This window comes from Drosophila hydei, unplaced genomic scaffold (genome assembly GCF_003285905.1).
Source record: "Drosophila hydei strain 15085-1641.00,03,60 unplaced genomic scaffold, DhydRS2 tig00008114-arrow-pilon, whole genome shotgun sequence".
In the NCBI taxonomy this organism is placed as follows: domain Eukaryota; kingdom Metazoa; phylum Arthropoda; class Insecta; order Diptera; family Drosophilidae; genus Drosophila; species Drosophila hydei.
The window spans coordinates 7,585,699-7,646,646 of record NW_022045827.1 but is presented as its reverse complement, the minus strand read 5'-3'; the positions used below and the strand labels follow the sequence as shown (position 1 = coordinate 7,646,646).

The window sequence follows — 60,948 nt, the reverse complement described above, 5'->3', positions numbered from 1 at the left end:
ATTAATCAATTGGAATATATGTATTAATTTTTGATAGGAAATTGAGTTGAATTTTTTATATATATATATTTGTAAATTTGATGAATTAAATCTTATGAATTCCATAGTGGCTAAGTGCGCTTTAATAGACGTGCATTGGCTGTGGAATATATTTGATATACATATATATGTAAATAACTGGATAGCTATACTATTTAACATGTTGCTTATAGGACTGACATCTAAAGAACAATTTCTCTTTTAATTAACATTTTTATTGGTCACATGTTGCACTTTCTTTGTTTTAGGTACTGCGCACAGTTCAACTTTGTTGTTGTCTTTGAAATAAACTAACAGAAACCTAAGGACTTTTTTGCTTTCACTGTGTATGTGTGTGTGTTTGTGTGTGTGTAAGTTAACAACATTCTATTTTATTGCTTTTCTTCAAACACATGCCCAGATCGCTGTCTGGGACAGGCTTTTAATTTAATTACCATTCTAGTATCATTTGAGACTACGTCTAAGTTTTTTGCCTTGCTTCCCTTGCTCAATGCTTGTCTAATCTTAATGTTAACTCAACGGTATTGAATGTGTTTTGTCGTGTTCACAATTACATATATGTCATATATATAATAAATAACTCTATACAGTTGCTACAATTTACAGGCCTAAAAAGTCTTAACTGCTTCATAAATGTTAAATTTGCAATGACATTAGTTGAGAGTGTGAGCAGAGCTTTGAGAAGCGCATTAAAGTTGTTGCTGGGTTGAATTGTAGTGTTCGAATGAAAGCTTACTCAAAACGCAAAGCTCAGCTTAATTGAACTCAACTTTCAGCTAATGTCATTTTGACTTTTTATTTTTATTTGGTTTAACACTTCTAGAATCTTTGCTCGGAGGCAAACGGAATGCCAAAACTGAGAGCAATTACATTAAATATGTATTGTATATGCAGCATAACTAACTTTGATTATACACAGCTCTCCCAAATACATATATATATATATTAGGTAGCATTTGAAGTGCTTTGTGTGAAAAGTCCTTTGACCTTTCTGCTAATTGAGTTGTTTACACTTAGGCTCTAACATGTGTGTTTAGCTTTAGGCTTAACTTAAACACTAGTAATTGATATAAGTAGTGTGTGTATGAGTGTGTGACATTTAAGATTAAACAGTTTCGGCCTCCTCTCAGAGATAGTTGGGGCGAGACACGCAGCAGAGTAGGCTCATGTTCTTGCATATATAATTCTGACGTCGCTTTGCCGGCCACGGAGTATTTGTATCCAGCGCCGCATTGCGTTCTATATGGGAGTATAAAAGAGAAATATATATATATATATATGTATACATTCAGAGCATTTGATTAATGATAGTGTGTGTGAGAAATGTGAACACATAAATACTAATGGCCGTTGGCAATTTTGCATTTCTTTTCACTTTCACTTTTGTGGGCAATAGAATTTTGGCTTGGCCTCCGGCCTGGACCTTGGCTAAATGTGAAAGTGCATAGTGCAACGGCGACTGCGCATAAAACTCACCCAAATATGCCTCGTGCTGTGGCATATACTCCTGCATTTCGGACAGCAGCATGGCAATGTCCTGCGAGTCCTTTGTAATGCTGCACAGCTCCTCCTCATTGAAATCGGGCGTGAATTGCTTGCACAATAGTATTTGGCTTATAACATTACCCAAATTTGATGGGCCCGCACGATTCTCTACAAAATTAATGCAAAAATATCAATAAGCTAAATCTTTACAAAATAACCAGCTGCACACTTTCAGTGCACTTTGCTAATAAAACATTTAGTTTGCGCTTATATTAATATTTTTATTGGCTTTGCTCTAGAGCTGGCTGCATACCAGTAAAGTAAATAAAAACGATTTTCCCCCGAATATTTAGCTGCCTCAATTTTATACAAACAATTTTCATGGCATTTGTGTGTGTTTTTTATTTTGCTTCATTAGATTTGTTTTTATTTTCTCTGTATTTTGAGCGCTTGGCAAAAGCATTTTTCATTTTGTGACGCGCTTTGAAGTTAGCATCTGACTAACTGATTGATGTTGAATGGAACTTTTTAGCTAAATGTAATAGCTAGCTGCAATTTAATAGCTAACTTTTTATTAAATTTTTATGTGGACTGTGTGTGGTAAAATTGTTGTGTTTTGTTGTTAACATGTTTAAATATTTTATTACAGTATAAAAGTTTATGAATAATAGAGATAGAAAAGCTTTTATATATATATAGAAGAGTTTATATTTTGATAGGTGGCTCTAGCAGTTTTTCGCTTGGCTTTAGTCTGGAGGCATGTTTTAGTTATAATTGCCAATCATTTTTGCCTCTAAAAAGTGCTCTCACCAAAAATATCTAATATGAATAATTATTTTAAAATATTTATCTATGCCACAATTCTAGCTCGTGACATTCTGCCTCGCTGTGCGTGTGCTTTGCAAAGGCTTCAAGGCATCAATATTCAATCAGCATCAATCTTCATCACTGCAAATTATTAAAAAATATGCAACAACTAAAAACATGTCGAGTTTTGTGCCACAGCGAATTTCATTTGATTTTGATTGTTCAACGCGACGTATACGCAATACACGCAGGGATAAAAGTATTGCTTAAATTGCGGCGGTTGCAATTTTTGATTTATGGTAACTGCAGCCACTCGCTGACATTGCATATTTTAAAGCTATGCTAGCCATACATATATATATATATATATATATATATATATATATATATAGTAAATCTGAGGGCGCATATATATAAATTTATAAAATATTACGTTCATTCCCTTTAACAAGCCTTGGCTCGTTTGTGTCACCCACACCCACACCCACACACACATGCACCCACAGAGTTTCCTTTCACTGGGCCTTTACATTTTTTATAGCGTTTTCATTGCAATGGGCTGCATTTTTGGGCAACATGTGAATACGTTAGCTGCCATAAATTCGCTGCAGTTAAAACCCACAAAGCCACAAAACCAGGCCCCAGCTCTGGCAACCCGCTCTCAGGAATTTCGCATTGTAAATATTTGCATTTCCTTTCCGTTGTTGACAGTTGCGGGCTTGGGAGGGATGTGGGGTTGGTAATTAAAAAATTTATGGTCGGCAATTTGCGTTTTGACATTATTGAAGTGCAACTCGAATGCGAATGCGAATGCGACGAGCCAATCAGTCAAGGCCAGAGTAAAGGGCAAAGTAAACTTTTCCACTCTCACGTTCGAGTTGCAAACATGGCCAACAAATGTTGGCAATCAAAGCTTGTACAGTCAAGCGGAATGCAACTGCCAAATGGCAAACAATGGCTAAGCACTTGCAGTTCTTGCTCTGAATTGCAATGACAAATAAACAGTGCACACACACACCATGCACACGCACACTCACAGAGATTTGCCAATACTAAGCGCGCCTTTAAAGCTTACCATAATAGCCAGACATATCCATGGGTACAACTTGTATGAGTCGATAGCTTTTCACAAGCTCACGTAGAAACAGCTGAGCCATATAGAAGAGCAGCACCAGGTGCGGATTGTCGGTGAGTATGCCATCGGCCATGGCGCTGAAAACATATAAGTACAAATATAGGCAAAAGGTAAATCCATGTGTTTCAACATTTATAGCTATGCAGTAGGTGTGTGCGTGTGTGTGTGTGTTTTGTGGCACACCAAATTGCATGCGGAAATTGAGAAATGAAATTTATATGAATTTTATGACATTTTTGTTATTCAGGTCAAGCGTTTAGGGTGAGTGCTTGGGTCAAACGAACTCAATGGCCAACCCAACGCATAATAGTTCAACGAATTTGTAGCGATATGCAAATGTTTAAAAATTGATTAAGGTGTATCGTTCGACCAAATATTTGTCAATATTGTGCCCAAAAATATGACATAAATATGCTAGTTATGCGGGCCCAAGCGACAATGCGGCCATAGTTGTTTAAGCCCTTATGTTATAGCAGAATGATACGGCTAAATAGCCTGTTTGAGATTTAAACGAGATTCATGGCGAGCTTCATTATTCAGCATGATTATAGCTTTTAGCTCTAAAGCTGCAGATAGCTGTTAATGAGTTATCCTAGGCGCTTAAGTAAGCAGCAAGATTATAGCTTTAATGACACTAACTAAGATCTGAGAACTGTGAGGTTTCTGTGAGCATGTCTACAACTGTTGCTTAAGGCTTGAGCTATAAGCTGTTGTAGTTGCCAACAAACTAACTAACCAAAATAAGCATTTAAGAGCATTCCTAATATTTTTATATAATTCCAATTGGCTACGAAGAGATCACGTTTCCATAATCTCCATTTTTAATGCCCAATATTATAATTTAAATTTCATGAACATAATCATTTTAAATCGTTTATTTGGCATTTGAAAAAAAAAACCAATTATATAGCAGCTCTAGAATTGCCTCGTGAAATGCTCATAATTCAAGGAATGCTGAGAATTTACAGCTGCTCTGTCCTGTAAATTGGTGCTTAGTTGGGCATCCACAGCATTAATTCTGAACTGCGACGTTCGCAGAGCAATTATGAACCGACAGTCGACACATAAATACGATATAAATTGCCATAAACATATTTGCTGCAGCATGAAAATAAATTCAATTTGTAAAATTGCTTTTGCATTGCCAAAAGCAGGAGAAATAGGACGTCTTCAGATATGGCTATTAACTAGCAAGTTGGAATGCTGTTCTAGAGATAACTGGCCGAGAGAGATACCCTACACAGAGGGCGAAAAAGAGATAGAGAAAGTAACTAGAAAATTAATGATTATTTTAAATTGTTTTTAATGAGAGATTTATATGCTGAAAAGTGATTCAATATAAGTTGAAGCACAAAGCTATCTTTTTAGGATAAGCAAACCTGTTTCACGTATTTATAAGCCTACAGGGTATAAATACGTAGTTGGAAATGAAAAATATATATATTTTACCCAAATTACCAACTTGTCGGACAAGCAGTTCAGTCGCCTGCTCAGTCCTTAATCCTTGAATCCTTAAGCCCACCCACAATAACGGTGAATATGGAAAGTGTTATAGTGTCGCCAGCACAGCTGTCCTTGTGCACTCACACTCCGCACTCTGCCAATGTCAACGCCCATTTTTACCATTAAAGCAAATAAATTGCAAATTAATCTTGCCTTAGGTGTCCCTGTTCATCTCTCACTCTGTGTGCGTGTGGCAGCGTCTATGTGTGTGTGTCAGAATCCTACTGTAGCTAGTTAAAGCGATTCCATTTTGGGTCTGTTGCTCGTGTGAAACTTGATTCCTGGTAACAGATTGCTAAACGTGTGCGTCTAAGATCACAGAAATGTTGCTATTTAACCCAGAAGGCGGAAGGGAGTAGCATGTGTCACATTGAAGAGGGATAATTATGTGAGTGGAGCATTTAATAAACTGCGTGTTCTACTATATCCAGAGTTAATTATGTATATTCAGCCCAGGTAAATTAGTCAGGCACTCGGAGCTGGGCATATCGATTTCCCTGGTATTTGCTTATTATATTGAATACTGATTAGGATAAAATGTACTTAATCAACTTTTTTGTGAGCTTAAACTGCTTCATATTTTATAATTAGAAGTGATTATAATCTCGAGCAATTTAACTAAATACTGTTTCACCATTAGAAGCAGACTTCTCTTGTTTTTTTTTTAAACTAATTTCCATAATTGTGCAGCATATGGCCTCAATAGAAGCAACTGTTTAATGTACTTAAAAAATGCTAACATTAATTTCTACAGCGTGTTTCCCTCTTTTGTTTCTATTCTGCTTGAAGGACAAGGGAATACTTTTTATGGTTTCCTGTTACGTTCTTTGAACTAGGAGCAGTTGCGCTGTCCTTGTCTGTAGCTATCTTTGTCTCCCTCCTCGTCTCCGTCCCTGTCTCTGTCTCTGTCTCTGTCTGCTGCTCATGGCTATGCACATTAATGCGGGTCATTTTCACATCCAGAAGATCGCCATAATAAGTTAGAAAAATGTTTATATATATTTATATTTAAATTTATCGAAGCTGGAATACCCTTTAGTAAAAGAAACCAAAATTAAAGAAATAAGTAACTAATATATAATTATAAACCGTCCTCGTTATATGCTTATAATCAAGCTTATGTTTTTCCTATAGCTAAAGTTAAAAACCGTGAAAAATACATTGCGGTAGGCTCATATCGTAATCATAAAAGTAAATTTATTAAGCCCAAAGACTGGTAGCAGCAAATACCAAAGAAAAAAGTATGAAGTAAAGGAAATCCAGCAATCTACTGGATGCTGTTGTCGGGGGATTGTCAGCAGCTGCTGTTGATTACAGTTTGGACGTAACTTTCATTTATTGCGAATAACAGTGAAATATTTTTTATTGTATGGCGCTAGACTTAAACTCAAGATGAGTTTTTTTTTTCTCCCGGTCTGGGTCACAATGGCGTTGCGGAAAATGGAAAATGGCAGACACGAGCATTCTAACGAAAATTGCACAATTATGCGTGGAGAGGGCCAAAACTGAGCTGAGGCTTTTGGCGAATGGAGATGTACGTAAGCTGCGCTCAACTGCGAGATACGATGCGAATGTACAAATCGAAATTATTAACTGCAGCTGTGGTGGCAGCTGTAAAACTCTTCGTGGTTTATGGCTATCGTAAAAGTGCAGAGTATCTGGCTACGTGACGACCCCATTCAATGCCGGACACTCGGAATAAATTTGCCATCATTCTCACATGTCTGCAGAAAAGCGGGATTGAGTTTCAAAATAGGAAATTATATGACCAGCGAGAATCAAAGGAAGCAGTTAACAGATGAGGCTGATTGCCTTGTGGATATCCTATAAAATGTTAAGAGGAATATTCCCTGAGATTTACAATTTAAATTACAAGAAATTTCAATGCTTTTTTGACTATTTTCCTTTAATTCTTTTCATATTTATAAGCAACCCCTTTGGAAACTATCTAGAATCACTGGGTATTTAGCAGTTACTGTGTCGGAAAACAAGAACTTCTGACAAAATATATGTGTAGTAGTGTGCTATGAGCTAGACAATCGCCATCAATGCTGTCTACGGGAGTCGACTTTGGCTTTGGCTTTGGCTTCGGCATTGTGCCCTGAGGAACTGCTGGACGCGTCTCTTGTTGTTCTTCGTTCGCAGTGCAGTGCAGTTGGTAGTCGTCAAGGATGTGGCAATATTATGACAATGGCAGGGAGATTATGTGCAGAGGAAATGCGTTTAAGCCAACATGACGACTGCTGCTTGCTGCTGTTGGCATTGTGTTGAGTAACTGGCTGTCAAAACATATCCCAAACGATAACAGTTAAAACAATGGCAGCCAGCGACAGTAATTTAGCAACAACAAACAGCAGCCGCTGCTGTTGCTGCACATAACTGTTAGGCAAACACGAATATACAAATACACAATAACAACAACAGGAACAACAACGGCAAATACAACATGTGAAATGAGTGCAGTCGAGCAACGGGCCACGAGCAAGACGAACTGGAACACGTATACGCAGCGTTGAGCGTCGAGAAATGTGTTTGTGTACGGCCGAGCAAACAAACATGCAAACAACTATCAGTCACTTAAGGCAGTTGGCTAAAGTGCTGCCTACTCAGGCATATGTAAGGGAGGGGGCACAGGGGGCGTGACAGGTGAAGGTTCCAGGTGGCAGTTGGTAGAAGATGGCGAGGAATATGCGAGAAGTTAGTAGAAGGCTGGAATGCGGAATGTGGAATGGATCCGCTGCATCAAGGTAACTTGAGGTAAAAGCAAACTTGTTTTTTCTTTGCTTGGCCCTTTGCGTACCAGGGGAACGGTATTATTAACTTTGTCAGACTGTTCACTCAGGGGCTTTCGCTACCCATTGAAGCTTTGCATAAATAGCTACATTTTCTTTGGACAGTCCAAATGTCACATACGTGTGCAAAGGTGAGGACAAATGGGATACAAAAAAATGTTGTTAAAGTTTGACAAGATTGTACAAATTGAAATTTAATACAAACTTTGAATAAATTTAAGAGAAATAAAATATAAATATATATTTTGCCATAATCCGTTCCTGAACAAAAAATGGGGTTTCCTTTCTACTAGAGTATATCAGCTTCGTCATGCCGCCTGGAAGCACATACTTATGCTTTTTTGTGTGCAGCTGCTTTTCTCCTTTTGTTTGCTTTTGTGACTTTGCCCGCCTCACATGGCGAGGCATGTGTTTACAAAACATAAAAACAACAACGAAACACTGTCAGAAAGTTTAGTCTGTGTCATTGTCAAGTTGCGCTCAAAGTTTTTCCAACGCATTCGCCTCCCACTCTGAACTTTACTCTCCGTCGTTTGCCTCTTCTCGTGCTTTCCTTTACTTTTTGCTTTATTGAACTTTTACTTTCAATTTAACTTTCTGGGCTGGCGCTTTGATCTGTCGCAGCCATTGCCGCTGCTGCGGCTGCCGCTAATTCATTGCCATCACTTATACGACGTGTGCGCCGCTGGGTATCTCACTGGGGGCCAGCTTCTCAGTTCGTCGTGTCCAATTTAAAGCCGAAAAATTAATTGAAATCTCTTGTGTCAGTTTCATTGTATTTGCTGTTGCTGCTGCTACTTTGTTGCTGTTGTTATTATTCTGTCTGGCTTACAGCCAGAGCCAATCATCAATTTCGGCTGCCAAAAGTTGATTTTTTGTCAGTCCTTGCACTTTGTAAACTGTTCCCAAAGGGTAAAAGAGTCTTTTACTTATTGACAATGCTGCCTTTCCCCACTGACTGTCTCAATGTCTGTTTGTGCAAAGCAATTACATTTGACTTCATTGAATACATGTTTGGTATACCATTTTCGTCTGCTATTGTGTTAGCTCTTATGAATATTTTCTTTTATAGACATACAGTAATTCGTCTGAACAAGCGTTTATATACTAAAGTATATATTTATAGTTTTTAAACAGGGCATTGTGCAGTTGGAATTCTGATCTCTGACTTGTTTACATACACAACAACAATAATCACAAATGCTGATGCTCGGAATTTTTTTGTGTATTGACATTTCTGCTGTGCTGCAGTGGCATTTAAAGCGTCCGCTCAATAATAAATCACATTGTCATAGGGTGTTCTTAAAAAGTTGTACCCAAATAACATACACCCCACGCCTACACCGTCAGCACACCCAATTGACAGCTTGTTCTATTGAGTTTGTGACTGAAATTACAAAGAGAAAAATGATAGAAAAAAAGAAAATACTTTATGTATTGTGTATGAATTTTCGCTAAAGTTGTTTCTTAAAAAGCTGTTTTCTCTTCTCTAGCCCGTCTGGGGCTCGTGAGTTTTGGTTGGGTGTGATAATGGCGCATGTGTGACAGCCACATGGGAACTCATTTTGTGACGGTTTATACTTCAACGACAGCATAAATCAATAACTCGAGGACTTTCCTACGAATGAGCTGCGCGCAGATATATATTTGAGGAGCTTTAACCAAAAAATATGAATGGTCTCAGCTAAATAAAATATAAAATTGAATCAAATGTAAGCAGCTTATGAAAATGCAGACAATAATCAACTAGATATTGCCGAACAATAATGGAATAAACAAAATAAAATTAATAAAATCAACTCAATCACAACAATAAGTATTTTCTGAAATATAAACTGAAAGTAGTATTTTGATAAGTAGCTTAAAAGTTTTCCAGCAGTTTTCTTATGAAGATCAATCGAATTGGAAATTTCAATTTTATTTTGCTAAGTCCATTCAATGACTAGTTAAGTTCGTAGCTGCTTTATTTACAGCCTTCACAAATTCAGCAGCTAAAATGACTTTTGAGCTCTTACTCTAGTGTGCAGTAAAGCAAAGTTTGAATTACTGGCCTCTATCTCTATCTATTTCTAAACAACATTTTCCTTTACATCGTTACAAACATCTACTTGCCTTTAACCTCTCTATCGAAGCAATTGCTTTTGCATTCAGATATTCTTGACTTGACTTGACTTGTGTTGACTACTACTTATATAAGAGCTTGGCTTATTTCCCAGAGAAATAATAAAAAAAAACTACACACACGCACCCACACAAGATTTTTTCATCAACAGCTTTAATGAAAGAAATTGCATGCGTGTGTGTGTTGTGTTATGCCCGCCAGCTTGTTGTGAAACAAAATGTTATTAACTTTTCGCTCTGTGTCCGTTGCCCACGGCGACTGTCCAAAAAGTTAAGCCCCCAAACCCGACAAAACACATGCTGCTAAATTATGCAGCACTCGAAATTGAATTCTCAAACTCAAATGGCAAAACAGTACTAACTCATTTTAGGAACTCCACTTGCTGCAGTGGATGTTTGGCAGAGAGCGAGAGCGAGTGCGAGACTCTCTGGCAAGAGGGACTCCAGCAACAGCGACAAATTGTTATTTATGTTAGCCCTTTTTGCTAACACGGATACCTTTTGGGTGGGTTGTTGTCCCTCTTGTAAATTTGACTGCAATTAAATTTGCATACATTTTCATAAAATGTACGACTTTAAAAGCTTTTTCAACCAAAAATTATCTGAAATTCAAGCAGGAAATGTGAATTTCAAATACCCTGTAAATGGCTTAACAACATGTTTCTTATATTTTATATATTTCTTATGTATAATAAAATAAATATGCGTGAAATCTATATATAATGTTACAGTAATTAAATGACAAATATTTAAACAAATTTTTTTTATATCTACTCAATGAAATTTTTGAGCGGAAAAATAATGAAATCATTGTAAAATTGTATCTTTAATACTAAAAAATTCTAAGATATTAAAAAAATAAATCTAAATCTCCTTAAACAGAAGACTCTTTCAAGTCATTCTAACTAATATAGGGTGTTGAAATGTGAGCCGTAAAATGTCACACACATGCTGATGTTTATGTTTATGTTAATGCGATGCGTGTTACTCTGGTCTGGCGCCGAATGAGGCTGGGATCTTTTGTGGGTATGGGGATATGGGCATGATGAGTCTATGGCTGTTTGCTTACCTCTTGACCTGCGGCATGAGTATCTGTGCCGTGTGCTTGAATGCCTCCACACAGGTGCGGCGCAGTTTGCGTATCTTTTCGCGCAGCTCCGGGCAGTCCTTGGCCTGGCCGACATGTATCAGCATGTCGCGAAAGAGCGCCACATGGCTGTTGATCTCCACGATGAGCTGCAAGTGCAAGGCAAATGATTTAATTTATGCCATCGCATCGGCTACGCAACGCTTTAATACAAAATTCATGCTTAATTTATGCCAGGCTCTCGATTGGCCCGTTCAAATTACGCATTATACAGTTTAATTTATGCACAGCAGCAGCAGCAGCAGCCGCAGCAGCAGCAGCAGCAGCAACAGCAACAGCAAAAGAACCCTCAGCATACAAAACCGCAGGCGCAACAATATTTTTGGGCTATTTGCCGGAAACGAGCTGCTTTTGTTGACGTAGTTGTTGCTGTTGTTGCTGTTGCTGCTTCTGCTGTTGGTTTTGTTTTGGCCTTTTTACGGCTCATTTGGCCGCTTGCGGGGGCGCAGTGTCGGCAAATAAATCGAGCAATCGAGCCTAATTTTCTTGCCTTTGGCCAAATCGTACTCATAAAAATTAAAATGCCTAACAATGCAAAGTCGTTAAAACGAAAAAGGATGCCGCTGCTTGCATAGATTGACTCGTCTTTTGTCTATACCCCAACTGTCCGTAAGCCCTTTTACGATCAAACTTGTAACAGGCACGCGAGTATATATCTCGAATTATGTTCATTAACATAAGCCCTTAAAGCACAATAAAAGCTAAATAAAAGTAATAATATTTATGTAGGGAAGGAAATTAATATATAAATATATATATATATATATATATATATATATATATATATGTATATCTGTTAGCATAAGCTTGCAATTTGGAGTCTTCAATGTAATTGAATGCTGTCCATCTGGTTTCCTGAGTGTTGCGCTTTTAAGCGTCAACTTAAGATTTGATGTACCTGCTGAGATTAGTATCGAGAGGTGTCAAATCACATAATCTTGACGGCCAGTTGATGAGCATGCGGCAAGAGACTGAGTTGCTGTGATTGCATCATAACTAAACATTTGGCAAGCTGCCAACTTTTATATAAATATTTCAGCATAGTGTTAAAGATAATATAAACAACGGTTTAAATGTATTTAACAAAAATAGCAGCACTCTTTGTTGGTCTTTTAGGCTGAACACCAATACTAACAATGCTTTCTTAGATATCTAAGTTCAGTATGACTGAGCACCTTGTGTTTATTATTTATTATAAGCAATGCCAGAATGCAGTTTTAAGATGCTCAGGTTGAGTATAAGCCACGAGTATAAGTATAAGAAGATAATGTGAATACAACAGTTTGATTTGTAAATTTAAATATTATGGAGATATTTCATAAACATTTATTTTCATATGCCTTCAGCTTATTTAGCCATTCTTTTGCCTGCTCAAGATCTATTATCTACAAATGCCATTCATTCAGCAACTCCAAATTTTATGCTCAGCAAATAATATTTAACTTTCAGTTGCTAGGCATTCGCTTAGCTTCTATGTCACATATATTATTTCAATTGCGTTTTAAATACATTGAAATACGGTAAATGTTTAGACAAATAGCAATATCTCGTTGCTGGCCATAAATATGTTTCCGCATTTTATCGCATTTTATTTATCGTTTGCTTTTGTGTGCGCCTTTGGCAATTTGTTTTGCAGCTTATGAGTATTTTTAGTCAAACAAGAGACTAATTTCCACAAATACATTTCGTGCAAATCGGCGTGGGCTAAGCGCTCACTAGCAAATGAGCTCAAAATATTTATGACTGACTCGCTACGCAACAGCAGCAGCTGAGGTGGCCCAAAGAGATGCCTGCTCCTCATGCCCACGCCCACACTCGCAGCAGCAGGCACTTCATTTAAAACGCGGCGTATGCGTAATTTTAATAATCCTCCAACGGCTGACGCCGCTGGCAAATGCAAAGTGAATTTTGTGGCTTGACTCAATTTGAGCTGACAGCTGTGCGGTTGTAAGAGAGCCAAAAGAGATAGACAGAGAGCGAGAGAGAGAGAGAGAGCAGAGCAGAGTGAGGGAACTGGCATATATCTCGCTGTGAAATATATGCATGATTAGTCATATTGACAATGGGATGAAGGCGAAGGCGTAGGCAAAGCCGTGGGCGTAGCAGGAGGAGCCATTGCACAGGCAGCGCAGCACTTAAGCAAATTGCTTATTAAAAGTACCAAGTTGAATGAAAAATTCTAGGCGTAAAACTTTCGCCAACTAGGCACAATGGCAACGTTGTAGGCCGTGTGGGCGGCATGGGCGTGGCGCTGCCATTGCTTTGTAGTCAATCAATGGCAAAATTTTGCTAGAGCCATCAGCTGCTGCTGTTGCCTGAGCAATATTTTATTGGTTCTCATACTGGGCGTTTCCCTTGACTGTTGACATTTGGCAAAGCCAAGGCTCTAATTGCCAAAAGCTGCCTTAACGAAGTATTTCCAGAGCATTCACCTAAGGCCAAGCAAGACTGTTGCCATTCATAAGCTGTGCACATGTGCAGGCTTACTTCGTTTGCTGTAACTAACAAATACCCTTCAAATCCGACTCAATTAGCTACATGTTAACGACTTTATATAACCAAAGGAAATAGTTTCCCTGATGAATACAAGTATTTAGGAAATATTTTAGTAAACCGTGTAAATTTGTTAGATCTCAATCATGTGCGAGTCTTAAGTTTCGCAACAAAGTGAACGCTGCCCTGGGCAAAGACTTTTCCCCTCATTACTTCCCAGTTAAAGCTATTTTTACTTAAGACTGTCAATCTTACTTAAAAATAGCCTCAAGCTGAAAGCCAATTTTGGCAAGGATTCGAGTCATTGCAGCGTTGCTGTTTGGTTAGGCCAAGAGCTGAGTCGCCAAGACTACTAAGCTGTTAAGCATGGGTTTTCACCAAGTGATTTACCTAAATGGGTTTTAAGCGAATATTATTTAACGCTCATTTAATATACAAAGTAAACATATCAACAGGGATTCGAAAGAAAATGAAAAGAAACGTTGTTTCAAATTTAAATAAAATTGTATGCCAGTTCCGTTTGCATAGCCTTCGAGGCATTGCGTGTCTGCAGCTCGCTTTAATACAACTTTTTGATACCCTTTGGTGCAACTTTTATGACTACAGGGTATAAAAACAAAGCATGGACTAACCCAGAAAAACCCACACACACACAAATAAATACATATGTGTAAAAACCCACAGACGCATAAATTTTATATGTAGCTTAAATCTCAGCTGAGATAAGGACGCAAGCACACACACGCGTATGCAACACACACATGCAAATCCCCAATGTAAACGACTGCGGCTCGCATAATAAGGTACTGCACAGCCACTAAAAGAACAGCGTTAAGCCAAAAGGCAAGCCGGACCCCCAAATAGAGCAAAAACAAAAAAAGAACGCATTTCGCAAATTACCTGACTGGCAGCTATTCAGGCAGCTGCTATTCAGCACCAAGCGCGTTGCACATAAACCTGGCCAAAAAAAAAAAAAAAACAAGTAAAAGGAAGAAAAAAATAGAAAATTGAATTCTCCAAGCGCTGTCCAATTCCATGTACACACAGTTACCGCAAATAGTTTTGGTACTCAACGCATTTTTGCTTTAATGGAAAACAGCAGCTAAAAGAGATTTACGTGTTGTAGAAGCTGCGGCTTGCATATTCATGCGCCATTGTTTTATTATTCTACAAGGACAACAACAAGACTACAAAAAATAAGAAAAAAAAAAAAAGATAAGCACGAAGAACTACATAAGTTGCTCAACATTTGCTTCAACAGTTGAAGCGGAAAATTGAAAAACAGCTGCTGGCGCTTGTCCCTTTTTTTGCTCGCTCAATGGGGAAGGGAAAAATGGAAGACGAAAAGGAAAAGCTGCATGCGTGCTTGTGTGTGGCCAAAAGAAAACTCACTCGTTCTAAAGTGTAAATCAGCAAATACATGGCCAGACAAGGACAGACAGAAATGTAAAAGAGAGTGAGAGGGACTGAGAGGGAGAGCGGCAGAGCAGATAGTCTGAACGAGATGGCGGGCAGCAGCAAACAAAAACTGAATCTAGGCAAAGTGAAAGCGGAAATTAAAATTGCTCTACAAAGCAGAACGCGATGCAACAAGAGACAAAGGACTGCATTGCATTCGTAATGAAGTAGATAAGGATGTGTATGAGCATTTGGATCTAGAATTGCGGGCTGCTGCAGCTTGTGGCTGTGGCACATGGTAAGTGGTTTAGATGCATTCACAATGCTTTTTGCACGCCTATTTTAGCCCCTCAGGGCCAATGCACACTATAAAACACAACGAACCGCGCTGCCTGCCTACACACAGCATCACGGCACACTGTCAGCACACATTCACATTCTCAATTACTTTTTCAGCTGCAAAACGCCTTTTTGATTGTTTTTTTTATGAGACACAAAAGGAATTGTTACGAAATGTTCAATATAAATGGGAATATCAGGCGTCTTTTCTATATTTCTCTATAATTTTAGAGGTAAAGACAGCACTAAATATGATATATGAGAGACCTAGTTTTATTTCTAAGAAATTTCCAAAGAAATCCTGAGATGAGTAATGTATAGAAATTAATTTCTAAAAGAATCAGGGAATGGATGTATAATTAAATCATTTCAATCAATCTACCGCATGTTGATATCGTGTAAAAACTGCTTTGAGGCATGCAGCACTGTGCTACACTTGCTGCAACATCAGCAACACGTGGCAATGTCCAAGTGCAATATGCAAGAGCTCTACGTTGCAGCACATGGCTTATACATAAATAATGTGCAACATTTAAGGGCAAGAGTGGTGGCAATGTGAGTGGCAAGTAGCTGATAAAAGTTTTTCGCTAATGCGCTTTTCACATCTGTTGATATGGACGGCCTGGCAGCCAGTTGGCAGCGCCAAGGTTTAGAAAGTGCAATGGCAAAACGCATTAGCCAACAAGTTGAGCGGCGGCATAATTACAATCGAACTGGCAGCAAAGCCGGAAGCGAACAACTAGTCAGCGAACTAACTGACTATTCAGCCAGCTGGCAGTTGGCCTTCACATGGATTCGAAAGGTTCTTGCTGCAACAACGGCAATTGCAACAGCAACTGCAACAATGCCAAGTGCAATTGGACACAGGCTAGCAATAGCAAATGGTCAAGTGGGTGTGAGAGTGTGGGCGAGTGTGTGGGTGTGTGTGTGTCTGTATCCATTGAACAACTGTTCGAGCAATAACAAAAGACTGGAGACCAAACGTCGAACAGTTGTGTTTCATGTGTTTTCCCTGTAGCTCGTGTAATAGTCAGCCACATAATGCCAGCGAAGGTCAGTTGGTATGAGCCAATTGACAATTATGTATATATCATAAGCAGGCCGTACTGTGGCCCATTAAAATCATGTTCTGCATCATGTTCACAAATAAAATATAAATGTGTACACGCTTGCTGGTTGTTGAGGGAAATTATTGTTGTTGAGGGCATAGCTTTGCTAAGTTGGACTCTAAAGTTTAAAGTAGCCTCAAATAGTTAATCAAGGCTTAGAGCTCGAAGTAAAGAAGGTATGATTAGTTAAATTTAAGGGTTGTCTACTACAAATACTATTGTTACTTTGAATTTTAAGTTTCATATTTTAGATTTATGAAACTTGTTTGTTCTTTAATTTTCAAAGATAAATTTAAGTAACAAACTTAAACTATAAATAAGTAAAACTTGAAACAACTTCTTTAATGTGGATTGACTTAATACATTATTTAAATTAAGCATTATTCATTTTTAATCTTGACTAAAATACGTTAAAGATAGCATACATTAAGCTAAAATTGATCTACAATGTCGTATATCTCACGCTAAAAATCAATTCTTTTAAGTTTCATTACTTAAGACTAAAGACGAGCTCTTAGTTTTAAGAATTATTTTTATTTAGTTTTGTTTTATTTATTTATTTAAATTACAAAAACTTGTAGCTTTAGCTATAGTTGGAACTTTCATCTCAAACTAATTTTGTTCATTATTAAAATGCAATTTTTCTAGCTCTTTCTTTTAGTCAAGGACTCTAGCTTAGATGACATGATAAAGTAAAGCTAACATAGCAGTCCTAATGCGCGTTTTACTGCTTCTGCTCTTCAAAAAAAAAACAACCCATCCATCACTCAAACCCCTTTTTGTTTTACAAACGCGTTTAGTCTTATCTTAGCCACGATTACAGCGTCCATTTCGCACTTTTCGCCAAACGATAGCCTGAAATCGATAAGATGCTTGTTCGGCCGTCTAGCTGGGTGACTGACTGACTGACTGCCCTTTTAGTGTTGGGTGCCATGTCATGGGTCCGCTGAACGAGCTTAGCTATCCCACTCAATAGCTGGCGATAACGACAATGGGGCAAGGCAGGACGAACCACGTCCATTTGGCCCTTAGTATTGGCCTGCTCAGCTTACATTATCAATCAAGCTGACTGACAATCAACAATCAATGAGGGCGGTGCGCTGCGTACTACGCATTTACCTACTAGACGCAGTGAAACCGATACGAGAAAGTTTAAGAACGCAATACTCCATCTAAAGAGCTAGATATGTCTATGTATACATACAGATGGATGTATGTGTGTATGTGTGTGTATGTATACGTGTGTCATTTGTAACTATTTGTTCGCCTGGACATGTGGCTTGAACACGATCCTTTGTTTGCGTTAAGTTTGACAAGTTCTTGGGCAGATGAAAGGGTATCAGCCCTGTAAAGTACGTGTCTGCAGGGCATAAGTATAATATGTAACTTTTTAAGTTTTAAATAAAGCGTACATAAGAGAACCTTGAATTATTCTAGAAGCACTGCAAAGAATAAATAATAAGAATGAACGAAGCTGAGTAAAGGATTGGCAGATGAATACGATTAGACAGAGAAGAGTTTCTTAAAAAACTATAAAAGTTTTTTTTTTTTTTTTTTTTTTTTTTTTTTTTTATTTCTTTATTTTGTTGCAGCTTATTGTCTTAGACTCTATAGCGCATTTAGCTCTAAACCTTAACTAATGGGAGGGCAGATATGCCAATTATTCTGCACTTGTAGCTACTATCTTAATTAGTTCTAATATTGTCTAGAGGATGCAATCTCTTCAGTCTTCGCCTATTGTTGTTTATAGCCAGGTTGCTTGCGAGATGGTTAGGATGCGCTGCAAGTCTGTCCGCGTATCTTGAACTGTGTCGCCCAATGAGTTCAGCAACTGTGGGAATTGCTAAATCCCTATGTAAGACTGAGTTTCTTACAAACCAGCTGGCTCCAGTCCATCTGCGTAGTGCTTTATTCTGCAGGGTCTGAATTTTGTTCCTTGTAGTCTTCGCCGAGGAGCCCCATAGAGAGATACCATATACGAAGGTTGGGACAACTATTGCCTTGTAGATGGCGGCCTTGCTGCTGTAAGACAACTTGCTTGAAGCTCTCAGCATCCAGTCGAGGGTTTTTAGCTTGCTTTTGCATTTTGAGGTTACTTGACTTATGTGCGCTTTAAAAGTCAGCCTTCTGTCAAGAGTGATACCAAGGTACTTTACTTTTGAGGCTTTGGGAATAGTGGGCCCCAATGCAACGCTTGGGCAATCTCCTCTTCTAGTGGCGAAGGTAGTATGTACAGACTTTTGTGCATTAATGGTGATACACCACCGTTTTGCCCAGCGTCCGAAAGAGTCCAGATATTTTTGTAGTGAGTCTGAAGCTTCTTGCGCAGATACGTGACGTGATAAGATGGCGGTGTCATCTGCATAGGTCGCTATGAGTACTGCATCTGTACTTCCTATATTTGGCTCGGGAGTTGGCATATCTCCTGTGAATAAAGTATAAAGTGTTGGGCCTAGAACACTACCCTGTGGTACTCCAGCCATAATTGGTCTAGTCAAGGATACTGCTTGCCCCCTTGACACTTGGAAGGTTCTTCCAATAAGGTATGAGGATAGCAACGCGAAAAATGGGGCTGGAAGGGTGGTCCTCACTTTCTGCAGCAGTCCCAGGTGCCAAACTCGATCAAACGCCTGTTTGATGTCTAAAAAGACGGCAGAGCAGTACATCTTTTCTTCAAAGGCTCCAAGGATATGGTGCACAACTCTGTGAACCTGTTCCGGTGTTCCATGCTGTCTCCTGAAGCCAAACTGATGGTTTGGAATGGCCTCCTGGCGTCCCAGATGTGTCAGTACTCGTTCCAGAAATATTCTTTCGAATATTTTGGAGAGTACTGGCAACAGGCTAATTGGTCTGTACGACTCAATTTCTCCCACGGGTTTGCCAGGCTTAGGAATCATCACAATCACGGCGCGCTTCCAGCAGGCTGGAAAGTGCCGGATGCGGAGCATGGCGTTGTACACCATAGTTATGTAGTCTATGGTGGAGTCAGGCAGTGCTCTAAGGACTCTGCCGTTTATTAGATCATATCCAGGGGATTTTTTTGCCTTCACTCTTCTGATGTGTTCAAGAACCTCTTCTTTTGTACATCCAGTTATCTGGTCTTCAGCTGGGAGGGGCGAGAGAACGATGTCTTCTGTTGCTTCGATTTCTGAGGCCTCTGCGGTAATCACCGGCGTGAATTGGTCTTGAAGGTGGTTTGCAAAAGCCTCAGCTTGAGCTTCGTCTCCAATGTGCCAGGAACCAGAAATGCTCCGAATGGGATGACGACGTATTGGCTGCCGTTTGAGCTTTCTTGTAAATTTCCATAATTGAAACTCTGCGTCAGTGGGCGATTCAGCTCGTACCAGCGCATCGCTGATACACCTCTTTTGAAGCAGGGCGAGAGCAGCTTTAAGATGCCTCGTGGCTTCGTTGTACATGGATTTGGCATCAGGCGTGCGTAATCTTAACCAGCGTCTCCTGGCCCATCTTTTGTGTATTAGTAGGTGTTGGGCCTCCAAGGTGAGGGGGATGTTGTACGGAGACTGTTGTCTTGTTTGGCAAGATGGTGGGGCGGCTTGGTGCGCAGCTTTGACTATTTCTTCCTGCAGTTTGTTTGCTGCGTAGTCCACGTCTTCAGGAGTGTTAAGTTCCATTTCTATGTGCAAAGAGTAATGGAGCTCGCGCCTAAAGACTCCTAAATCTGATCCTGCTGGCAGTAGTTGTTTCCTAATGGGCAAGGGCTGTGGCTGCGCGTGGATTGTGACTATTAGTGGCAGGTGGTCAGAGGATAGGTCCAAGGATTCTTCAATGGTCAATTGCCGGTCACAGATGCCTTTGTAGACAGCGAAGTCGATTGCCGAGGGCCTGTGTCCATTAATTGGGTAACGGGTGGGGGCTCCAGTCGCCAATATGCTGAATTGTAAGTTTTGAATCGCCTCAAATATGACTTCTCCGCGACGATTCGCACTATTGCTTCCCCAAAATGGGTGCCATCCATTCCAGTCGCCGCCGATGAGGGTCTTATTCAACCTTTGGCCTAGAACCTGTTCCATGTGATGATCACACAGACCAGTGTTTGGCGGAAGATAAATTGACGCAACTTCGATCGCTCCAATAGACGTAGGCAGGGTGATGGCTGAGACCTGCATTGTTGCGTTGCAAATTGGCAGTAAAGGTGTATGCGGTATTGTTGCTCGTATGAGGATTGAGGATCCACCAAAGCAGTTTGCTCCTTCACCATGAGCCTGATAGTGTTCGTATCCGAAAATTTGTGTAGTGGGGCACTCATGAGTTTCTGTTATTAACATTATATCTATGTTTTCTTGTGAGAGAAACGCAGCCAGTTCCTGAGTCTTGTTTCTCAGGCCATTGGCGTTCCAGATACCCACACGTAAAGCCATTATTTGTAGAGCTTGGTTATGATGGCCATTAAAGTGTTTAGCATGGTTGCTTGGTGGGATTGTACTTCTCGCATCGCTTTGAGCTCGGCATTAATTGCGTCAAACTGACGTTGTTGTTGCTGAAGCATTTCAGTGAACAAAGTGTCACTTGTGGTATTCTTATTTGACGGTCCACCTCTAGCGGCCTGTGCGTAAGAAACACCACTAATAGGCGTTGCAAAGCTCGTGGCTTGGGTAATGCTCCGGGGCCTTGTAATTTCGGAAGCAGTACTCGGACCCGTAGACGGTGTTTGTGTGGGACTCCTTTTTTGTGCTGGGGATTGCAATTTGCGCAACCGCTTGTATACTTGGCAGCCCTTATAGTTGGCTGGGTGCTGTAACTCACAGTGCACACAAGTTGGTGCCTGGTCCTTTTCGCGGGTGCAGTCTTTGGATGCGTGTTTCCCGGCGCAACGCACACATCTGGGAGCTTTGTGGCAGTAGCGTTGTGTGTGTCCAAATTCTTGACAGCGATGGCATTGTGTCAGGTCGTTGTATCTTCTTGGCAGTTCCACTGTGCAGCGTTGCCTGCAGACAACTCGAATGTCCAAAATTTCTTTGTTGTTGGGGGCCTGAGCCACGTCAACAAAAAATATATTTAGCGGTGTTTTGTCCATACGGCTCAGTGGGTTGTGCACATTTGTAATTGTGTGGCCTTTGGTTTCCAATTCCTTTTTAATTAGTGTTGTATCAGTGCTGGAGTGAAGCCCTTTGAACACGACTCTATATGGTTTGTCCTCCTTAAGCTGGTAGCAGTGGAACTCCAATTCCAGCTTAGTAAAGTGGTCTATAACTCTGCGATAGTCCTCACTGCATTGGGTTAATACACCTATGTTATTCTTCTTTGGCTTAATTACGTATGATTTAGCATCAATTACTTTATCTATTATCTGTTGAAGTAGGGCCACAGACTTGATGTTTGGACACCATATGGGGGGCGGACGAGGTTTCGGTGTAGTTTGCTGGTCGGTCAATACTGGGGCTTCTGGAGCTACAGGTGATTCGCTGTAGTCTTCATCTTCTTCTACGAGCAGTGAAAATCGATTTTCTGATATTAATGCTGCATTGCTGGTGCTTGGTTCGTCGAAGATGAGCCTTTTCTTGATGGTTTTTGGTGAATTTGGCTGTTTACGTTTCGTGTTTTTGTTGTTAGTGATGCCTTGCACAGAGGCGATATCTATTTTTGAGTTTATTGGCATGATGGAGGCTTGCCTATTTGCCATCACAACGTTAAGCTGGGCTTGCATTTCTGCATTTACCTTTACGGGTGTAGCGAGGTCATTGACATTAGATGTCATCGCGGATTGTGCTTTTGAGTGCAGGCGCACTCGCGCCAAGCGACGAAATTTCGTAAATTGCAATTAAAGCAATTGAGTTACGCGGAAGCAAGCGGTAAGAAAACGCTGCGTGTGCGGTTTTTGTTGCTGTTGCGTTGAAGAATGCACCGCAAAGTTCTATTTTTAGAACTCTGCAGCAGTAGAGCTTAAGCGAAGGCTGTTCGAATTCACGTCTTTACAGGTCGAACGACTGATCGCGATTGACTATAAAAGTTAATCCGATTTTAATAGATTTATTTGGAAGGGTATTTGAGCATGATTTGTATACTCTTTCGTATTTCTCATTATTTTTCTAACTTTTTGCTATGCGGTTTTCAATAAGCAATCCAAATTCGTTTGACCCTCACAACATTTCCGCACACGAGCTATCAGACAAATGTTCGATGCTAAACTTAAGCACAACTTTTCAGTACACACACACTCAATATATCACTCAATATATATATATATATATATATATATATATATATATATATATATATATATATATATATATATATATATATATATTTGTGTATATAAATATATAGGGATTCTCATACCGTGACCGCTAAATGTTTACACAATCATGCCATTCATTATTTTTGAAGCAAAGTAATGAAGATGTATTGGTGGTCCTTATATTTGTTATTATTGTTCTTATTTGAAGCAGCACTTGCTCTTATTTAATGAAAATTGGTTGTAGTTTGTGCACGCACACACACACATTTCACACTTGCAAAGGATGCCCACTGCTTCGGAGTGGGGTAAATTGCAATGGCCATACAAAAATTATTATTTTCACTCTGGCGCAAAGCAGCGAGCAATTTTTCTTGAGCCATGGCTCTCATCACAGTCAATTCGCCAGTTGCCGCGCTGTTGTTATTTTTCAAAAGCAAAAACATGTCCAGCGGGCGTGTGGGCGTATGGGCGTGGGGGCATGGCCGCTAAAAAGGATAGCGCACCGAGAGCAGAGTCTTGTTGAACAAAAGTGCTTCATTACTTTGCGCAACAGCTCGCGAGAATATAATGAATGGCAATAAACGTGTTTCACATTTTCCTTTTCGCTGGACCGTTCCGAATTTTCCGGCAGCATTTTTCATTCGTCCAAAAGTGAAAGAAAAAAAACACGATGTATATTAAATTTGCGCACTTGACACTGGACAAGAGAGACGCGTTTTCATATATGAAATACGATTTCATTCCGAGTTCTTACTTTATATTTATTTTTTAATGCAAATTAATGCAATCCTCGGCACAATATTGTTTACCCTCCAGCTGCTGTCACATATGGAATGCCTTTTAATTTTCTTCTTATTTTTGATTTTTTTCTCTCAGTCTTTCATGTTGTTTTCATTATTCCCAGAGCGGATGTTCACAGCTGCTGCCGCTGCTGCAGTTGTGAAAATTCCAAATTATTTGCAACAGTTCGAGTTGCTTTTCCTTTGACTTTATGGCAATTGCCAAGTTTAATTGAAGGCCACTGCAATCAGCTTTCAGTTGAAGCGAGGGAGAGCTGCGAAACTGAAAAAGCAACGGCAACGGCAACGGCAAAGGCAAAGGCAACGGAAATGCTTTTTTAACGGATCTTAAAATTAATGTTGCATACGCTAAGGCGTCGTCAGCTTAAGTTGTCGCCAATGATAGTAAAGCTGCTTGCAGACGATTTTGCAATAGATCTTTATTTCAAAAGCTTAAGAGATTTGTCTAGAATTGAGAGTAGTTAATGTTGATTATATGAATTATAGCATTGGTTAGGTAAAAGTGAATTCAGTTTGAAGCGTCTCACTACAAGACGTCGTGAGCTTGGCACGCAGAGTTGTTGCTTATAGCTTAGACATATATTGTTTTAATACTGTTCAATTTTTTGGGCATTGTGATTAGGTATATAAACGAAAAGTTAACTATAGGTGAACCTTTTTGGAATACATTTGAATATTGTAAACAATTTTGTTGTTGTTTCTATAGATGCAGCTGCCTGTATAATTTTTAATCTCTGGTTCTTGTAGCTTCTGATTAAACAGGCGAATAGGACAACAAATGAGTGGACTAAAAGATGTAAGATGTATACCATTTATTTTCTTTTTTTTTTAACATTTTATAACAAATTTACCATCTTTCGATGTTAATTGAATATATTTATATAATTAATTTCTTGCCGTGCAACAGATTTAAGAATTATATTAAAGTTCTACGAGTATATTTAATAAATTAGACTTTCTTTTATAAGAATACTTACCGTATTCAAATTAGTTATCTTATCCAACTCAACCGCCGTGCTGCCGCGATGGTGATGCAAGTGATGCAGGTGGTGTGTTGTCAACATGTTGCTGCTCTCAATGGGACACACATAAGTCTCAATGTGTTGTGGATATTGTGATTTGATTTGAAATTGAACAATCCATCAAGTGCAACGCCGGCAACCGGAAACGGATGTGGTAACGATTTCAGCGCTAGTTGTAGCTACGGCATCGAAACCCGCTGGTGCACAGGTGTTGCCACGGGGCAGGGGACACGTGACAGAGGACCGAACACACAAATTGCAGCGTGTTGCACTTAGCGTCGCATAATTCAAATCACATAACGTGAATTTTCAGCCAACTGTGTGGAAGAGAAAGAGTGAGAGAGAGACAGAGTGAGATTGAAATCAAATTGAGAGCTTTAAGCACGCGACAGCGGAACGCATTGCCACGCCTCTTAGCTGCCACAGGCGACTTTCACACCGATATCCGTCACGTCACATCGCATGCAGTTGGATTTTTTTGCGCCAGATTTTTAGTTGCAAATGTGAGAATTGTCGAGGGATTTTCGGGCCGTCAGTTTTCGCATACCGGATGCGACAGTTGCTAACCGCTTTTGGCATTTGGCGCGGGCTTAAGGGGCATGAACACTTCATTTGCCTTTGAGTGGCAAAATTGCCAGCTGGCAGCTTTAACATCACTGCAGCGCGGCGTGCCGGTTTCCGGCTTAACGACGAACTATGCGTTCCGTTGCGTTGCATTGCGGACTTGTGGCCTTGTGGCCAAGCATAAATAAACAAGCAGCACCAACACCAAGAGCCCACACTCAGTGGGTCTAAATGAAATTAAAGTCTGCCTCATAAAAGGTACTGCGCTTCACTGTTGTCTATATATGTAAAGTGTAGCAGCTAACTGGCATCTGTCTGACCTTCCGCTATCCCAGACCCAACAGGCTTGCTTGCATATAGCGCAATAAAATTACATTAAAAAGACAATAGAGGAACTTAGCTAAAGATGAGCGAAGATGGTATACTCTTTTTGTTATCTAAGCACATATGATTAATGTTAATAGCTACGTAACAAATTAAATATTTAGAAACAATACTAATACGTAATTAAAGCATTAAATTGTATATTGGGAATTTTGGAAGTCCTTTAAAATTCTTAATATTATTAAAATGAAATAAAGTTATTTAATATGTAATCAAGACATGGTATTAATGGCCACCTTCTCATGCTGTCAAGTAGACTGCGGGAGCTCGTTGAGGAATACATGATTATTCCTAACGTCACAACGATCGCATATAGAAAAGGAAGTTATAAAGAAAGGTTTCTAGTCCCTTTGACATATAAAAAGCCTTTCAATTAGTAAAGATTTAGCTTGACTTCTTCAAATGCGCCGTTTCATGCTTTGTATTACTTTAAGTATACCCTTCAAAGCAGTTAAAAAGAAATAACAGTCAGTTGCACACAAATGCTGCAGTAGCAGCCTGAGCAGCCCGAGCAGTCGGAGCAGTGGTTAGAAAGGTGAGTGCAATAAAGTGCGCGGAAATGGCAAAAGTGAACAAATAATTCATGGAAATACCTCAGGAAAATTGTTTGCATTTCTAGAGTTTCAGACTGAGAGATTGAAATAATAGTAAACATTTGCAGTGGATGATGTTTTGCGTCTTTGATAGAAGCAACAAAACGAGCACGAAAAGGCTTCACAGATCCTGCGTCAAATCAGGCTTTTAATTAATTAGTTTAATTGAGCTAATGAAAATTAAAACTTAAAGTGATTTCTTGAGTGAAATAAACTTGAAAAGAATGTGTTTCCCTTTATATAAAATATAAAGTCTTAACTCTATTAAAACAGGCTAAATGTATTTAAGGGAATTCAGCTAAAAGCTTCCTCAACTGCTGCAGATGTCTTAAATTTATTATCTTCTAACTTTTTTTACATAAAATTATATTTTATTTGCTTTAAACCGAATTTAGTATTCAAATGAGCTTTTTAATCAAAACTTTTTAGCAACTGGTAATGTTTTAGTTGAGTTTCCCTCAAGATATCATCCCAAAGCTGATTAACTGACAAACTACGGCTGATAAGGAAGTTGGCTTAGAATCTCATTTTCAGACAGAAGCATTCGCGTTTATTGTCTGAGCGCTGCGTGCGCTGCATGGAAATGAAAATGGAAATGAAAATGTGCCTCATTAAGTCGCGTCGCGTTGGAAAATATGCCGTGAAAGGATTAAGCGGCGCCTGGAAAGTGTTGCGACGGCCATTAAAGCAATATAATTAAAAATTTAAATGCATCGCTCTTAACAGTTATGAAATATTAATGCGGACAGCATGAAGCCAACGCTCGCTCTTTAATCACCTGCAATGGGATGCGACGTCTGCTATTCATTTGCCTTCACAATTTAAATGGCATATTTAAAATCATTTGCTGGCCCCTGCCCTTGTCAAATGAGCAAAAAGTTTCTCGTCAAACTTAAGGCCGCGTCGCTCTGTCTGTGAATTGTCAGCCAAAGTCAATTGCAAGCCCAGCAGGCACTTCCATGTGTGACTAACACAGCGGAAACTCTGACAAACACCACAAAAATACAGACTTGTTAAGCTTAAGCATGATTCTGAAATAAAGCCCAACCCAGCGCCTGAATAGGAAGAATTTGAAACGCTCATGCGAGAAGCTCATTAGCTTCGTTACAAATTAAGTACACTTTATACAGTCAACCATTCAAGACTCAGAGATACCCTAAGGCACAGGCCACAAGCAACAACAACCAACAGACAGCAGCTGAACTACATTGGTAAGAGCAACGTATGTACAAAGGACAGACTCAAGGACAGGCGTAACAGTCGTTCTGACACATTTGGAATAATTTATATTAACTATTCATTCTCTCGATGCGAGTGTGCACACACACAGACACTCACACACTCGTTAACACGCAATCATTCACAAATTTGTGATTAGCTCAAACATTTGGCAACTTGAGCTTTAATTTTTTATGTGTCAGCTAACAACAACAAATTAGCACTTCGTAAAAAATGTCTTTTGGCTGGGGGCGAAAAACTTGTAAAAGGCTTTTTAGCTAACAGATGTAGTTGATTCGACGCATTCTTAGAATTGTCAATTGAGTTTAAGGGAAGGATAATATAGACTGAGAGGCATGAATAAAAGTTAGATTATATCACATGAAGAAAGGCTTTTGGGCAGTTATCAAATGATACATGCTTTAAGAGAAAGGAAGCTCGGTATAGAAGAAATTTAACAATTTATTAAGCTAATTTTTTTATAATGTATAGATAGATAATATATAGTTCTTACAATCTTGAAATATTTCTTAGCCAAAATAGAAAATTGCTTACTCAATGGTGCTTAATACTTAATTCAATAATCATCAAGTTGGATGCAGTAATCAGCAAAGCAATTATGTTTTTCCTTTATCAAGTTCAGTCATAGTTCAGAAAGTTCATAAGAAATGCTTTCATTAAGCAAAAAAAGAAAATAAATAACACCTTTCGCTAACTCAGGCTTTAAGAAAAGAAAAGTTTCTCGACTGACACTTGAGACGTTTTAAGAGCAAAGCGATTAACGTTTTTTATTCTCTTTTCTGCACTGTGTAAGGCAACACGCAGTAAAATATGAAACGAGAATCAAAGACGAAACTGGACAAAGGGCGACAATGAGCAGGCGAACATAAAAGCGCAGAGAGCGAGAAAATAAAAGCCAGAGCATAAAGAAGAGTCGCATGCCGGAACGGAAAAGGCAAACGTCTGAACGCTGGTCTAATGCCAATGCCAACACCGGATACGGATGTGTGACACATGGCCCAGCCGCAGTTGCGCACACACGCAAACACACCCGCTCACATGGAATGTCGTTCCATTGCCGTTTGCGTTAAGTAGGCGACTTTATTAAGCCGAGGACACTGTAGCCAAAAAGTGTGCAACAGCGACCAACGACAACAAAAAAAGGGGCCAAACAATTTCAAAATTTATGCACACAAAAGCCAGAGGCCAATTGGACCAAGATGGCGGGGGGACTCTGTCGGTACATACATACATATACCTTGGCTGGCGCAGCTGGGCACGTGTTAGGTGTTGCGGCCTTGTGGCCACTGCCACTGCGCCAGAGCTTGAGGTGGGCCAGCTCAGGTTCGCAATTTGTTGCTTTTTGATATTTATTTTGAAGGTGGCGGCGCTTGTGAAATAAAGAGCGACTCATAAATCAGACGCCCTGCAACTTATGATGGGCTCCGTGCGCTAACAGTGCAACAATAGCCGCAACGGAAACGGAACAATGCGCGACCCCAAACAGCAAAACAAACTGGCGTTAAAGATGGCAGCCAGGTGCTGAGCGCGAGTCTTAAACTTGTTATTTATGACAACGCTTGAGAGTTGCAGCTGCTAACGGCATCTGAATTATATTTAAGCAATACACAAAAAGACTTTGAGTGTCAATAATCGAAGCGGAGAAGTTTACTGAAGTTAATAATTTTAATTTGTTCTAATAATAAATAATATATACAATTATATGTAAAGAATTATAAACTCTCTTGCAGTGGCAGAAGCTTATCTTTCAAGTGGGTATTGAAGAGATACTTGATAGTTAAAAAAAGGTAAGATGAATTAAAAAGTTGAGACTAAGTAACGAATATGTGCGAGCTAAAATTTCAAATTTAATAAAATTTTTAAAGATATTTTTTTGGTATACATAAGTGGAATATAAAATAAAATTAAATTATTTCAGTTAAATTATGCTTCGTACTTCAGGCTGATATATACTCTCTCGACTTTCTAATAATACAAATATTTTTTTATTTACTAAATATATTTTGGGTTCTGATAGAAGCTTTTTGTGAGGTCTGTTCAGTGCCATCTGCTTTGCAGCACCTTCACATTTGGGCCACTCAGGGCGCACTTGACTTTTTCCTTATATGCTTTGTGCATGTGTGTGTTTGTGTTTTTATTCGTTGGGCATTTCTCAACATTGGCTCAAAGTGTCATAAAAATGCCAAGGCATATGTATAATGCTTGCACCACTTACCCACTCACTCACTTATTCAGTCACTCACTCACCCACCCACAAACACACACAAACCGAGTAACAACAACTCGTACACGCAACCATTTACACACATGACTAGGCAGTGGAGTTTTTTGTGTGTTAAAAGGACTTCTGCTTTAAACGGTAAAAAATGAATGCTTTTTCTTGAAAGGCAGCAGAAAAAATGCTGGCCATGACCAAGGGGCATATTGTGTGCGGAAAAGGCATATATTTTGCAGTACCTTGGGCATCTTAGGAACGCACATACACCCGCACACAAGAGTCTAGTGTTGCGTTTCTGTGGTGCGCTCGTAATCATAATCCAAAAACGACACATTGGGGCGCATTTAAACTGATTTCATTAAGAACCTGTGTGCTGCCCTGTGTTTCTGTGTGTGTGTGCGTGCCTTCGTTGCCATTGGTAATACAACAACGACAACATAAGCTGAAGAGGAAATTCGTAGGGCGTATGTCTTGACACGCACGGATCAAAGCCACAAAGTGTAGGTAGGCAAAATAATAATGAATTTGTCGTGCATATATTTCAAATGCGTGGTGCGACACACACACACACATACACACTCAATAGCCATAGTTGGTCGAAAACCGAAGGCACACTCAGCTTTTGATTTGGCTTGCTTTGCCCGATGGAACTCCACAGATAAGCATTTAAGTGACTTTGGCCCGAGCACGGCCCTTGGCAGCTCTCTGGCAAACGCCAATCGCCAATCGCATCGCAATCATGAACATGAAACAAATACAAAATGTCATTGTTTTTACAATACCCTGTAGCTTGACAGTTGATAAAGTGGCAGTGAAAAACAGTAGCGGAATATAGCAAAAAACAACAAGGAATCACCATACAACAGACTCAGCTGCTTAGACAATTGTATATAGAAAACGGCTTGCAGGGTATTTGGTAGTTGAGTACCTCGAGCGTCAACTAAGTGTTGTTCGAACCAATTATAGATAAAATTGTATATACATCAATTTATGCATCCATAGCCAATGGCTGATTAGGCCTTGCTGTAGGGTATTTAACTGTCGCTTATTTCGCTCATTTGCTGTGATTATTTTGATGGCCACTATTGTCGTCGTTGTTATTGGTGTTCGATGTATCGACAAATAAATTGAATTAAAGTGAAATCAGTTGCCCTTGGCTGCAATAAATTAATGAAAATGCGACAGGCGACACAATAAACCAACAAAACTGAGCGAAAGCCACAAAATATAATCAAAGAAATCAGCATAAATCAATGAACGAAATATCCCCGTATTGACGAGTACAGGAAGTTCTCTTGCTGTGCTTCACTTAGTGTTTCCGATTTGTGAATTGAAATTGAAGACATTATGCAACCAGTTGCCCAACAGTCATTAGAAGCAGCTTTAGTAGCTTAAGAGCTTGTGATATAAACTTATATTTAATTAAAGTCAAGTGTTGCGCTCTCTGCCTTTGACCCGAATACAAAGAGGGGCGAGGGTCGGCTGCCTGAAAAGAAACTTATTTATTTTGGTCATTCACAAACAAATTTGCAACTTGTTCAGTGTTTGGATTTGCTTAGAATTAGACCATGTCAAGGGAAAGTTCTACGATATATTGCCAAAGGGTTTGGCGTCCTTGGCTAGTTACAAACTCATGAAATGCTAAATGTGTGGCAAGAATTTAAGGCCACACACAATTGGGGTAAAGTTTCCAAGTAAAGCTTAAGTCAAATTACGTATACGTACATTTTTCACTCGAAGAACTGCGCAAATTTCAATTTAATTAGTTGTCAAGTTGAGTTCTAACTAAAGTCTTAGAAGTTGATAGAGCTCTTTGGAATGTTGCCAAAAACTCATTGTTTTAAAACTCAAAAGCCAAAATGCCCTGAACATTGAATAACATATTGAAAACCGAGACTTGCATTTTCTGTCTCAGTTCATTCTTGATACAAGTATTGCTTATATTCTTGGAAATTACAAAACATGTTCGAAATACTAAAAAAGTTTCATATTCAAAACTATTTATACAAGTTTATATAATATAATAAAATTCTCGTATTAAGCAAAAAGAGTTGACTGATTCACACAGCAAACTCCATAAAGACTTTTTTACGACACTTGCCAAATATGTTTACTTATTTCAGTCGAACATAAAACGAGCTATTAACTTGACAAGCTTAGCTTAGCGCTCGAAGTGGGCTTCGATAACACCTCTGAGCAGGACTAACTCAGCTCTGTATTAGGAATTTAATGCATTGCCATAACTTAAAGCTTAAGTGAACTGCTTGCAAATCGCAAAACGTTTTTGAAATTATGCACAAATCTGTTTTATGGCCTCCTTGGGGCAAATCAAGAGCGCACCAGCTACAAATGCCTCGCAGGCCACCTGTCATAAAGTAAAATTCTGGCGATTTATTTATGGCGCCCGGATAAGCAACATTCAGTCACATGTACCGAGCTTAGCCCCAATAAGCGAAATCAAATGAAGATAAATACAAATTTAATGGCCACAAGCCGCCAGACATAAGCCGTAGCTTATAAACAACTGCTGCATTTGCCAAATTATTAAATTGAATTTCATTTTGCAATTTCACAATTTGAAAGTGCCAATTCGTAGAGCGAAGAGCTGAGAAATAATCGTATTACTTCCACCAAGTGGCAAAATATTGTTGATGTTCACCGCGAATTCATGTGAGCGCTGGCCGCAACTTTGTGTCGCCGGCTTGTTTGCATTTACATTTCATTAAAACACACGAGCAGGTAAACACGCCGAACCCCAAGCCAAAGACCACTCACTCGACAAGGATGATGACTGCCTGCTAGTAGCTAACAGACTTGATGGTCGCCACTGAATGATGGTAAGGACGACGATGACGACGGCGACAAGTGCCAAATGACAAGGGAAAGGTAAAGTGAGGTATTTTTTTCATATTCTTGTCGTGTGGGAGGATTTTAATTTTGTCGCAAAATATGTAACAGACAAAAATAAAGCAAATAAAGCGGAATAGTTAGCCAATCAAGTAGAAATATAACAGTACATCTTAAGGTTTCTTAACCGTATAATAAATTTATAATTAAAAGTTGCGTTGCCCTTACAATATTCTTTGATTTGTTAACAATTTATTCAGAATCTTTTGGTTCTTTTTGTTCATATGATAGCAATCTCATACTGCTTGACACTTCAACAGTATTATTTGATTTAACTTATCCAGCTCTTAAGAATTGTATTCCATAGCTGCTTTTTCTACAATTACCGTTTAGAAAATCAATTTCAATTATTATTATTATTTTTTTTTTAATAAATTGATTTGCCAATCAAAATCAAACTTTTTTTAATAACAAAAACAAATAGCAATTATTTCAGAAAAATGTTCGTTTCATTTCGTTTACAATAAAAAACCAATTTAAATGCATTCTAGTTGAAACGCGATACAGTTTAAGGCTGTTGATTCATGTGTCACAACAGGATCAGATTACCTAACCAAATCAGATATTGGGTAAAATCAGTTCAAAACCCTTCAGAATAGGGTTCAGGCTGAATCATTTTGTTGTTATAACTAGGTGTTAAATACCGTTAAAATACTTATATACATTTTTTTATGCCTGCTTAAAGAATATGAAGCCAATGCCCCTTTCTCAATTTTTCTCCCTTCTAAACATATATTAAATTTTAAATATATTTCTGCTTATGTTAAATTATAGGGTATTCACGTTGTCTTCTACACATTTATAGCTTAAGAGTTTTCTAATATGTTTTGCTTTTTATTTCGCTGCAACTGCATGTATGTGTGAATTTCAAGGCACTTCTTTATGGCTGGCCAGAGTGTATAAACGTGACTGGCCCACGGCGGTGTACGGATTGCGCATACGCCGCGCGTATAGCAGCTGAATGGAGTGAATGCCTCAATTAGTTTATGTTACGCCCGAATAAACACACGTTAAAAGTGCGTGTAAACAGAGCAGCGAAATAACAACGCCTTGTACGATGGGCAAACAATAAAAGCACTGACCAAATTAGGCAACCAGCACGCCACGCCCACAGCGCCTATATGAGTGACCGTCAAGCTCAACAGTCACCCGCCCGCCCGCTTAGCCACCCACCGCAAAACAAACAGAACTGTCACTTGTCACTGGCGCCTGTGGGGCACCAGGCTTAGACAAAGGTAAGTGTGGCGGGCGGGGATGAAGGCAGAGCTGCGCCCCGGGCCGCTGGTCAGATAATTTCCTTTGTTCTGTATGGCAAATGTTTTTTATATTTTTCTTTTTTCTTCGTTTTTTTTTTTTTATTTTACTGGAGGTTCTTGTCAGCTATTTTTCCGCTTATTTTATCACGTTTTGTTGCCTGTTTATACACATTTTTTGTGCTCCTTTGTGCTCGCCTGTGAGTGTGTCGCAACTCAGGCTCAGACAGGTAGCAGCAATATGCAAATCAAACAAAGAGCCGAGCACAGGAACCGACGTTGACAGCAGCGGAAAATGGAAGCTGAGGAACGCGAGAGAACATCAATATGGATTTCACGTGCCCCAAACTGGATAAGAGCAGAGCGTCTAAGAGTGGGCGGACGAGGCCCTAAAAAGACGTTGATCTAATGCAATCACCTCAAATTGTGACATTGGCAAGCAGCGTTTTGTCTCATGTCATTTAATATATGACTCGATTTGTTTATTTTTTTTATAAATATTTAAAGTCACATTGTATTTAGGAAAATATCATTTATACTTATTTACTTTTGTATTGTGTAGCATTTATTGGTTTTATATGTTGATTTTTTGATTTTTTAGTATTTTGTAAATTTATTTAATGTTTACTATTTTTATTTACTTCTCAATTAAAGTTATTGTTTTTTTAATATATGTTGGTTTTTTGATTTATTAGTATTTTGTAAATTTATTTAATGTTTACTATTTTTATTTACTTCTCAATTAAAGTTATTGTTTTTTTAATTTGCACTTACTTATGTGCTGAGTTTTTTGAATAAATAAAACATTGCTAAAATATTTTTTTAATACTATGTCCTTTATAATTATTTTTCTTATTCATCAAAATTTGTTTGGTTTCTAAGAATAAATGGAAATATATAAACATGTTTAACATATAGTTTTTTAAGACATATTTCTCTTACATTTATTTTCATAAATATCATGCCCGTTTGATATTTTGAAAACGTTTTTTTTTTCGTTTCTTTTCACATATGCAAAGTTCATGCCTTTAAATAAATTGTATTTATTCAGCTATATTTTTGATTTATAAACAAACTTTGATACAGTAAAAATATACTTCAAAGCTGTCAATTTAGCTTTGCATGGATTTTTATTGTTTTATTTATTTGATTAACCAAAATCTTTCTGTGATTGAGGTTTTCTTTATAACGTGCAATAAATATAACGTGCAATTTTCGTATTTCTTTTCTTTATTTCCAGGTTTTTTTTTGTAAACAAATAAGCAAATTGGCTGTCATAATAAAGCTGATTAGATCGTTTGTGGCTCAATGCGGCAACTAACCATTTTATTTACTTAGCGCCGAATGTTAAAAACAATCGCGTATACGCCTAGAGTGCCTCGTGCTTTCGGTGCGTCGTCGCAGAAACATGCGCGTCGCGTGTGCTCTCGACTCAACGTCCGCGTTTCGACTGAGAAGCAGAAGGCAGACTGCAGGCACACACACTCAGCTGCCAGAGGCTGCGCCGAGTGATGTTAGCTGAGTGGCCGAGTTAACAGACGGTTAGCAGACGTTTAGCAGCAACAGCAACAGCTGAGCTGGTAATTCATTCATAATTATTTTGAGTGAAATTCGGTACTTGGAGGCGCAATCTGACGCTACGAATCAATTTACTTAAGCAAAAATGTGCCACTGGGGAGTGACTGGGCAGCGCGTGTCCTAGTCGCAGATATTAAGCAGACAATTCAAGACATGCCTATGGCTATGCATAAACATATATATACATATATATATATATATATATATATATATATATATATATATATAGATGTATATGCAAAAGAGCAGCCCATAACCCGTAGTGAAAGTAAATGTTGACCTTTTTTGGTGGAAATAAAAAATAACATGCAAAAAAATAAATGCGCGTGAAATGTCAAAATCAGTGAGTAGCCTAGGAAAGGAGGCCAACAAAAAACATATATATGTACATAATAAGAAAACATAGAGGAGAAAGATGACAACGCATAAACAGAAAACAAGCAAATGCCAATGCCAAGGCAATCAAGAAAATTTGCTTCAACAAATGGCAATGGCAAATAAGAGAGCGAAAAATACAACAAAGTCAAGTGTTTGCACGAGCTCTTGATGATGATGATGATGGTGATGATGATGTTGATAATGTTGTTGTTGCTGTAACAAACATACGCACACACACATACATATTAGCTGATTTTGTGGTTGGCCAAAACTAACCGCAAGTACGTAAGCACTTTGATATTCCTGTGGGTTCCCTTACAACCAGCGCCCAAGGCATTTAAAATTGCAGCACAGCTCATGCAACAAAATGTTGCATCTGGTAATTGCTGCAGTGCCCTTGTCTGGCTTTATCATGTGGCCACAGTGTGCGTTGTACTGACATTTTTCCTAGCTCTTTCTTTTTTTTTGCATACCCATAAAAGTTATAACCCAAAGCTGGATTTATTGTGCTTAGAGCTTAGACAAACAATTTCCAAATTAGACCACAGCAAAGGCACACGCAAACGCCCAGCTCCAGCTGTTGTGTCTCCAGCCCCCATCATCTCACTCTACTTCATCTGTTGACTGTCGCCTGTCTGTCTGGCTCCTGTTGTGCACTGCAGGCGGCCGGCGCTGAGGTTGACGCTGGAGCTGACTTTGAATGTATGCTGTGTGTGGGTTTATTAAACTAAATTGAGCTCCCTCTTTCGCTAACCCTCGCCCCTGTTATCTGTCGAATGCAACTTTTTGCTTTAGCATGTCAAATTGTCGCCTCAATGCTCAGAATCCTGAAAGTAGATAGTGTGTGAAAGCATAAAATATATACAGCAGCAACAACAATAAAACAAAAGCCACAAAACAATAGAGAAAAGAAGACAAAAACTTTGCAATTGTAAAAGTTTAAGTTGCGTTGGCTTCATAAAGAGCTATTGATTTATTTCTTGGTAATTAATGAAGTTCGTTTTGGGTTAAGTTTACTCGTAAGCCTTTTTTAAATAGTTCTTCTTTTGCGGCAGCTTTTATCATACCCATTTTCCATATGAACTAAAATTTTCTTCAATTTATCATGAATTGCTTTTATACTTTTTCTTTTCACTTTTATATTGAATGAAAGCTGTACATACGATTTATTGAGATCCATTAATGAGCTGTGGGTGGCATTTTCCCACACATTTTTCTGCTACGCAGCGTCAAGCATTTCCGTCTTTCTTTTTTTTAACTTGGCCAAGTGGAATTCCATTGATACTTCCTAAACACACGCACGCCCCGCTGACTTTTATGAAACTAACCACTTAATCACCCTATCATATCGCTGCCATAAAACGCAATAACAACAACAACAATTTGATCAATATTTATGTGTGCATGTGTGTGTGTGTGTTAGTACACACATGAGACTTAAGCATTGCTTCCCTGGAATCTCTTCGAATTGCACGCTGCTGAATACTATTGACTCGCTGATTATTTTTATTTGGTTCTCGCAAACGTTTCGATTGAGATATAAAACTATGCCACTGCCCTGCCTACGGGGTAAATATAAACATTTATATACGATTAAGTGTGCTGTTTATTTTGATGTTTGGTTTAGTGCTTCCGTTCCTGCAGCTTCAACGTGCCGTGCCTTGTCAGATATTGCGTATACGCCGCATTAAATGGTCCAGAATGAGATAGACAAACAGAGATGAGAGTTTCGCAAGAGCAAAAAAAAGGAAAACGAAGGAAAGAAAAACAAAAAGAAAACAAACTCATGGCAGATTAATGTCGAAGTGCTTAGAGTGCTGTTCATACCGAAATTGAATTCAAACGTTGTGCGACGACACGGTAAATCAATAAAAAACTAATCAAAAAATCAAAAGCAAACAGTGGGAATTTGTTGAACACCAAATTGAGTGTCAGCAGATTATCTATCTATATATGAGTGTGTGTGTGCGTGTGGATGTCTCTACAAAAGTTGAATGAAGTTCATATAAAATGAAAACAAAAACATTTCACAAAAAGCCAAATTAACGCTTAGCTTCAACCAAATTTCATTTCATTTCAAATGTAAACCAATTAAATTAAAAGCATAATATGCCAATGTTGTCTGCCACTCATAAATACCCTGCTAGAAATGGAATTATTAATGGGCGTGATGGATATAAAGAAGTCTTTTTTTTTGCAGTTGAGAGCATGTAACGGATTTTGTGAATTTTAACCCAATTGAAAGTTTGAGTTTTTAATTAGGTGATATTCTATAAATTTAAAACAAATGTACAAATCAAGATAAATATTGTAAAGCATAGATTGATATAAAAATATAATGAGGTAATTTATTGATATGCTGCAAGTTCTAAAGCCATGAAATGTTTGTGAATGCAAATCGATACTCCGAATTGAGTGCTTTTTTCTATCTTCTAACTAAAGAAATTCTACTACCAAGACTTAAATGATATAAATGATATAATATATAATATATAATATAATATGCATATATAAAAGCTGTATTATTTAGCTATTAAACTCAATGGACTCGCATCTCAGAAACCAATTTCTCAGTCTACTTTAAATAATGAAATGATTAAGAATTCATATTCGAAGTTTACAGCAACAACATTAAGCAAAGAGCTTGGATAAATTTTATATTTAATACCAAATGCAGGGTATAAGAAAGTTGCTCTACTTATACTTTTGTCGCTTACTTTTAAATTGTGTTTTATTTTAACCACCCGCAACGACATTTTCGGTCATTTTACAATTTCAATTTATGCAAATGCAACAGCCGAGCATTCCTCCCGAGAGAGGGAGAGACAAAGTGAAGCCACAGGCTTTAATGCTCATTAGGACGTAGCCGAAAACCCACTGAGCACATCCAAGTGTAGCATTTTCTGTGGGACTCAAGAGCTAAGCAGTGTATATCTAGAGGGAGAGAGAGAGGGAGAGTCGCCTGCATATATACAATTGCTTGTGTATGAAAAAACACAGTGCTCCAAAATTACATTTTTATCAAGAGTTTATGTCGAGAGCGCAGCTCTCCAATTCCACGGCTAAAGCCAGTTGCCATTTAAAATGCAAAATGTCTGGTCTTGGCGCTTTAAGCCAACCGAAATGCATGCAATTAATTTGAACTTACGACTCAACGAAACGGAATCAGCACTAACAACGGCTGTTGCATTCCTCCCATTGCTCGGCTTGTGGCTATTACGACGTTTTAATGACGATGCTACCAATGAATGCGGACTTAAAAGAAGAAAACCCTCATTTATAAAAGCCGAACAGTTGAAGTCGTTCTTATGCTAATTTTCTAGAGCGAACTTGAAGAGGAAACTTTGTATGTTCAAAGTATCTTCGAAGCAGCACAGATCATGTTGCCTTGAATTGAAAGAGAAGGAATTTTGTTTGAGCTTAATTTATGGTGACCAAGTAAGACGGATAGGCATGGCAATTGCAATGAAACTGAAATACTTTGCTTTGTTTTTAAATTAATTTTGCAGTTACATCAATGCCAGTAAATATTAAATAGTATTTTATTCAAATGGAATAAACTATGCTGGCTATGTTGGCAGGGCTTTAAGCCAAATCTTAATGCTGTATCTACATTGCTGGGTGGTTTTTAATAATGAATGACACAACAACTATTGGCAGTTTCAGCTCATACCAATCTGCGTCTGAATATTGATTTTAAATCTAAAAGAGTGCTCAAACTTCACAACTCCTGAGACTGGACTCGAGTCGTAATCTTACTAACTATTTGAACTGCTAATTATTGTGGTATCTGTGGCTGCTTTTATATATAGTTATTAGAAATATTATAGTTTTTCTTTGTCTAATAAAAATTTCTAAATACAACTGATGCTTTATCTTGATTTATCTTTTTCAATGATTCAATGCTCATACCAAATATAATCAAAAATGAAATCATTCAACCCAATCTAAATGTATGTATGTTTAGAATTGTACATATATATTTATGTATTACAAAATTACAACTTAAAAAACTAAAAGCTACTAACAAGATTATAGAACTATGTTCAATTAGATCTTAACATAAGCAGTGCACAAACACTTAATGCAGTTCGTCGCCGGAATTGGAAGCGATCTCAGGCTTAGGCTGATCCATGCGGCATTTCAGATTTCTGTTGATGTTGTCGACCATGTCGAAGGCTTCGATGATCAGCTCGGCTTCGTTCTGAGCCTTTTCGCTCATCTGCTCGAGGCTGCGACGCAGCTGCTTGTGCTCTCCGCTGGCATCTCGTTGCTCGGCGCGCTGGAAGAGCGTGTTGCTGGCGCGGGCAAAGAGCGCAGCAGTGCCGCTGCCGTGCTGCAGCTGACGGTCGAGTTCGTCGGGCAGCGGAAACTCTAGCTCGAGAGCATAGCGTCGTAGCTGATTGAACTTGTTCTTCATCTGCTTCTCATCTTGGCTGTAGCTGATGACAACAGCCTGCAGTACGACTTCGTTGCCAGGCAGCTGTATGTAGGCGATGACGTCCTTGAAGTGATTCTCCTGTCGCCACACTGTTTGGCTGTAGGGTATTACCTGGTAAACAACCATTTCCGGCTCGGGGCTGTACTGCACCAGCAGCCAAGTGTTGTTGTCCATGGGCTCCTGGGCAGCGTCCAAGTGTTCATCGAAGGCGTGATCAAAGCAGCGCGCCTTCAGATGCAGCAACACCTTCTCCATATAGTTTCGCTGCTCGTAGGCGTACAGCACATGGCCAATGCAGCCCGGGCCCAGCTTGACCAGAGGCGTGCCACCTAGTTCTGGCTTGGTGCTCAGCCAAGCAACGCGGTTTGGCGATACCATCTTCTGCACCAGGCGCTCGCCCATTGCATCCTCTTCGTTGTATTGCACCAGCAGCTGCCGTGCATCATCATCTTCGTCGTGCTGCTCCTTGCTCATGGCCAAGAGGGCGGCGTCGACCAGCCGGCGCTCATCAGCGGCCAAAATGAGCTTTGCCTCCAGCTTGACGCCATTGACGCGAAACTCAACAAATCGTGTCATATACTTGTCGGATACGTCTGTCTCCAGCAGCTCCATGCTGTGCAGCACGCAGTAGCGCTTTTTACCATTTGGCTCGCCTTTCTCCATGGAGCCTTCGTCCACCTCGGCCAGAAACCATGAGAGACGCGTTGCTGGCGTAGCGCCTGCATTACAAATCGCCGAGTCATCCAAGCCACTATCATTGCTTATGTTGCTCATGGTTGAAGATTTTAATATATTTTTCTGGAAGTTGTTCGTTTCGATACGCTTTGTTGCTTTGCTCTCAACAAACTGATGATCGCAGCACTCCATCGCAGCCTTTTAAGGAGCAGCAATCTGTTACCTCTTCACCTCAGGTAGTCAAGCTATCAAAGTTTTATGATTGTCCAGTTGAGCGGATTAACCCATTTGCTGATATGTCGCGCAGCTGCTAGGGTTAGCAGCCATAAAGGATTTTGTCGCCAGGCTTCAGACTTTGTTGCTCGTAATGTACCTGCAGCAAATAGGTGATCTATGCCTGTAGCTTATGTTTCCAAATATATATGTTACTTATTGTTTATTACGTTGGATTGTGCCAGCAGAATTTTAGAGTTCTTGATTGCAACAGATGTTACTATAAATCCAATTCCTCTGCACCTTTCGGAAAGCGGGAATGAAGGGTCTTAGCCTTTTGACACACATCTAGAAAACTTTCCAAGAGTCAGATTCAAAAAAAAAAATATATATATATATATAAAGATAAGACATATCTATATATATAGTAATATAGATATGTTTTAAAAGTTGAAGAGCTTAAAGGATTGTTATCATATATATATATATATATTTATTAATGAAAAGATGATTATTGATGAAAGACAAAACATATCCTAAACTATATAATCTATAAATCTATATAGATCAGAACGCTATCATTTGTGGGACTCGACTGCAACATTGTTACTTGTTTTGTTTGCTTATTTAAAGATAAAAAAACATTTTATAATAATATAATAATTTGTATAAAATGTTACTTATAATTTTAATAATACAGTAAGAATTAAAGAAAGAATTAAAAGAAGTTAGTTACAATTTATAATTGATAGAAGACATTTTGGCTTATTTCGATTGATCAATATTTTCGAGTATTCAAATTGTCAAATTTTACTTGTCAATAGTAATTTGATTTGCAAAGCCCATGTGCCTATAAATGATCAATGGCTCTTAATTTAGAGTTATTCTGTCAGCGGATACTCCGAGTACTTTTGTGATAAACTCTCTTGTTCTTAAATCCAACTTGTTAAGAGATTCGTTAGCATTTCCAGCACCAGCTAAGCGACAGCGCGCTGTAAGCTCAAATGAGCTACCGAATGGACGGCTAATTGATTTGTTACCATTACGCACGTCGATTGCACAATAGGTGAGAATGTCATCGAATAAGCCCTGGCTAATGGCTTTATCGATGGCCGCGTGACTAACGAGCAAACAGCCAAGAACTTGGTTCGATACCTTCATTTGCACGCTTACGTGGTAGACATTGTCAGCACGGAGAAGAACAGCCAGCAGTATATCGTTGAAGCTTCGATGCCCAATCAACTTTTTTATCTCAGAGCACAGATCACTGAGCACAAGCTGACCTTTATTTGGACAAGCTTGGCAAATACTGGAAGAATGACGGGGCAGCTGAGTTGTGGATTCAGTATGTAGACAACGGCAGCTCCTCTGGAAATGAGGCCTTATGAGAAACGAGCATCCTTGGTGGTGCTGCTTACACTCCGTGAATGTCCTAGGATCAATCAATCTTTGGGCAGTATTGCAAATATAGTGCTGGACTGGTTCTTTTAAGCTATTCACTTTAGGTTGGCTTGCTGGGATTAGAGCCCTTGCAGCGTGCTTTGACTTGGGTATTCTGTAAACTTGCCAATCATTTTGGCACTGGCCTGAAGCATTCAAAGCCCCGTCATTATATAGCATAACCAAGTCTCTTGATTTATTGTCCACTGGACCAATTTTTACATGCTCTTCAGCTGGCATGATGTTTTTCGGTTTAAGCGAAGCTATATTGGTATGCAGCTCATTCACTTCTGCCTCAAGTCTGTCAACCTCAAATTGAATTCTGTTAATTTGATTGTTCAACTGCGGTAGGGATTCACAGCTGAAGTATTTGTCCACCTCTTTACCCTTGTATTCTGTTCCCCTAGAAACAGTCTTTAGTGGCTTTTGTATGGTGGTATCGTTCTTCTTAACAGAGTTCACAACTATTGTTGGATGAGATTTAAAATGAGGTTTGAGGTCCCAATCGATTGTGCTTTCTACAGCATTTTGTGTGTTCAAATTGAATAAGGTTGGTTTGTGAAATCTAACGGATTTGCTCCCTTCTGGGTTGGAGTTGATCGGTTTAGATAAACTGGTATTAGATTCCTCGCGGACCTGAATGATATTCCTGAGATTGGAGCCAAGATGTTTATGTTCTGTTTTAGAGCTGTTTGGTGTAGAATCGGGTCCGTCAACTGGTGTTCTGTGGTGCGTAGAAGTATAACAATCAGAGAGAGGCTCATTTACTGCATTGTCTTCATGCGGCAATATAGCGGATCGCATTACTTTGTTTGCATTCTCATTCTGCTCATTAATATTTTGCTCTTTCGATTCGAGCTCCTTAGGCTCTGTGAAAGTGTTTCTACTCGCAGTAATATGATTTATGTGGTCCGATGTTCGTTCAACAATTTGAATTGGTTTTTTAAGATGGCCATCGGTTTGGGTTGCCTTGTGATGAACAGCTGGACGGGTGCTCGGTAAAAAGCTATTCTCCTGAGCTGAGACTGGCTGCAGCTCGTCAAAAACTATGCAAGTCGGACGTGTTGCTTGATCAGGTAGATCAACATTTGACAGCTTATTATCGACTTCATCATTGTAGTGACATCTGCGGGGCGATCCGCATGCAGGTAGGCGATCATTTTGTTGGATCGCCGCTGAGCCTGATCCTTCTTGCCTATGCATCCAATACAGCCGGTTCAAAGCATGTATTTGCTATATGTGCGTATAACATCTGCAAAACGAAGACCAATAAATACGTCATATTGTACCTGTTCTCCTATTCGAACGTTTTGGAAAAGGTATATAAGAGCGTATCTTATTAAGCAGGGCATTCAGTCATCAACTGGACAACAAACGTGAATATGGTAAGTCTGCACATAAGAAGATTGCCTTTGTGTTATTCCTATATGACACTTAACTTATTCTACCATTAGATTAATCGTCGTCAACGCTTGGAGTTCGCGCTCAGCATTTTGCCATACGACCATAAAAGGGTGGAGTTGTCCCCGGCGCAAAAGCAGGTTGAGCAAATTATAGCGCGACTACGAACAGATGACACCTCTGCCGAGGAGGAGAGCGATGATGAGAAGGTGCGCCAGAAGCAGCGCACTGCCGCTGGCTTCGCCGAGCACACAATGCGCTGCATTGAGGAAGCTGAAGGTGTTGTCTATCCGAAACCTAAGAAAATGCTTAGCACATTGGCTACACTGACGCTGGCTGCTGAGAAGCTGTTAAAGACACAATGCAAGATGGATGAGGACAACATGAGAGATGAGAACGAGTTCGAGGGCGACTCGGTCATGGATGAGGAGGCAGCATTGGCCAAGCTGGACCGCAGAGAACTCATGGAGAACAACATTCTGGCACTGAACCAAGCGCGACTGAAGATGCTGCAGCGTTGGGAGCGCAGCAAGCGCAAGGCTCTCGACTTGCTCACCATTGAGATCGAGAAGGTGCAGACCATGGATCAAGCGCACGAGCATAGAGTGGCCCAATTTGATCTGTTCCGCGATGGCACTGATGAGCACAACACCTCAACGCCCAAGACCAACGACGACGACGACGATGAGAAGGAGAATGAAAATGTTGTTGAACTGGACGATGACGATGAAGAATACATGCCACACGCCGCCGAAAGCAGCAACAAACGCAAGCGACTAAAGAAGCTTGTTACATCCACGCCAAATGGCAAACTCATTTTTCCACACTTGGAATTCGATCATTATGCCAAATCGCCCATGGTCACTATTGGACCCAACGGCACACAGATATCGCGTGTTTCCTTGCAAAGCTTAAACTGGACCATGTCAGGTCCGGCTATAACCCGCAAGTTGCTTTGCGAAATCTTCGATCGGGATACTCTGGCCTTCCACACGCTCTCGGGCAAGCCGTCGCCGGCATTCAAAGACTGCGCTCGACCCAGCAAGCAACAGCTGGACCCACTCAAAGTAGCCGACCTGGTCTATCTGATGACCAACAGCATGCAGATGACGCCACGAGAGGTGCGCACAGCCATCACGACCAAGTGTGCCGATGAAAACAAAATGCTACGCACTCGACTCCAGCGACGTCCCCGCAAGACCATCTAATCATATCTCTTACTAAGACTTAGTTTTAGGCCCAGTGCATCGAATTTCAAATTTATATAGAATAAACATAACTCTTGCGTATCAAATTCACCTGCGTTAAAGTTGTCTCGGGCTTGGACAACATATACGTGGAACATTTATGCCCAAAAACTTTACGTTCAGTCAATAATTTAGAATTTTTAAAAACACAAATATGGACTACTGGGTTGGTAACATAGCTGAAGTTTGTTAGGATAAATATTCATAAGTATATCTGATGAATGGGTAACCAAATTATAGAAGTGGACTGAATTAAGCTTTATTATGTTTACAACTATAGTTGACCTTAGTTCACTTAATGAAATTTTACTATATAGATAAGGGTTTTATAAAGTTACACAAGCTTAAATCATAATAAAACAAAGATATGTCTTCTTATTGTCAATTAAACGAGCTTTATTATATAGACGATTTAATGACATAAATATATAGAAATGATTTTGGTCAAGTGCTTAATCTGTTCCAGTTCTCACAATCTTCCCTATCATGGCCATCATCGTCAACCACCAGCTGTGTTTGGAAATTATACAAAATTTATATAATCTTTATATAAAACCAAACTAAAAGAGCCTGCATAAAATACTTGTCTTTTGCTCTCAAGGTATACAATTTAAAGTATTCTTCATACATTCAGTCAAAGGAATTAATGTAATTATATATTTGACAAATATCCTCACAGACCAAACATGCAAATAATGAATGAGTGCAGATTAGGCAGAAATACCTTTAACCGAATGGCAAATAAACGTTCAATTAATGTTGATATTTATTTATTCCGAGATGCATTTAGTTGCAATGCACAAGAAATAAATCACAAGGCATTTACAGTGAGAGTGTGGTCGATAAAGTGCCGCCGGCTGGGATTAGAGCAGGACTATGTATTATTTATGCATTCTATCAGCTAGTCAATATAACTTGAGTGCACAAAATATTGCGTAGTTATTTTTTACCATACACACACTCACACTCGCACACACACATGTTGACAAAATTGATGAGCACTAGGAGAAGAGAAATAAAATAAAATAAATAGAATAATCAATTTCCAGTTGAGGCGTTGGTGCTGCTGCTGCTGCCTTTGACCAAAACGTGTCAATGCTTTTTACTTTTATGCAGAGTAAATAATTTATGCCTCTAACCCGATGTGCTCTGAAGGAGGGTATTATGTCGATTTGTTGTGAAAGAGGTAACGAATTGAATGGGTAAATAAATTGACGTTTGATTCATATAGTTGAGATTACATGATAACAAGCTCATAGCTCCAAAACGAAGAAACATCTTACAAAGGTACTATACTATTTGCTGCTATACAAAATATATTTTCTGCTCGATAGAGTATTCATTCTTCGGCTTCTCAGCAGAAGTCATCTTTCTTGTTTGGTTGGTCAAAATCATTTTGATATGGAAATGCTGTGTGTATGTGCCATAAAAAGGCACTCTGATTTGAATACGTCTACATACGCACACACATGCCTGCATATGTATATATATGTATATATATTGGGGCGTTTAATGTACACAAAAGTTGTTGGCTAGACCTTCGGTCGCACTGGTTGGCATAGTTTACGTTGTGTGTGCAATATGGCATGGAGCTGGCATTTTAAAGCGTTTAACAAGCCACAACTAGCAACTAAATTGGCTCACCAACCGACAAAGATGCCTATAAATAACAAAGCTCAAAAACTCGATTCCATAGGGCATTCATCAAAGCAAAATTTATATCAATCATACGCACCATAGGCGCACACACGCACCGACACACACACACACCCAATCGCATCTGTGAGATGTGGCAGAAAATTGAAACATTTCAGCAGAACTGGGCAAGAGGCAGCCACCCGCGCAGCCAATTGGCCTCAACTCGACCAGCAGCAATAGCAAATGTCTGCAGAAGTATGTATGAAATTTTAAAGCAGAATAAAAATAAGTATTTGCGCTACAGTTATTTATAGCTACTAAAAAAGATATAAATAAAGCTAAGCTGCAAATATCGTCTATATATATATATATATTTATGTTTGCTTTAAGATAAATATATTAAATCCTAAATAAGTGCGAGATAAACAAAAAATATCACGCATCAAATATATATGTATTTTTATATTTTTCTGAGAGTTGAGAATTTAAAATTAGTTTGGTAAAAATACACAAAAATTCTGTATAGAAAGTTCATTACATACAAATCGAGATAATTTCCGATTTAAGTATTATTATTGACACAGTGGAGCAGGAGAACGTGATTGATTTCGTTGAAAGTTTTAAGATTGTTGTCTTGTGGCAGACAAAAGGCAGCTGTCAGGCATGACAGTGCCAAAAATGTATGTGGTTGAAAATTAAGTCATTATTCTTGGCAGAAGTCACGTTTGCTGTGGGTGCCACGTCAGCAACCTGGCCAGAAATCAGAGTCACACTTCACAACATGCACGCCACCCCGTGTTCTCCTGTCGCCGTCCTTGTCCTTGTCCTTCTGTTCGGTTACCCTTTCGAGCTGGGAGCTGCTGTTCCAGCTAAAGTGTCATCGGCAGTCGTGCGTCGCCAACCGCAGCCACCAGCCAGCTGTCGGTGGAGTGAGACTGCTTCACGCATTCCTTGCCAGCAACAACAACAATAGCAGCAGCAACAAGATTATAAGGCCCCCACCCCCAGCAGCTTCTCCTGCCATTCGGCTGGCAATGACATTTACACTTCAGCTGCTGCTTTGCTTGAAAATTCACGTATATGATGAATGAACGGAGCATCACTTGTAAAGCTTATCCCGCTTCGTCTCATAGCCCTTTTCTCATTCTATAGTCCATTAACTTTTGGTATTCAAATACCGCTGCACAGCAGACCTTTTACTTAGCATTAGCCAATACAATTCCGTGCTTTGATGATCTTTCAGGCATCATTTAACTTGGCTTTGGCTGCTCTTTAAACTGCAGGTGAGCAGTTTCCTGATATTGAGCTCAGTTCACCAGTTCCAGCTATGAATTGGCCACAATTTTACATTTAATATTAATTTGCAATATCCTTAATTACTTTGAGTTTAATTTTCAGTAATATACCCGCAAAGCGATTTGTGTCTCACATTAGGACATTTAATATGTATCCCTTTTGTTCTAGCATAAGTCAATTAGGCACGGCTCTACTTTTGGTTCAATGCAGCGCAAAATGAAAATTTTAATAATGCAAATGAGTTGCCGGCGGCTGCCTCAAATATTTGCCAGCTTGTTGCATGCGCCCAGCATTTGCTGGTTGCTGCCTGCTGGCTGCGGGCTTTGTTGTGCATGTGGCTGGCTAGCTGACTGGCTGGATGCCACTCTTTTTGGGTTTGCATGACATTGGCTATGTGCCATCAACGTCAGCAGCGTCAACGTCCTAGTCAACATCATCCTCATCATCGGCTTGTCGTTTTCAGTTTTCAGTTTTCAGCTCTCTGTTATTTTAGCGTCCTTGCTGGGTCGACGAGGACAACAATGGCCAACCGCTCGACAACAATCGCCGAGTTAATTGAATTGTGTTTACACTGCAGCACAGTGCACAAATAGGTCCAGATCCAAGCCTCAACCTGTTTCAGTGCCTAAAAGTGCATTTAACATGTCAAGCTTAGTTTTCCAAATTCGCTTTTTAGACACTGCACTGGCTTTAAATAATTATTAGCCAACTATTCATGTTTTTCCTGTCTTTGCCAACAGAGAACGAGAATCATCGCCGCCACGAGCCGAAAGTCGAAGCTCATTTTACACATTTTTTGCTGAAATGCTCATTAAAACTTTCCACATAAAAGTTGCCTGTTCTATAGAGTTTTATTTCGGTTGGCAAAGTTGTGTTGCCAATAGCCAGCCGCATTGAATGCAAAAAGGGCACAGCTGCTCGGCGCTTATTGTTATAACAATTAGCGTAATTAGCAGTCTTACCTGGCGACAAATCAAAATACAAAGCTCATCTAATCTAATCAACCGGCTGATTAATCGCCCTGAGTACCACCCAGATTAATCGCTCTTCATGAAATTGTCTTTTGTTTGTTTGTTTCAATTAGAAAGTTTTGTTATGCTTATGGCCAAGTGTATTGCGTTTCTATAACGCTAATGCGCCAAATGACTGCCAGACAGAGCGGGAAATTCTCGCATTTCCTATGGCATCGAGTTGTTTGGGTATTACTTTAAATACTCTTACCATGGGGTATTAGAAATAAGTAATTATGCTTATAGATATGCTTATCTTAAGGATGATTATTTGCTTTAAATATAAAATGATGCCTACGATTTATTCAAAATTTTATTTATTTTAAATAATATTTATAAATTTATTAAATAATACATTTTAATCTAAAGAGTATAAGATACATATCCTCTTACCATCTGTTATAGAGTATTCATAACGACAGCGAAAAGTCTCTTTGCTTGTTCTAAAGTAATTTTGAGCGCGTGCGAAATGCAAAAGTTTTTGGACAAGAACGCGACGAGACGCGCGACGCCGATAAAAAGTTTCGATTATAATCGCAAAATGTTCGAAGTTGGAGGCGTGCTTTGGTGAGTTTTATGACAGGAAATGGGAAATGTTTGCGAGCATGAGCATAAATCAGACAGCAGACAAAATCTAGCAGAGGCAAAGGCGAAACTAGCCGACAAGGCGCTCAACAAAGTCTCAACTAGGAATGTATAATCAGAGTAAATATCACTTTCCCAAATTTTGACTCGGCTACTTAACTGAGTAGCTGCTACTGTTAGCATAACATATCACAAGGTAGCTATACAAATCACTCATACGCCATCTGCGCCAAGCGAACAACAAACAACAGCTGTTCGATAGAATCACTCAATTAACAGCTGCTACTTAACAGCGCTCAATTAACAGCGGCAAGCCATGTTAAAGTAAAAACTGCTGTCAATAACGCGTAAAAGCCTTACCTCTTTAACTGTTATAACTGCAACGCGTTAAATACATTAACTCGAATATGCTTTCAACCGAGGTAAATGGCCGCGGAGACACTATTCTCAGCTCTAACCGACAGGCAACTGCAAATTAAGGCCCCCAATGCCAAGGCCATTAAACTGGGCCATTAATGACAGTGCGTTACTCGAACAATACTTGGCATAATGACAAAACTTTCACACGTGCATGCGCCTAAGTTTTTGTGGCAATTATTTTAATTTTTACGATCTGCCGAAGGAGTGACAGCAATGGGTAGACACAAGCCAACAGCTACAAATGGGTATCCCAGGCGTGATATCAGATGTATTTTTGAACTAACTAAACAGACTCTATAACCAAAGGATTTTTTATATTAAATAGATATAAATAATACTTAAATCGTGAATATTTAAAACTTAAGCACAACAAATTCTTTCACATTTATTATCTTTAAGTTGCACTCAGCTGAGGCTCAAGGGTATCAGCTTGTCGACTATATTTGACACAGGGCATTGCTGTGTGTGCATAAATAACATTTTGGTCTTAGTTCTAATGCGAAACTGACAGGTTTATGTAAGTGTGTGCGTGTGTGTGTGCCTTCAATAGCTGTGGCATGATTATGCGAAAAATTAAGCATACGCCGCGTACGCCGTATGCGATTGTTCACATTTGAAGTGTTAAGGCAGGCCAAATTATGAGCATCACTTGAGTGCGAGTCCTGACAGGCAACGGAGTGTAAGTGTGTGGCTTTATCAATGTTATTTATGTGCCATGCATTATTAACGCATTTAATTTGTCTAAAAAGCACAACACTTAAACGCACCCACACAGACCCACACCCACTCATATCTGTCAAGGGAATATATATTTAATGTGCCTTTGGGCGTTGCGACAACATGTCGTATGAGTTATAAATACAGCAACACGATCATAAAAAGCACGTCAAAAACCAATTTTTATGCATACATAAATGAAAATCAATAAAACATCTCAAGTTTAACATGTATTCGAGCCATAAAATGACAACAGGCACATGTATACCCCAAACACTCTGCCCAGACTCACAGAAAGGAGTCAAAGCGGAAACAGCATTTAAATATCTTCCGCACCCAAAACCCAACAAGCTGCGCCAAATGAAGCGCAAAATGGGCCACACAATAAGACGAAATATGCGCCCAAGAAGTGTTTGTTAATAGCATCAATAGGGAAAGTTCCTTCCCTTAACAAACCAAAAGACGAAAATAAGGTGGCAACATTTGAATAAACAGCGAAATGCATTGATATGTAAAACGATTTGACATTTCATTTGTCAATGAAATTAAATGGGCATCGAAATACGAATGTTCCATTTAAATGGCAAATTTCTTCCTTCTCTACTGCTTCCACTTCTTCTTTTTTCTTAACTTTGCGCAAAGTTTAATTAGACGCGTAATGAGAAAATTATTTGAAAAGTGTGTCCAAATTAGTGCTAAGCTGTACAGGGGTTGGTTTAGTTCCTAATTTGTGCAGTGAAGCCATTTACTGATCTGTATTTAATTTGAATTGCTTTCATTTGCATGGCTCCATAGAGTACATTTCTTACTTGTGTTGAATTTTTTAATTCTGTTTGAAAAACTTGAAATCGAACTTATGGAATATTTAAAAATAAATTGGGTGGTGTAAGTTGAAGTATGTTGAATATATTGGGTTTATATGATGACCTAGACTGATAATATTTTTAATAACTATATTTATACAAAATTCAAGATCCGTAGCTTAAGATTTTTAAACGTCCACTTCTTAATTGATGCTTAATTGATGATAATTAAATCAACACTTGGTTATATTAAAATTTCTCTTCTTATTTATTTATTTGGAAAACATTGCTATTTGCTCTCATTGCCGAAATTGAAACTTGATTATTTAATTGCATAAACACTTAATAATTTACCATTGCTATTACTATTGCTAAAGATAAAATGGCTTTATTTAGTCTGTTATTTAATGAATAATCTCAGGCAGATAATTATTTTGCTGGTCGCCACTTAACTCTTTAGCCAAGTGGTTGTTAAACAAATAAATAATAAAGTATCAAAGTTATTCACAGCAAAAATAATATAAACTTAGCTCTTTAAAGAAAATCTATGCTAAAACGCTCTCTTGTTAGCTCTCATGCTACCACTTGGCTATAAATTGCGGGCACATGGAAATAAAAAATATTACAACACTTGCTTAACGGCAAAGTACATTTAACTGGAAAGCGCTGAATTTGCATTTTCCTCTCTATTTTTTTTGCAATTGAAAATGAAATTTATGTGAACTTTATTTTATTGTGAACTCTTGACTTGGCAGTCCATCCCACTTAGCGGCAGGCCAAGTGCCACTAGTCGGAAGGCCGGCTGCAGCTTGTGCAGCAAATGAGCCGTGCAGCAGCTGCAGCCAAAATCAGGCTCACACGCTCGCAACCAGCCAAAGTTTACCTTTGCACTCGCCAACACTCGACTTTTATAGCCCTGCAGTACATCGCCTGCGCTCCATGCGCTTCATTAGCTATTAATTTTTGGGCTCTGTGGCACACACGAAAAAAAGTGGGGGAAGAGCCGAGTAAATATAAACGCATCGCTGGGTTTCAGACAGCAACCGCATCCGACAACAAATTCTGTCCAAACGCTTGAATAAGCAACGTGTGGAGAGCTGATCATGAAAAGAGACGAGAGAGTTAAGAGTTTGAAAAGCCAATTGCCTGCTTGGAGTTTGTAAGCAACTTGAAACTGGCTGCTCATAAAATGTGATAAGAGTTAAATATATATGTATATATATTTTATTTAAGCATTCATGTATTTTATTTATTAAAACTAATGAACAAATTAAAAACTTTTAACACACAAAATGCGGACAGTGAAGCACCTTTCAGTACTATAAACTTTGCCATGAAATGCTGGTTCATCTTCACCTTGGATATAACCATTTGAGAATCGTATGATTACAGTTTTTGTAAAGTGAGAGCAGAAGTTAGTGAAACCAGTGCCCCCTTTGGTGCATTCATCAAATCTCATACCACTGTAAAGGGAGAGAGTGTCGCCCTCCAATAAATGCTTTTGAATACAGACATTGGATATACAAAGGGCTTCAGGCATGTCTTCTTTTGTTAAAGTATTTTTAACTTGGTAAGTTTTTAAAACTTGAATTAATTTTTATTAATTTGGGCTAATATATTTAGATTTATTTTAACATTTTAAAAATTAACATAATTTAAAAAAAAATATATATATAGTTGCAAATAAGTCCCACTCACTATTTAAAAACTTATAACTAGTCCAATGCAACAACTGCTTGTTGAGCATTATTAAAGAACTTTTGAGCAGTAAGAAAAACACAAATTTATTTTGTTACAGCAGCACGAAAAGAATCTATTAGGTTTTGGAATATGCTTATATATAAATATGTATATAATATATATTTTATACAAACAAGAATCAGCTCAAGCAAGCAAAGCAGCAACAACAAAGGTGACAACAACAATGTGTCAGCATCAGAATGGAATAGACTCGTACTAAAGACGAGGCAAACAGCAAAACATGCCCCACTACAATCAGCTGTGGCAGCTCAAGATGCTGGCAAAAAAATGGCAAAAAAAAGGTTCGCTGCTTGTGTACAACATGTCGTATACGCCACGAGCATGCCAAGGATCGCAGGCATTTGGCAGCGGCAGCTTAACGCGACGCACAACAGCAACACAAAAAAGGAAAAACATTGGACAAACAACAAAATTAGTTTCTGTATTGCCAAATGTGTATCTGTCTGTGTGTGTGAAAAAAGTTGACCAAAATAAAATGGCCAAACACGGACTGGCAGCCTCTTAGGTGAGCAGATGTAAAAAGTTGATATGTGTTCGTGCATGTGTCGCATGTGTACAGACATCCACCTCAATTTCGATATCAACTCAATCCTCACAGAGCCACACAAACATGTCTAGCTGCACTATTGCCAACGTGCTGGCCTTGAATAGCCGAAGAAACAAAAGCAAAAGCGAATTTATGTGTGCAGTTTTTTCTAAAAAGTTGAAGCTCAGATACTCTTGTTATATATATTACTGTAGAGAAAAGCACAAAACTGAATTTACTATAAAAAAAATAAATTATTATGATACTGATTTGATTTCATACAGAGCTTTGTATGAAGTAAGGTTGGGTAAGATATTTTGAACAACTTATTTGATTTTATACAAGTCTGAACATTAGTTGAAGTCTTGATTCCAGCTATAAAAGTAGATCAAGTTTACATCTTCTTCTTCTGTCTTTTACATATTATTTTAATACTGTAAATACCCAACCTATACCCTTTATTAAAGTATAAAAACAACACAAATGTGTTAGAGTGTTCTGCGCCAGACAGCAGTTTTATATATATAATTTTCTAAATCCACTCGCTGGAATCTCAGGCCTGGAATTTCATGTGATTTGCTAAGCAAACATTTGGTTCTCTTCTAAGACTGTTGCAGCTCTAGGAAGAAGCTCTTAAGTTAGATGAAATGTGTGTGTCATAAGGTTTTAGGGAAACAAGTCTAAGCAAGAACTACCTTATCTGCAGGCAAATTGGCCATATTTCGTTAAGGCATTAGTAGCTTGTGGCTTATGCTTAAGGCAGGCTGGTGACGTGCTTAATTAAAGCTCAATAAATGTTTTTATTATGTACAAATATATATTAATTAAAGTCATTTAATATATCCTGGCATTAAGCTAGGTGACTGCATAAGAATATTTCTTAAGAATTAATTTATGATTTTAGTTTCTCAACTAGTTTTTCCTAGATTCAAACGTGTTTCATAAAATATAATGTAAGCGTCTTAACAACGATATCAAAAAGTTAAACGAATTTTTCTATTAAAATCATAGAGCATTTGCTGGCAAATGCAATAGAATGCAAATCTTTAATTAATATTTATGACATGTGGCGTCGCGTAGCGTGCGGCATGCGTAAAGTGTAATGCATGTTCGAGGACTCGTGAATTAGTTATTGGCTACAGTCGCCTTTAAAGCGAACTGTGAACTTTTGGCATTGGGGGCCAACATGCAGGTTAATAATTCAACCTGACGGCCACGTCGCTGAAGAAAGAGGGTGGGCCAACATGGGGCAGCAACTCGAGCAGCCAGTTAGTTCAACAAAAAGGCTGAGAAGGTGGAAATGGAGACGGTGCGAATTGTTGTTTACAGTTCAGTTGCTGCCTCAAGCCTGTTGCCGCTTGCTACTTAGTTTAGCATAAAATTTTAATTTTAATTGCTAGCATGTGCGTGGCAGTAATGGCAATGAGCCCTTGTCGACACACGCCATACGCCTCGGCATTGGCTCTACGAGCATTGCCCTCCGTCCGTCGCCCGACCGAACCCTAATGTTATCCATTAATTACGCTTTTAATTAAACTTTTTGCCATATTATGCGAGTGCGTAAAGTTGATTAACTCTCAGTCTCGACCCCAAAGCGTGCTCTTAAGTAGGTGTCAATGTTTAATGCACGTCGGCAGCGAGTCAAAACTTTGCCCCTTCATCCGCTGAGCAAAAATTGTATAAATTATTTAATGCTCTCCATGGCGCACATGACACACAGATTGGCATCAAGAAATTGCCTCCGGCACGTTCCTTTCGCGCTGCAAAAAAAAGAACGAAGTATGATAAGGCAACAACACTTGTTCAGCTGACAGCTTGCAACTCGCTGCATAATTTTCATCTCCATGTGGTTTGCACCGCCAGCCACCAGCTTTTGACTATTAAGTGGCTGACATTGTGAATTGAACGTAGTGATATCACATTAAGCTCGTTGTCAAACAGAGAATCAGTGATGGCAGAATTTGGTAGATCAATCTGGTGTGTGAGTTCATAAAGAAAGTATTGAAGCTCTTAAGATTTATTTTATATTAGCTAAACTTATTTTCAATCCAAGTTCATAACTGTGTTCTGAAAGCAATAAATCCAGACAAGAGTTTCTCAATTATGTATTAAATAACATTCATTGAGCTTATCTGTCTTCCATCTCTTTTAAGGTTTCTTAAATTCACAAATATCAAAAGTCCTTAAATAGAAACTCTCTGTTATTTTGAGAAATTTTTTTCTAAAAAAAGGGCTTAAAAAATACTCCAAGGAAAATAAAGGTTATTTAAAACTCATAATGCAATTACATCATGGCCTGTGGGCTGTCAGAAAATGACTGCCAAAGCCCCCATAGAGAGCCGTCTTGTGAACTCAGCAAATTGGCTTAAAATCTTCAAAATTGCTGCCATTTCGCATTTGATGCCATTCTGACAGCTTATTAAAATGTCAACACGTCGAAGTTCCAATCAGAAAGTTGGCCCTTGGGCAGCCTTTGGCTGCAGTTAATCAACAAACGAGCGTAATTTATGCAACTTAATCAATGCTCTGCCCCGCACTCGCACAGCCAGACACAAGCAGATCAAGTCACGAACGAATGGCAAAAAATTTGTTTGCAGCATTATCACGCATACGCCGCGTACGACGTTCGAGTTGCATGCGCTTGCGAACAGTTTTTTTTATAAATTAATTTTTATTCTCTTTTTCTGTACACTGCATTTTGCATACAGCTGCGGCGTGTGCTTACAAATTGAACAAATGAATTTAAAATGCCGCCACACGTCGAGTCGTGCAACAAATGAAATATATAAGCATTTATTCAATTACACTACGAATTAAAGTCTTTATTACTTTAGTTTGTAAATTTTTAAAGGAGTTGATTGATGGTAGCATGAATATGAAAGCAGTAAGATGTGTGTAAAGCATTAGTCTAATGAATGCATACTTAAGTTTTTTATTAAAAAATATAAAATTATATATATATATTTTTTAAATATTTTGTAACAATATTTTATAAATATATATATATATATGTATCTGCATGAACTTCTTTGCATAAAATATTTTTTTATATTTGTTTATTCGTACTTTCTTACTTCTACCACTTTAAATCCAGTCCACAAATATTTTTTTATGATAAAAATTATTAAACTGTATCAAAACATATTCCAGTGTAACCAATTGACTCATTAAAGTCGTGACACTGCTCGCTCAAGTAGTGTATATCAGGTTTGTAAATGCAAATGTAAATGTCATGTAGATGGTTAAAAATTGCTGTGCAGCACGCAGAGCGCGTTTTATTTTTCAATTTGGGCCCGGCTTAAATATGTACACAGAATTGATAAGAGTTTGGCTGGAATTTGCTTTAATTAAGCGCAGCAGGATAGCATCAGGATTTTGATTAATAAATTCATCAGTTAGTATGATTTCAATGTTAATCAATGCAAATCTAGTCTGCTGCAAAAAAGTTAAAGTTTAATCTATGCAGCGAGTCGAGAGTGTAATTTTTTTTTCAATTTGGGCAACATTTGCAATGCTAAATGCATAAAAATGCTGGCAGCTTGGCTCTGGGGCATGCGGCAGGCGGAAACGGTAGCGGAAGCGGAAGCTTAGCCTCAGTGACTGCCCCGACTCGCATTTATCTTTTGGCTCAAACATTTGCGACGCTTTCCGCGGCTAACTTTGTGCAGCTTTTCTCGCTTTTTCCTGCCCGCAGTCTATCATTTTCTCTCGTGCCTTTTTCTCTTTTCCGCGCTTGTGGTGCAAATGTTTGCATTGTTGACTTCAGCGGATTGTCCTCGCCCTAGGTGTCCTGGTGTCCGGGTGTCCTTAACGGGATAGTCGATTCAATTTTTACGGCACTTTTGCTGGCTGTAGGTTTAATTGGCGTGCCGCCCCTTAATGCATGCAACGGTTTAATTAATCATAAAATTGTTGCAAATGACACAAGCCGTCTATGCGAATGGCTGTCCATAAAGAAAAACTGTTTTTTTAAGCAGCCAGCAGAAGAAAAATGAATGTTTGCTGAATATTTAGGGGCTGGGCAGGGTCTAGTGAACATATTGCGCAGTTTTTTCTCTGCTTAACCAATTTCTATGAACTCATTGAAAATGAAGAAATGGGGTACAAGAGATTTCTTAAAATGTATGCCACAGGCAGATGGCTGTCTGCGTGTTGCAAGATTCAGCTCAGGCTAGTGCGGGTCTGAACTTACAGAACTTGAGGACTTACAATTTAAAATAAAATAGCAAACCCTTAACCCAGCTCAGTTTTTTTCATAAGCACAAAATTAGTTCAATTCACTCGCTTAGGGTATCTAATATTCGTGCACTTCCTCTCATGTTTATCTTTTTGTTTTATGAACGGCGGCGCCATCAAATGCAGTAGATGTATTTTTTGGCACAAATGCCAGAGTCAGTTTTCGGTTTCAGTGCCATCCCTTTGCCTTGACTGTTGCCATAAAAAATTGGGCGTTGGACGGAGTACAGATGCTTATAAGTATCTGCTCTAGCTCCATATGAATGCGTTCTAAAGATACATAGTTTGCTCGTATTTGACACCAGATGTGTGTTTGTGCTCTGCTGTGCTCTTGTGTTGAGTTGGGTATTAAAGCGAGTTATTCACACAGCTTGACGACGCTCGCCTTTTGATATATCGAAGTCAACAGCGAAAAGCACAACAAACGATGGCACTGGCACTGCCACTGCTACTGTTGCCATGATGTTGGCGATGATGATGTCCCTTAGCAACAGCTGTGAGTGCAGTAAAACACTTGCAATTTGTAACATTCAAATTGTAAAGCCATAGGTTATGGACACGACACAATGCTGTGAAGGGTCAAGCATGTTACAGGGTATGCAGGGTATATTGCTACGATTAACTGGTAGACGTATTTGAATATTTTATGGGCAACTTTAAGATATATTTGAAAGATATGTGAATTAATTTCACATATATTTTATACATATATAAAATTAAATGAAGCTATCTTCTATAGAGAGTGACATCTGCAGCTTATTAACTTTCTCATAGGTGTCTTTTAGCCAAGCTATGATATATTCGGATGTAACAGAAGCTTGTCAATGATTTCACATCGAGTTCATGGAAATGTAACAATGTTAACAAGGTTTTAAAACAAAGGAACTGTAACAGGATTTACTTGAAAAAGATCAAGTCTCTAGCTTTAATAGGTTCCTCGTTTGGCATGAATATATATATGGACAGATAAATGGACAGGTATATATATATGCATCTATGTATATATGTGTTTATATAAATACTTTTCGCATATGAAGTGCTTCACCTCTAACACAAATTCCTGTCAATTATCATCATTGCAAAACAAAGCTGAACATTTCCATTTATATTTCAAAGGGGCAAAAATTGGTTTCAATTAATTTGTTATATATTCATCTAAGAGAGCACAGAGACAGGCATATACACAAGCTTATATATATGTATGTATGCGTGGACATATTTAAGCTCAATTAATATAATTTGTATAGCTCTTCACATATCAATGAATGTTGAACAAAATACGTATGAAGAGCGTTTAAATTGATGTAGTCTACGCTTTATGCAGCTGCTGCCACAGCCCGGTTGGCTTCATAAAGAACATCTGCATTGGCTTTAAGCTTGCCACGTTTTTGTGGCAACTACATACATATAGAGCAGACAGATATGGGTGAGAAATTGAGTGTGGGCTGTATTTAAATGATTTCATTAGAGCTGTGCGTGCCTGGGCATCCCTGGAGTACTGCAGAGTCTGTGGCTCTGCGGCTGTGACCCATGTAACGCATTACCTTAACTCATTTATCACCAAATTTAACTGAGAGCCGAGGCATTCGCAACTGGACCGAAATGTGGATCGGCAGTGGATGGATAGCGCCTTTCCATTTGCACCTACAGCCACTTCTCCTCCTGCTCCTTCTCCTACTCCTGCTTGGATTCAGGCAAATATCGTGCAGTGTAATCGAGCGCTGCGCCAAATCGTTTTGTGTGACTTTCATACGTAAATAAGAAGGGCTGAAAGGTCGGACCCGGGCGCTGGGCCCGTTTTCTGCATACGCTGGCAAAATTTGTTAATTTCATTTGCACAGTTTGCACAAGTTTTTTCTTCCTTTTGTTTTTGCTTTGGCTGCATCCTTTGTTTGCTCTGTTGGCCCGTTCTCCTTTAAGTACTTATACTAGTATTTTGGTATTTTAGTATATTTGTGTGTGCCACTGCGGCAAATTTGCCAGCGATGTGGCGAAAACTTACTTGTAATTATGTTTGTCCTTTAATTGTGGCTCATTATGCGTGCGCCCTGATTATGCCATTGCCCAAGTGGCTCAATTAATGTTTACCCCACACACACGCAGAGAGAGAGGCTAGCAAATTTTACGATCTTAACCAAAGAGCTAAAGTAGGAGGCGTATCTCTTCATATGGACCGCTTTTGCTAGGCAACTTCAGGCTGGCGGGCTGACTGGCAGGCGGGGCCTATGCGTGTTTAGTGCCCACAATTTAATCGTCAAACTGCTGCCTTTTTCTTCCTTTATATGTTGGCCATTTAGAAGGTTCACAACAACAACAAGAATTTATATTCAGCGCTTATTTATTTAAAACATTAAGGCCTAAATGAAACTCAGCTTTCCTGGCCACTTCACTTCTGCCTGCCTCTCTCTCTCTGTCACTTTCGCGCATTTTACTTGAGTGCTAAAAAGCAGGGCTTTGAACCCTTTAACCTACGTCGAATACGGTTGACCCTTGGCCCTTTGGCAAAAGGAAAATTGCTTGGCTTATAATTGAAAATATGTTCGATGAAAATGTTTGCCAATATGTAAGGCCGGCGAGCTGGCCAAGACTGTTAACTGGCAAGCAAATGGTCAACAGCAACTCAATTATTAACTGGGCTCAGCAGCAAGTGGGGTTAGATGTCACGTGCAAACAGTTTGAGTGGTTGTAGAGAAGAAATGTGGGATGAGGTATGGCTGAGTATGGTATGGGCTAATAGGTAGCTTTCTATGCCTTTAAGCAGCGGTTGTAAAAGCATGTAAGATGGAAGTGAATTCTAGAAATACTTAAATATTTAATATATATATATATATATAATAATAATATAAATAAAAAATAATATATAAATAGTACATAACGTACCATAAATTTCTAACGTTTTTTTCTATGTCTAACTGCAAAAGTGATTGTGAAGAGATTGCTTTTCTGTTTTACCATCTCATTCCTTCTCTCAGCTCATGATTTTAAGCGGCAGTTCGTAGTTTAAGCACTGGCTCGCTTCTAATATAAACTTAGTTA

General features: G+C 38.9%; 3 protein-coding genes across 3 annotated transcripts; 1 reads left to right on the top strand and 2 right to left on the bottom strand.

The window, feature by feature from the left end:
- Window positions 1-1,017: 1,017 nt before the first annotated feature.
- On the bottom strand, window positions 1,018-34,961 carry LOC111596100. Its single transcript, XM_023310160.2, has 6 exons — window positions 34,870-34,961; window positions 24,345-24,706; window positions 10,952-11,118; window positions 3,407-3,543; window positions 1,516-1,692; window positions 1,018-1,278 (listed from the first exon to the last, which is right to left on the bottom strand). Exons 2-6 carry the CDS (start codon window positions 24,429-24,431, stop codon window positions 1,166-1,168), a joined length of 681 nt encoding a protein of 226 aa, XP_023165928.1. The 5' UTR covers window positions 24,432-24,706; window positions 34,870-34,961; the 3' UTR covers window positions 1,018-1,165.
- Window positions 34,962-39,584: 4,623 nt separating this feature from the next.
- LOC111596094 (early boundary activity protein 3) lies at window positions 39,585-45,107 on the bottom strand. The gene is made up of 3 exons (XM_030224542.1): window positions 44,973-45,107; window positions 41,063-41,188; window positions 39,585-40,992 (listed from the first exon to the last, which is right to left on the bottom strand). The coding sequence occupies exon 3, from the start codon at window positions 40,809-40,811 to the stop codon at window positions 39,585-39,587; it is 1,227 nt and encodes a 408-aa protein (XP_030080402.1). The 5' UTR covers window positions 40,812-40,992; window positions 41,063-41,188; window positions 44,973-45,107.
- On the top strand, window positions 43,415-44,881 carry LOC111596095 (early boundary activity protein 1). Its single transcript, XM_030224539.1, has 2 exons — window positions 43,415-43,420; window positions 43,727-44,881. The coding sequence occupies exons 1-2, from the start codon at window positions 43,415-43,417 to the stop codon at window positions 44,879-44,881; spliced, it is 1,161 nt and encodes a 386-aa protein (XP_030080399.1).
- Window positions 45,108-60,948: the final 15,841 nt, after the last annotated feature.

Excerpts from the sequence above, each read along its gene's own strand:
- LOC111596100 (XM_023310160.2), bottom strand. The coding sequence starts at position 24,431 with ATGTTGACAACACACCACCTGCATCACTTGCATCACCATCGCGGCAGC. Across the intron at positions 11,119-24,344 it reads AGATAACTAATTTGAATACG|CTCATCGTGGAGATCAACAG; the intron begins GTAAGTATTCTT and ends TTGCACTTGCAG. Across the intron at positions 3,544-10,951 it reads CTCATGCCGCAGGTCAAGAG|CGCCATGGCCGATGGCATAC; the intron begins GTAAGCAAACAG and ends ATATGTTTTCAG.
- LOC111596094 (XM_030224542.1), bottom strand. The coding sequence starts at position 40,811 with ATGGAGTGCTGCGATCATCAGTTTGTTGAGAGCAAAGCAACAAAGCGT.